Source organism: Gopherus flavomarginatus, chromosome 2, assembly GCF_025201925.1.
Source record: "Gopherus flavomarginatus isolate rGopFla2 chromosome 2, rGopFla2.mat.asm, whole genome shotgun sequence".
In the NCBI taxonomy this organism is placed as follows: Eukaryota; Metazoa; Chordata; order Testudines; family Testudinidae; genus Gopherus; species Gopherus flavomarginatus.
In genome coordinates this window covers 262401954-262472606 of record NC_066618.1, presented here as the reverse complement: position 1 = coordinate 262472606, position 70653 = coordinate 262401954, and the positions used below count along the sequence as shown (strand labels likewise).

The 70653-nt window shown below is 48.1% G+C and overlaps 11 non-coding genes across 11 annotated transcripts; all 11 read right to left on the bottom strand.

Annotated features, from left to right (window-relative positions):
* Nucleotides 1-34563: 34563 nt before the first annotated feature.
* TRNAY-GUA (transfer RNA tyrosine (anticodon GUA)) lies at nucleotides 34564-34657 on the bottom strand. Its single transcript has 2 exons — nucleotides 34621-34657; nucleotides 34564-34599 (listed from the first exon to the last, which is right to left on the bottom strand). It is a non-coding gene; the product is annotated as a tRNA-Tyr (tRNA).
* A 1980-nt stretch (nucleotides 34658-36637) lies between these two features.
* TRNAY-GUA (transfer RNA tyrosine (anticodon GUA)) lies at nucleotides 36638-36731 on the bottom strand. Its single transcript has 2 exons — nucleotides 36695-36731; nucleotides 36638-36673 (listed from the first exon to the last, which is right to left on the bottom strand). It is a non-coding gene; the product is annotated as a tRNA-Tyr (tRNA).
* Nucleotides 36732-38711: 1980 nt separating this feature from the next.
* Nucleotides 38712-38805, bottom strand: TRNAY-GUA (transfer RNA tyrosine (anticodon GUA)). The gene is made up of 2 exons: nucleotides 38769-38805; nucleotides 38712-38747 (listed from the first exon to the last, which is right to left on the bottom strand). It is a non-coding gene; the product is annotated as a tRNA-Tyr (tRNA).
* Nucleotides 38806-40786: 1981 nt separating this feature from the next.
* On the bottom strand, nucleotides 40787-40880 carry TRNAY-GUA (transfer RNA tyrosine (anticodon GUA)). Its single transcript has 2 exons — nucleotides 40844-40880; nucleotides 40787-40822 (listed from the first exon to the last, which is right to left on the bottom strand). It is a non-coding gene; the product is annotated as a tRNA-Tyr (tRNA).
* A 1978-nt stretch (nucleotides 40881-42858) lies between these two features.
* Nucleotides 42859-42952, bottom strand: TRNAY-GUA (transfer RNA tyrosine (anticodon GUA)). The gene is made up of 2 exons: nucleotides 42916-42952; nucleotides 42859-42894 (listed from the first exon to the last, which is right to left on the bottom strand). It is a non-coding gene; the product is annotated as a tRNA-Tyr (tRNA).
* Nucleotides 42953-44933: 1981 nt separating this feature from the next.
* TRNAY-GUA (transfer RNA tyrosine (anticodon GUA)) lies at nucleotides 44934-45027 on the bottom strand. The gene is made up of 2 exons: nucleotides 44991-45027; nucleotides 44934-44969 (listed from the first exon to the last, which is right to left on the bottom strand). It is a non-coding gene; the product is annotated as a tRNA-Tyr (tRNA).
* Nucleotides 45028-49079: 4052 nt separating this feature from the next.
* On the bottom strand, nucleotides 49080-49173 carry TRNAY-GUA (transfer RNA tyrosine (anticodon GUA)). Its single transcript has 2 exons — nucleotides 49137-49173; nucleotides 49080-49115 (listed from the first exon to the last, which is right to left on the bottom strand). It is a non-coding gene; the product is annotated as a tRNA-Tyr (tRNA).
* Nucleotides 49174-51158: 1985 nt separating this feature from the next.
* On the bottom strand, nucleotides 51159-51253 carry TRNAY-GUA (transfer RNA tyrosine (anticodon GUA)). The gene is made up of 2 exons: nucleotides 51217-51253; nucleotides 51159-51195 (listed from the first exon to the last, which is right to left on the bottom strand). It is a non-coding gene; the product is annotated as a tRNA-Tyr (tRNA).
* Nucleotides 51254-53233: 1980 nt separating this feature from the next.
* TRNAY-GUA (transfer RNA tyrosine (anticodon GUA)) lies at nucleotides 53234-53327 on the bottom strand. The gene is made up of 2 exons: nucleotides 53291-53327; nucleotides 53234-53269 (listed from the first exon to the last, which is right to left on the bottom strand). It is a non-coding gene; the product is annotated as a tRNA-Tyr (tRNA).
* A 1981-nt stretch (nucleotides 53328-55308) lies between these two features.
* On the bottom strand, nucleotides 55309-55402 carry TRNAY-GUA (transfer RNA tyrosine (anticodon GUA)). The gene is made up of 2 exons: nucleotides 55366-55402; nucleotides 55309-55344 (listed from the first exon to the last, which is right to left on the bottom strand). It is a non-coding gene; the product is annotated as a tRNA-Tyr (tRNA).
* Nucleotides 55403-57383: 1981 nt separating this feature from the next.
* Nucleotides 57384-57477, bottom strand: TRNAY-GUA (transfer RNA tyrosine (anticodon GUA)). The gene is made up of 2 exons: nucleotides 57441-57477; nucleotides 57384-57419 (listed from the first exon to the last, which is right to left on the bottom strand). It is a non-coding gene; the product is annotated as a tRNA-Tyr (tRNA).
* Nucleotides 57478-70653: the final 13176 nt, after the last annotated feature.

Sequence of the window (70653 nt, the reverse complement as noted above, 5' to 3'; positions counted from 1 at the left end):
ATACGGGGAGCATTTGAAACATTTGCAGCTGTGGCAGGGAAAAAAAGGGAGAGTAGTATTTAAAAAGACACATTTTAGAGAACAATAGGTAGACTCTTTCACGGTGAACCAAGCTGTTAACAGTACATAGCACGTGTGCTTTCTTTACAAGGTCACATTTTGCCTCTTATATTGAGGGCCTGCCAGTTTGGTGTGAGAGATCACACACACAGGGCCAACGGACAACAGAATTTGGCTTGCAGGTAGACATGATAAGCCACAGTCTTTTGGCTTCTTTAACCTTCATAACATGTGGGAATGGGTTCAAACAGAAGCGCCCTCATGTCCCATACCAAGGACCCATTGGGTTGTCCATTTAAAAGGAGGGGCTGCGGTTTTCAGGTTAATGTGCAGCACAAACCCAACTAAACCCCTCCACCCCACCCTATTCTCTGCGATGATCGCTTCACCCCTCCCACCACCATGTGGTGCACAGGATGATTTCTGTTCAGCCACAGTCAAATAGCCCAGCAGGAATGGCCACCTCTGAATGTCCCCTTAATAAAATTCCCCTATTTCAACCAGGTGACCATGAATGATATCACTCTCCTGAGGATAACACAGAGAGATAAAGAACAGATGTTGCTTGAATGCCAGCAAACACTGGGACCATATGCTGCCGTGCTTTATTATGCAATGATTCCAGACTATGTGCTACTGGCCTGGTGTGGTAATGGAGGACAGAATAAGGCTGCCCTCCCCATAAACCTTTTTCAAAGACTTTAGGTGTACATCCAGGAGACCTTCATTGAGATGTCCCTGGAGGATTTACGCTCCATCCCCATACACGTTAACAGACTTTTCCAGTAGCTGTACTGGCTGCAAGTGCATCCCAAGTCTTCAGGGCAAATTAATCATTAAACACACTTGCTTTTAAACCATGTACAATATTTACAAAGGTACATTCACCAGAGGTCCCTTCTCTGCCTTCTAGGTCTGGGAGCCTGCCTTCGGTGGGTTGGGAGGGGACTACATCCAGAGTGAAAAACAATTCCTGGCTGTCGGGGAAAACAGTTTCTCCGCTTGCTTGCTGTGCGCTATCTTCAACCTCCTCCTTATCATCATCTTCCTCATCCCCATGCGGGGGGGAAGGAGAACTAAAACTTGGAAGATGCTTATAGAAACTCTGTTTCAGACCCAAGGGTACTCCTGTAATTGTTGAAATGTGTTAAAATTCACTTGTACAATCTGTGGTTGGCCTACTCTGTTTCTGAATGAAAAGAAAACTAAATCCCTTGGTGGTTGGAGGAAAAATGTCACCAGCACTAAAAAATAATGAGAAGTGCATTTGTACTAATGTGAACACTTCAGCACTAAGGATTCAACTCTTGTTATAGTCTGAGCCTGGAGCGTATGCTTAATTGTTCAGAAACACATACGTGGATGTGTGACTTTAATTAAGAGAGATGCAACTGAGCACATGAAAAAATTCACAGAAAACCATTAGAGCTATATGTCCTCTAGGTTACAGCCACTAGAGGGTGAGAGGATCACACACTTGAGAGAAAGACAGTGGTCCCCATGTTCATTATACGAGAACAAAGGGTGGGAGTATTATCTACAGCAGTTAATACTGGCAATAGGTGATCTAACTGCCTTGTGGCAAGTCTATTTCTAGCATTGCTGGCACTTGAGTCCTGATCTACCCTGGGTGAAAGGTTTTAGTGCACTTATGGCCTCCAATGAACTTCAAGCCAGAAAAATATTCTTTTTGTGTAAAGAATTCTGTGTAAGATCAATTTTTTGCTGTGCTAGCTTGACAGACTTGGAATTGCTTGTTAAAGCCCAGCCAGACAGAATGGAAGATTTAGCAGTGGGTCAAGTGATTACAACATGATTTAAGAGTGTATGAAGTGGAAACAAAGTTTATTTTTAAGGGTTAGAAAATGAGCGTGTAGAACTATGCATGCTGGAAGATGCATTTTTTGACAATAAATATACAAACACATATTCTGTGAAATAGCTGCAGAGGTGAGTAAGGGAAGGGTTACAACCAAGAATATAACAAGCAGGAAATCAGCAAACATGCTGAGAATGATAGGGAAGTTAGGCAGCCAGCATGAAACCTCAAAGCACACAGTAGATTACACCATACTGTTTCTAAGACAACCATTCTGAACACTTTAATTAGGGTAACTGTAATAATATATTTGTCCAAGCCCCTGGCCTAAAAGTACTGCACAAACTATACCAAAGTGGGAATAGGTTCATCCATCCCTGAAATGCATCCACCTCTAAGGTCTAGCAGCTGCTAAAAAGGGCATACGCACCACTGTGTGATGGGAGTTATGAAATGAAATGAAAAAAGAATATATCTATTTGAAACTTCAGGGGGATTTCAATCAGGAAGAATTTAATGAAATGGTGGAAATTGACCAGGAAACATGCAAAGAGTGGTGTGGGATCTTTAAAGATGTCCTGCAGAGAGAACCTGTGTTCTTTTCTTGTCTAATTTTTAAAAATAAAGTCTTATCAGGCCTCCTTTATGGTGCTATAAAATATTATAACAAAACTGTTGATAAGATATTCTTCTTCGAGTGTCCTCTGCATATGCCCATTCTTGGGTTGCTCCAACTGGTGAGGCCTGAATGGTAGAATTTGTGACCCAGGGAGCTATTCACTGCCAACTGGCTGAGGGCACACTATGCCATAACCCACATCAGGCCTGACACACTCATTGTCCCACCTCACTGTTGTCATAATCCGTATCTAAAGATGTCATGTAAGATACCATATGCAAACTGGTAACGCACTGGTCATTAATATTATTGTGTGATGCATGTATGGGTGGAGTATAAACAGTTATAGATGTGTGATGGAAATATCATCTTAAAAGGTATGTGTTTGGCAAGCAGTGTATGAGTCTAGCCTGTCCTAGACAAAGGAATGTTGTTTCACCTGCTTGACTGTCTCCCCAATGGAAGTATATTTACATAGAAGGTAAGGAAAGCCATCAAACTAGCAAGGGTGGGAGATGACCACTAAGGGTATGTCTACACTACGGGATTACTCCGAATTTACAGATTTCTATTTTTGGCAACCGATTGTATAAAGTCGAATGCATGCGGCCACACTAGGCACATTAATTCAGCGGTGTCCATCCATGTACCAAGGCTAGCATCAACTTCCGGAGTGTTGCACTGCGAGTAGCTATCCCATAGTTCCTGCAGTCTTCCCTGCCCATTGGAATTCTGGGTTGAGATCCCAATGCCTGATGGGGCCAAAAATTTGTCCTGGGTGGTTATGGGTAAATGTCATCAGTCAATCCTCCCTCTGTAAAAGCAACGACAGACCATCATTTTGTGCCCTTTTTCCTGGATTGTCTGGGCAGACAGCATAGCATGGCAACCATGGAGCCCATTCAGCCTTTTTTCACTGTCACCGTATGTGTACTAGATGCTGCTGACAGACGCGGTACTGCAGCACTACACAGCAGCATCCCCTTGCCTTTGCAAGTTAGCGAAGACGGTTACCAGTCATACTGTACCATCTGCTGCTTTGCAAGTTGGCAAAGATGGTTACCAGTCATACTGTACCATCTGCTGCTGTCATGGGTTCTTCTGACCGGTTGGTCGGGGGGGCGCCTGGACAAAAATGGGAATGACTCCCCAGGTCATTCTTGTCTTTAAGTTTTGTCTAATGGAGAATCAGTCCTGCCTAGAATATCAGGCAAGCCTACTAAAGAACCAGAGAGGCAAACGGCTGCTCCGGGTCAGCACCCCAGACATCCCACAGAAATGATGAGCTACATGTCATTCTAAAGGGTGCCCCTACAACAACCCCACCCGTTGCTTCCCTCCTCCCCCACCCCTCCTTGGCTACCGTGGCAGTTATCCCCCCATTTGTGTGATGAAGTAATAATGCATGAATTTGAAACAGCACTGACTTTATTGTGTCAGCAAGCAGAGATCAAAGGGGGGAGGTGAGGGCAGTTGGCTTACAGCGAAGTAGAGTGAACCACCATTCTGCACTTGCTCAGCTTATAGCTGAAAATGGGAATCTGTAATAAGCACTAGGATAGAAGCACAGGCAGAACTGAATCTCCATTTGTGTGTGGGCCTTTTGTTGACACTGGTAAAACACAAAATGGCCCAGGATATGTATGTTAGGGGACAGTTCTAAACAGCAGCTTAATTTTTTTATTTGCAGCATAATGTAGAGGTCTAAGAATCTGATTGTGAGCCCTGGTAGCAAGGGGTAGGCTGAGGTAGGTGCGACCGCGCGGTGCCGCCAACTGGGAGAGCAGCCTGAGGCACAAGCCTCCAGATGGCATGATATTCCAGGCAGGATTGAATCTCCATTACGCAAAACTTAAAGAAGAGAATGACCTGGCGTCCTTCCCATTTTTGTCCAGGGGCCCCCAACCGACCTCACCAAGGCCAGCCAGGAGCACCCACGGGATGACGATGATGGTTACCAGTCATACTGCACTGTCTGCCGTCCGCAAGGCAAGGCAAAGCAAAGAGATGCTGCTGTGTAGCACTGCAATACCGTGTCTGCCAGCAACATCCAGTAGTCATACAGTGACAGTGAAAAAAGGCGAGAGAGGATTTTTTTCCCTTTGCTTTCATGGGGGGCTGATGACATATACCCTGAACCACCCGCGACTGTGTTTTTGACCCTTCAGGCATTGGGAGCTCAACCCAGAATTCAAATGGTTTTTGGAGAGTGCGGGAACTGTGAGATAGCTACAGTCGTCAGTCACCCCTCCCTCCATGAGCATCCATTTGATTCTTTGGCTTTCTGGTACGCTTGTCTCAGCTCCTTAAGTGTCACGCAGCACTGTGTTGAGTCCCTGTTGTGGCCTCTGTCCATCATAGCCTTGGAGATTTTTTCAAATGTTTTGGCATTTCGTCTTTTGGAACAGAGTTATGATAGAAGAGATTCATCTCCCCATACAGAGATCAGATTCAGTATCTCCTGTACGGTCCATGCTAGAGTTCTTTTTTGATTCTGGGACTTCATGGTCACCTGTACTGATCAGCGCTCCATGCTGGGCAAACAAGAAATAAAATTCAAAAGTTCGCAGGGCTTTTTCTGTCTACCTGGCCAGTGCATCCAAGTTCAGATTGCTGTCCACAGCAGTCAGAATGGTGCACTGTGGGATAGCTCCCGGAGGCCAATAGCGTCGAATTGCGGCCATACTAACCCTAATTCGAAATGGCAATGTCGATTTCAGCGCTACTCCACTAGTCAGGGAGCAGTACAGAAATCAATTTTAGAAGCCCTTTCTGTCCACAAAAATGCCTTCGTTGTGTGGACGGGTGCAGGGTTAATTTGATTTAACACTGCTAAACTCAACATAAACTCGTAGTGTAGACCAGGTCTTAGTGATCACACTGGGAAATGGAAGCTGCACTTCAAGGAAACCTCCCTGGATCTTGAAACAGAGACAATGGACTTATGCAGAAACAGAAAACCATTTTGGCATCTATCACTTGAGGTACACAAGAGGCCAGAGATCTTGAAATCTGAGAAGGGTGGTATGATGCTGGCAGACCAGGGACCAGTGCATGCCCAATCTCAACTGAACACTGACAAATTCGTAGCTGGAAGCAGTCTGGCTCACCTGTGTGTTAAAATTGTTAAAATAAGTATTAGAATTATATGAATGCTTGTATGTTGTTATATGCATTAATCTCTGTTATAACTTCTGTATCCCATACTGCAAGGTAATATGTGAATGGTTGTATTGTGAGCCTCTGTGACTTTGTAAAACACCAGACAGGAGAAAGACATTAATTACTGTGAAGTGCTGATCTTCAACAAAAGGCAAAAGAGGTCCATCCACACCAGACAGCCTATTGTGGGAGACTCAAGAGGACAAAAGACTTTGCTGTTCTGTCCTCCCCCACATGAATATGAGTCACGCAAGTGGATTCCTCCCATCAGCTGAGTTTGCAGCACAGAGCACAAAGAGAGGAGTGGACTAAAAACCCCTTGTAAGAAGGAACTGGATCTCTGTGCTGCTTGGACTCTGGGGTACAAGGTTTACTGGCATAAACAAGAGATCCCCAGTGCTTAGCTAGGGTTAGCTTTAAAGGACATATAGAGCTTGCTTATTTTAGAAGTTTCTATTACTTTCTGAAATTTAAGATTATATTTCATTTGTGTGTATATATTTACCTGCTTTAGCCTTGTTGTAAGATCTAACATGCAATTGACCTGGCGTAAGTGACTAGTCCTTTGGGACAGAGAGTAACCTAAATATTGCTGTGATTCTTGGTGGAAGTGACTATCAGAAAGGTATTGTCACCTGGATGGCAAGATAGATGGAAGTACACAAGGGGACTGTCTGTGAGTCCACATTCAGTCTGTTATAGTGCCTGATGAGTTTACACTTGGTGAAATCTAAGTATAGAACTCACACTCAATTTGGGATTTGTGCCCTGGTTCTTAACAGTCTACCTTGAGGGTGGTACTCAGGCTTTTGAGTCACTGCAGGCAACTTTATAGATGGATCCTTCAACCAAGGAGTTGAAGTCTCTCAGAACTGACTATAAGTGAGAAACCTGCTTAGACAAAGATTGTAATTTGCTGAAGTTAAGTGTTAGTCACTAGAAAGTGTGTTTGTTTCATATCACTTACGTTAAATCCCTTAATCCTATGTTCTATGTTAAAAAACTTGTTCTTGTTTTATTACAAAACCATCTCAGTGCTGTCATATTGGATTGAAGTGTGGGTCTTCAGCTAACCTAACAGGCTGGTGTGTACTCTATCTCTTTGAAGGCAGGAAACTTGACAACTTCAGTAAGGGCTTACTTTCATGTTCAGCACTATAGTGGTGCAGCAGCACTGCTGCAGTGCTTTAGTGAAGACACTACTACTCCGATGGGAGAGCTTCTTCCATTGGTGTAGTTAATCCACCTCCCTGAGAGACGGTAGCTATGTCAACAGGAGCAGCTCTCCAATTGTCACCATAGTGCTGTCTAAACAAGCAGTGAGGTCGGTATAACTGCGCCACTCAGAGGTCTGGATTTTTCACATCCCTGAGCAACGTAGTTATACCGATGTAGGTCTGTGGTGGAGACCTGGCCTCAGTGTCCAGTGGTATCCAGGAAGACATCTCTGGTGAACTCAGGAACTGGGGTTCACTGATTGTTATGTGCAAGGCAAGGTTTGGAATGGCAGAGTCCTGTAGAGCAGTGGTTCTCAACCAGGTGTCTGGGGCCCCCCTGGAAGGCTGCGAGCAGGATTCATGGGGTCAGCCAAAAAGGGCCAGCATTAGACTTGCTGGGGCCCAGGGCAGAAAGCTGAAGCCCCACCACATGGGGCTGAAGCCCAGGGCCCCGAATCCTGCCATCCAAGCTGAAGCCAAAACCTAAGCAACTTAGCTTTGTGGGTTCCCCTGTGGCATGGGATACTGGGCAATTGGCCCGCTTGCTGCTCGCTAATGTGTGTTCTGGCTTTTATATGTAGAAAAACAGTTGCTGTGGCACAGAGGAGCCATGGAGTTTTTATAGCACGTTGGGGGGCCTCAGAAAGAAAAAGGTTGAGAACCCAGACTGCAGAGTTTGCTGGCAAGGCAGATGAGCTGGTGTATCAGAGTAGTGGCACACAGCTTAGCAGCAGCAAAGCTCACTTTTGCTGAGGCAGAGCAGTACATGGTAACTCAGTTTTCGGTGACCTGAGCAAGGTGTCAAAAAACTCTAGCTAGTAGTAGTTGTTGGAGCACTCGTGCACCTCCCTTGCCCCACCCTTCAGTGAATGTCAGATGTTCCAGGTTGAGGGTATAGCAGGCGTGGTGTGCTAGACACATAGGTTCCTTCCAGCCAATGATGAGCTGAATTGATTAGGAACCACTCTGCGATGTTCCCAGATCCACAGCTAGTTTGATCTTAGTTAATATTTTAGTAGCTCATTAATAGTTTTAGATTTTGATCAAGTTACTTATAAGTTCTTTGGTGCAAAGATGGTGGAACTGAAGACTGAAAAGTGCAGATTTAAAAGGTGCTGTTTTCCCAGCATCTGACACATGTGCCAGGTTCCTGGGATGTTTGGGTGAGGGACACTCACTGTCAAAATGCTCAAGTTGCTCAACCTTTACAATGTGAGCAAAACAAGAGAGGCAGATGGTGCTTCAAACAATTTTACTCTAAATTCTTTCAGCAAAACTATCTGGAACCGAGTGAGAGCAAGGTTCAAACACATCTCAGAGACTGACTTCGGCTCTGAGTGAACCAGCAAGGAAGAAAGCTAAAGCCTCCTCCTCAGTACTCAGCAATAAAGGATCCAGAAGCAGGAAGGATCCAAAGACGAAAGCCTCCCTCACCATGACGTAGCTTTTGTTTCTAGAGCCAATCCATGAGAAAAGGACTCAGATGTTCTGGGGAGTACAAAAGCTCCATCCTTATCAGTAGCAACCTCTTTGAAAAAAGCCAATCCATGTGAGAAGGCACCTGACCAGAGGATCTTCAAGGAATCTACCAAGAGTACAGATTATCATGGTAGAACCAGGAGACTTGCTTCTTTGGGTCCAATCCTGTCGAATCCAGTTGAGCGAGTTCCAAAAATTAAAGCTCAGGAACCGATGGTTTTAGGGAAATATAAGAATCTGATAACCAGTACTGACACAGCACTGCAAACAACAGAGTTATAGTGCAGAATATAAATCAAATGCTTCTCCAATTTCATCGGAGATTAACCTGTGTGTTGCGACTGAGCAGGAATCAGACTTTTTGGCACTGATTCAGCTGGATGCATCCCCTGGGAAGAGAAGTAGTGTTGAGGATGTCAGGATTTCTCCATTACTCCTGTTACCTAAACCTCCTTCTGGATCGCCAGAGAAAGTTTTTTCTCCACTCTCCTTTATTCAACCTAGACAAATGATATCTCCATTTCCATCCAAACCAAGAATGGGCTCAAATGGAAGAATATGGGTACAGATTAGAGGTTGGATCTGGAAAAAAGACCATTACAGTAATTTCATGCATTTGCGCTGGATCCATATGGACAAAGATATTTCCAGCTGTCAAGAGACTGGCTCCTGAGTGGTCTTGCCTAGTGGTCGGAGCAGGAGTCAGATCTAGTCGTTGGAGCAGGAGGCAGGTGTAGTGAGTGGGGGGTGTCATAAACAGATAGCTAAGGGTTAATGTCTCTTTCACTTGAAGCACCTGACCAGAGGACCAATCAGAAAACCGGATTTTTTCAACTCTGGGTGGAGGGAAGTTGGTGTCTGAGTCTTTTGTCTGTCTGCCTGCTTTCTCTGAGCTTTGGAGAAGTAGTTTCTACTTTCTAGTCTTCTGTTTCTAAGTGTAAGGACAAAGAGATCAGATAGTAAGTTCTATGGTTTCTTTTCTTTGGTATTTGCATGAATATAAGTGCTGGAGTGCTTTGATTTGTATTCTTTTTGAATAAGGCTGTTTATTCAATATTCTTTTAAGCAATTGACCCTGTATTGTATCATCTTAATACAGAGAGAACATTTGTATGTATTTTTCTTTCTTTTTATATAAAGCTTTCTTTTAAGACCTGTTGGAGTTTTTCTTTACTTCAGGGAAATTGAGTCTGTACTCACCAGGGAATTGGTGGGAGGAAGAAATCAGGGGGGGAGATCTGTGTGTGTTGGATTTGCTAGCCTGATTTTGCATTCCCTCTGGGGGAATAGGAAAGTACTTTTTGTTTCCAGGATTGAGAACAGAGAGGGGAAGTCACTCTGTGTAGTTTCACAGAGCTTGTGTCTGTGTATCTCTCCAGGAGCACCTGGAGGGGGGAAGGGAAAAAGGATTATTTCCCTTTGTTGTGAGACTCAAGGGATTTGGGTCTTGGGGTCCCCAGGGAAGGTTTTTCAGAGGGACCAGAGTGCCCCAAAACACTCTAATTTTTTGGGTGGTGGCAGCAAGTACCAGGTCCAAGCTGGTAACTAAGCTTGGAGGTTTTCATGCTAACCCCCATATTTTGGACGCTAAGGTCCAAATCTGGGACTAAGGTTATGATAGGGGGCAAAGGTCAGAATAAGAATCAGAGTCAGGAATTGGAACCGAAGGTCAGAACTGGATTACACGGAGTCAGAAAAGGAAGGAGCAGGGGTGGTTTCAAGGCAGGAGCAATGCTGGGACATGACTTGGACAAGTCTGGATGCCAAGAAGGGTCTAGACTGCAGCAGGGCAGAAGCAAGGCAAACACAGGGAGACATAGAATCTGTGGGCATGTGCGTTGAGCATCCAGTGAGCTACTACTGCAGCTGGGTTTAAGAACAGGTCTGCTAGCTCCCTCAGTCAATAAGGAAGGGCAATCCCTCAGGCAGCCTAGCAGATGTGACCCAGCTGTGCTTATTAGGCCACCAGGAGATTGAACAGGAGCAGCTAGCAGAGTATAGGCTTTTGGCCTTAATAGCAAGTCCCTCCTTGGGTACGATCTCATTTTGGTCATCTCCAGCTCCTCATTCAGATGTCCCTATGAATGGGAACAGACATTCACTGATGTGGTACCAAGAGGATATTCAAGCGACTGATCTGAAAGACATAGATCCAATAATGCCCCAAAGTCAGGGTAGATCTCCTCCTGTGATAAGAGATGTACTATCAGAAGAGGAAGAATTAGCAGACGTACAAGAATGGGATCCAGACTCTGGAGGAATGACTGGAGGAGAATGTGGTGATCAGCCTTGTGGCCATCAGAGGATGCGGTATTATTTCATGAGCTCATGGATCTCATGGTAAAAACATTGGTTATTCCCTCTGTTTCTGTTGTAGAATCTTTTCACTCTGGTTTCAATATTTTGGGGGCAGTTCCTAAACAAAGGGTCAGGATCCCTTTAGTGGAAGGATTGTCTTAACTGCCTAAAACAATCTGGAATGCACCTCATCTGTTCAGCCTGTGTCCAAAACGGTGGCAAATTGTACCAATTTCCTCAGGAAGGTCTTCCTGTGTTCCATACTCATCCTCATCTAATCTGTTAATAGTAGAGGTTGCACTGCTTGGGTCAAAGGGTATACAAGTTCACTCCTTTTGATAAAGAAAGAAGAAGACTGGATGTGTTTGGGAGGAAAATATTTTCTTCGGCTTCTTTAGGTAGGCGAATAGCAAATTACAAAGCTGTCATGGCTAGATAGCAATATCATTTAGGGGGGTACATTGTAATGTTCCTGAATCCTCTATTGGAGGAGTATAAAAGTGCTCTCCTAGTGGAAGGGCAAAATGTCACTATATACCAGTTGAGAGCAGCATTTGAGTCTTCAGTTGTATCAACTAGAGCAGTAGCTTCAGCTATTGTATTAAGAAGACATGCTTGGCTGAAATCAGTGGGTCTTCCTCGGGAGATAAGGATGAGAACTGAGGATCTTCCCTTTGAGGGAAATGGTTCATTTAGTATACAGACAGGCAACATGCTAGAGAAAATGAAGAATGTCACTCTACAGCTAGATCTTTAGGGATGTTTAATGCAATAAGATCATCCTCTGTTCTATTTTTCCGATACCAGAGACTATACCCACTTTCTTTGTCATCAGCACCTTACTCCTATTAGAGAAGGAATTATTATTACCAAATAATACCAATAATATTACCAATATCATTATAAAAAAACATAATTCCTCTCAACAACAGCAGTGGCAAAAGAAGAGATCATTTAAACCTCACAATAATTGGAAAATCTTCAATTTCATCTTCTGCTGCGACTCCTCCAAGATCACATATTTGACATAAGGACACAGAGCTTCAACCAGTCTTGTTAGATTCTGTTGTCTCACCTGTCCCATTTTTACCATCAGTGGGAACTAATAACATCAGACAGGTAGATTCTAGAGATAATTGCATTAATTCTAGAGATTATTGTTTGATACAGTTCAAACCCCTTCCTCTCACCAGTCACACCCTCCCTATCCTATCATCAGTCAAGGACCTGGTTCATTTGGGTTTGCTCAGAGAAGAGATTCAATCCCTATTAAAATCAGCGGTGATAGAGGAAGTAGCTCAGAAATATCAAGCAAGACATTTCTATTTATGTTAATTTCTAATTCCAAAAAAAAGATGAGGGCCTTTGCCACATTTTGGATCTCAGGAAATGAAACACCTTTATAAAAAAAGTTTCATTGCCTCATGTTATCTCTAATTTGTATAATCCCGTCTCTTCCTTTTCAGGATTGGTTTGCAGTTCTGGATTTAAAAGATGTGTATTTCCACATTTCAGTACAGCCATATCTTCAGAAACATCTCTGTTTCATGGTAGGAAAGGACCATTTGCAGTACTAAGTCCTTCCGTAACGGGTTGGATCACAGAAACCCCCTTGCGAGCTGCCACCTGATATGCCAAGACTACTTCTATCCCTGCTTTCCCCGACAGCTCAGGACTCCAGCATGCTGTCTTGCTGAGCCAGACACACCCATCTGCTCCAACAAAGACCCAGGGTCTGAATTACTTGCCCCAATCCTGCAGGTTTACCTGAAAGCAGCTAACAGAAGTGTTCCTGTCTTTAACACTCAGATGCCCAACTACCAATGGGGTCTAAACTCAAATAAATCCGTTTTACCCTGTATAAAGCTTACATAGGGTAAACTCATAAATTGTTCGCCCTCTATAACACTGATAGAGAGATATGCATGGCTTTTTGCTCCCCCAGGTATTAATACATCCTCTGAGTTAATTAATAAGTAAAAAGTGGTTTTATTAAATACAGAAAGTAGGATTTAAGTGGTTCCAAGTAGTAACAGACAGAACAAAGTAAGTCACCAAGCAAAATAAAATAAAATGTGCAAATCTATGTCTAATCAAACTGACTACAGATAAGATCCTCACCAATTCCAGATTGCTCCCTTTTACAGACAAATCTCCTTTTAGCCTGGGTCCAGCAGTCACTCACACCCTCTGTAGTTACTGTCCTTTGTTTCAGTTACTTTCAAGTATCCTGGGGGATGGAGAGGCTTCCTCTTTAGCCAACTGAAGACAAAATGGAGGGGTCTCCCAGGGATTTAAATAGACTTTCTCTTGTGGGTGGAGACCCCCTCCTCACTCCTATGCAAAGTCCAGCTCCAAGATGGAGTTCTGGAGTCACCTGGGCAAGTCACATGTCTATGCATGACTCACAGTCTTTACAGGCAGAAGCAATTGGTGAAACCTCCATTTGAAACAATGGGAAGCTGTACATTCCATCTGTCCAGTAAGACCATATTTCTGATAGCTTTTACTTCAGCAAGACGTATAAGTGAATTGCATGCCCTATGGCTGAGCCACCATTTACTGTTTTTCATAAAAATAAAATAGTCTGAGGCCCAGAACAGCTTAGTACCAGATGCCCCTTCAGTATCACAAGGCAGGGAGAAGAAGAAACTGAGGCAAGGGATGCTGATTAAGTGAAAGAAAATTAGAGGGATCAGGGTTTTGGCTCTACGAACATTTGCTAGAGCCAGGGAGTGTGTGTGCAGCCTTAAGGTCATGACCGAAAGAGTTCTGACTTTGATGCCAAGTGTGCATGCTCACCCAAGAGTGCCCATCTATGCTGACAATCTGCTTGAAGATCTACAGTTGCTGCTAAACAATCTCCTTCTCCTCTCAATTATCACTGGCAGCTTGAGACTAAAAAATAGATGCCAAGCCAGTTGCAGGCAAGAAGTTTTGCTTCAAAGTCTATGGCTCCTTTCTTCAAGGTTAAGCGAGGAGACCAAAACCAGAGAATAATGAAGATTTTATCAACTCCACATTTCAATTCACCCCTGCCCCCAATATCTCTTTCTAAGACAGGTGAGATAAGGTAACAAAGAACCATCTCGTCTATTCATTTCCCTCTGACAATGCATTTGATATCTTTGTGCAATAGAGAGATGCACTTCTTTGGTATTCTTCCATGTAATCTATACTGTTCTGTAGAAAGTTCAAAAGCTCTGCATTTCTGGCATGTCCAGTACCTGATTTTCAAGCTATCCCAGTTTTCTGTCAGAGTAAGCATGTTTTTTGATCAGTCTGCACATTGTTTAATGCAGCGACGCTATAAACTCCACACTCCCCTGTCTGAGTTCAGCTGCTTTGACATACTGATCAAACTAATTCACTTTAGGGAACAAAGACATAAATCTCTTGCAGCAAAAATATATGATCCAAATATTTTAAATTCCAACAGTTTGGCCAAAACAACATTTACAGTCATCATGGGTTTGCAGCTTGAAAATCCTGTCCAGCAACTGTAGGAGCCTCTAACTAGCAGATATCAGAGGGGTAGCCATGTTAGTCTGGATCTGGAAAAGCAACAAAGAGTCCTGTGACTCCTTATAGACAAACAGACGTATTGGAGCATGAGCTTTCGTGGGTGAATACCCACTTCGTTGGACACATCATGCTCCAATATGTCTGTTAGTCCATAAGGTGCCACAGGACTCTTTGCTGCTCTAACTAGCAAGTATGGGAGCCTAGGCTAGTCAAACAGAATGCCTGCCACTGAAACCTCCTTAGGATGGGATCTTCATGGCTGTAATCACTACTGCAAATATTTTGCTCCCCAATGTCTCCCAGAAAGTCCAATGAGACTGAACTCAGAAAAAGGATGTGATCTGCTGTGGTAGCATGGTGGTAACAGTGCCCCCTTGTGGTCCTTCCAGCTGCTCCAATACAGCCAGGGGTCTCCAGAAGGGAGGGAAGTCTCCATCCTGGGAAGGTCTCTACCTTTGAGAGGGAGCAAAGCTCCAAAAAGTTCCAAAACAAACGCAAACTCAACGCAATACTGAGCCATCCTCCACTCTTCCAGTGGGGTGCTACATCCTTCCCTTTGGGCTTGTTTCCCAAACAGTATCTTACTCATGTTGCTTACTTCTGGGGTTTAACTGCTCCTCCCAAGTGGCTACTCCAGCTTGCAGGCCAGCTCCTCTGCGACTCTGCAAGCAAAGCAACCTTGAGGCAGAGCTCAGTCCTTCTTTCTGGCCAGCCACCCCTCAACTGAGCCAGGATCTCTCCTTTTATTCTCCCTCCAGGCTTGGCACTGGCTGCAGGTATAGTGAGGCGGGGCTAGCCAGGCCTATAGGCTCTCCTTAATTCCTTCCTTGCTCGTATGGGGCCCCTCTGCTCCATCTCACGCACATGCCTGCATGACCCCATTTGGGGTATGTTCCTCCCCTGCTGATTCTCCCCGGTCCTGATAAAAAAATCAGCATCCAGTTAGCTCTCCTGGCCCTGTGCTGGATGTAGATGGAGAAGGGCTGGAAAGATAGGTACCCTACCTCATAATTTGTGGGGTGGTGTCTTCAAGGTGTGGAGATAACTTAGTGAGGCATGGTTGGTGACTAATGTGAAATGACTGCCAGGAAGGTAGTACCTGAGTGAGTCCATTGCCCACCACATCACCAACACCTCTTTTTCAATTACAGAATAGGCCTTCTCCCTTGGAAATAATTTCTGACTAAAGGAGAGGATGGGATATTCTTTGCCTTCCACCAATTAGGTTAAGATGGCCTCTACTCCAGCATCGGAGGCATTGGTCTGTATCAGGAATTCACTGGTTAAATTGGGGCTATACAAGACAGGTCTCAGCAGAGGTGAGCCTTAAGGGTTTGAAAGGCCTTTTCACAATCAATGGTCCACTGAATTTTCTTTGGGCTATTGTTCTTAAAGAAATCTGTAAGTGGCAGGGAGAGGGGCAGTGGCTAAGAAAAATTGGCAATCGTATACTGCCAGTCCTAAGAAGTGGTGTCCTTCTTGCTTTGAGGTTGGCATGGGGGCATGTTTGTAGGGCCTGGACTTTATCCAGCAAGAATTGTACCTTTCCCATCCCCAGAGTATATTTGAGGTAGGTCATCTCATATTTGGTCAGGTGGCATTTAGTAGGATTCACAGTCAGGCTGGCCACCTTGAGGGACTGGAGTATGGCAGTTACATGTTTTAGCTAGTCTTCCCAGATCTGACTACAGAATACAACATAGTCCAAATATGTGACAGCATGGCTATTATGGGTCTGAGGGACCTGGTACATCAACCTTTGGAATGTGGCTGAGCCCCATGTAATCCAATCAGCGTAGTCTGGAATCGAAAAAGGCTAAAGGGGGTGGAAAAGGCTGTTTTTTCTCAGAATTCAGGTATGAAGGGGATCTGCCAGTATCCTTTGCCCACAAGCACAAAAATGTAGCGGTATCCAACCAAGGGCTTTTGGCAGGGCCGACTGTGACCATCCCAATACATTCAAAGGGGATGCTCATGAGCAGGAGGGGAACCAGGGAGCCTTCTCCATTGGTCAGGGTGCCATAAACTGGCACTCTGGGTATAAGCCACAAAAATTGGGGGCATCTTTATAGACTGCAGGCTAAAAAAACTTGGGTTAGTATTCAGGCTAGTGTTTTGTCCCTCCCCAGGTGCCCTGAACCATAGATGGCATGGGCCATCTGCATGACCTTCCTCCAGTAGGGCCTGGGCACCAAGAAGCTCAGTTCAGATTTCCTTGGTCTTGCAGTCTTTTCCAAGGCAATATAGGCAATGGCCCTCAATCTCAAAATGAAGGAAGACTTTAGTCGAGATTCCACCATTTCCCCATTGACAACCGCTACGTGGGTATAGGCCCAGCTCCACCATGTCATTGTCTTTCCACTCACAGATTCACAGATTCCAGGGTCAGAAGGGACCAATGTGATCATCTAGTCCGACCCCCTGCACAAAGCAGGCCACAGAACCCTACCCATCCACTCTTTAGTGAAGTTGGAGAATTTTGTTAGCATCTCTGATTCAGGCATAGGAAGCCAAGTCAAGCTGGAACTGGGTCTGACCCTGCTCAGCAGTATCCAGTTGCTGAAAGCAAAAATGCATTAAGGGGGATAGGAGGGATTTGGAGGCTTGGTGATAGGTGAGAGCCTTTTTACTCCTAGGTTGCAGGTTCATGTCCAGTCCAGGTTGGTAGTGACTATGAATGTTTACCATTTGGTGGCCTGTATGAAAGGAGCTGGATGGTCCCATAGACTCATAGACTCATAGGTCAGAAGGGACCAATCTGATCATCTAGTCTGACCTCCTGCACAAGGCAGGCCACAGAACCCCACCTATCCAATTTTATAACAACCCCTATCCCAGGACCGAGTTATTGAAGTCCTCAAAAACGGTTTGAAGACCTCAAGCTGCAGAGAAACCACCAGCAAGCGACCCGTGCCCCACGCTGCAGGGGAAGGCGAAAAACCTCCAGGGCACCTGCCAATCCACCCTGGAGGAAAATTCCTTCCTGACCCCAAATATGGCGATCAGCTAAACCCTGAGCATGTGGGCAAGAGTCACCAGCTAGCACCCAAGAAGGAATTCTCTGCAGCAACTCAGTACCCATCGCATCCAACATCTCCCCGCAGACCATTGAGCAGACCTGTCTGGTGGTAATTCAAGATCAATTGCCCAAATTAACGATCCTATCATAACATCCCCTCCATATACTCATCAAGCTTTGTCTTAAAGCCAGGAAAGTCTTTTGCCCCTACTACTTCTCTCGGAAGGCTATTCCAGAACTTCACTCCCCTAATGGTCAGAAACCTTCGTCTAATTTCAAGTCTAAACTTCCTAATATCCAGTTTATACCCATTCGTCCTCGTGCCTACATTAGTACTAAACTTAAATAATTCCTCTCCCTCCCTAGCGTTAACCCCCTTGATATATTTATATAGAGCGAGCATATCCCCCCTCAGCCTTCTTTTGGCCAGACTAAACAAGCCAAGCTCTTTGAGTCTCCTTTCATAAGGCAGTTTTTCCATTCCTCGGATCATCCTTGTAGCCCGTCTCTGAACCTGTTCCAGTCTCAGTTCAGCTCCCACTGGGCTTGTATCCACATCTCCAGTAGCTGGCTTGTGGCAATTTCCTGCAATACTCTGCAAATAAACCTTCTTGAATTAAGTTTAAGTATCTTTGGAGTCCACTGTATTAAGGCTATATTGAACAACATGGCAGGTGAGAATGATCTTTGAACATGTGAGTGGATTTCCTGGGGAATATCTAAGGGGAGGTGAAGGCAAATTCCTTGTCCTCAACTATTCAAAAACCCAGCCTTTTGCAGCTATGCTTTGAGGAGAGAACCATCATCTGCTGATCACCTGTTCCAAGGGTTGGAGATCAAAGGCCTAAGCTATATAAAGAAACAGGCTGACCTGCGCAGTCTGTGTCCATGTTCTGAGCTGAGGCGGTTCTGAACTTGTAGCCACATAAAAAAACCCTAGGTGGAGTTTGAAGGACTGACTCCCGCAAGAGCCCTGCTGGAGTTGGTGGTGATCTCTGACAAGCTTTTCAGCATGTGTATAGGTTCTTTTATTGTTTCTAATATGTTTTCTCTGTAATGCTTTCCCCTTAAGAATAAATGTAGTTTAAAAAAAAATAAAAAAGCTGTGTAGTAACTCATAACCGTGGGCAATTCTGCTGTTTATAGTCTCTGAGGAGAAGAAAAAGTGCAGGCTCTGGCCTGCCTTGACAATCTGGCTGGCTGGGAATATCACAGTGTAGGCAGGGAACTGTGAAGTCTGATCAGAAAAGAGAGAGACACACACACAGCTCTCCAGCCAAGAGAGGTGATGGCTGAGAGCCAGAAGCCTAAACATGGGTGCCCTGGGTGAACTCCAGAGGGGGAATACAGGTGCAGTTGCTCTGAGCTGTGAGATGGCCATATCGAGTTTCTGAGAAGAACAAGAGGGTGAAAACTGAACTCTCGCATCCCTAGAAATGAGGCCTCAAGATCAGGGCTAAGGCAGGTTGGCTGGGGAAGATGAGGTTTGCAGTGCAGCCCTGCCTGTGTTGTTCCTATTCTGTGGTTCAAAGGAGGATGCTGGTTTCCAGCGCTGCCATCCTAGTATCTTTCACTAGCACTAGATGCACACAAGGTTGGTTTTTTTTAAATTGACTATTTGATTAAAACATTTAATATAGAACAGTTTAAGGAATGTCAAGATGCTATTTTAAGCACAAAGAAAAAACATGAATGCATTTGAGGAAATGAAGGAGAGGCACATGCAGAGCAGACTTTATGCCACATGAAATACCCTGATTGAGAACCACCGCACGCTCTCCCGAGCAAGATTCTTGAGACACAATTAAAGAACCAGTTAGAGGGCTTCCAAAAGGAAATGAGATGTCCAAAAGGAATGAGCTCAATGCCGTTTTTTTGATTCCAGCAATGTCTGTTACACAATAATGGTACATTGTTCTTTTAACTGTCATCTCTGCAGCCTGAATCATAATATCACTTTTTATTGCTTCAGATTCTCTTTAATTATGTCTTTTCTTCATGTAGCTTGTTTTAGGATTTCTTATTGTGCCATGGTCTCTTGTATTTCTCTTGCTAACAGAGCAAAAGCAAATGAAGTGTTTTATAAAGATGGATCGCAGCAGGAAAAAAGATGTGTTTGTATTCTATTTAAACTCTACCTACTCTCCCTGAGTGACTGGATCTTTCTGAAAAAACAACATAATGGACAATGCTAGTATTCCAATTTCTGTCATTAGGCTTCAGAGTGAACACCAATTGATGCTTTTTTGTTTTGAAATGAAAGCTTAGATTTTGCAGATATTGATGGAGGACCCCAAAAGACTTCTCGTATGCTGTATTACCACAGACTGGCTTGGTTCTACCCCTGGTTATAACTCATTTATTGTGATGAGAGAGGAGACTGATAACTCAGAAGAGGTTAGTGCTTAGGTAATATAAGGGTCCAAGTAAAGTGTGAGCTTCATGTACCTAACGTGCTGCAATATTTAGGCACTATAAAGTGAGCTGAGGGGAGACTACCTTAACACACACACTTCTATTAGTTAGTGTCATAATCTTAAAGATAAATTGCAATTATTTAATTTATTTTATTTGGGTAAATAGCTAAGATCCCAAATCACTAATATATTGTAGATTTAAAATTTACTAGTAAACATATTTTACACCAAGCTATTTGAAAACAACAGGTTAGATCCTCAGCTAGTATAGATAAGTAAAACCACCAATTTACCCCAGCTGAAGATCTAGCCCCTTGTAGCAGGGTGGACCCCTGCTCCTGCCCAGAAGGGGTTAAAAACAGCCCTGAGAGGGGGCTATGGCTGGGGAAAACAGCCTTTAGGCTGCTTTGATTGGGGAAGTGGCTGCAGCTGGGGCCACGCCCCAAATGGAGCAACAGGGCCTTATAGGAGGGCCAGGGAAGCCAGAAGAACACAGTCTCTCTCTGACTGGAGAGGGAGACAGGCCTGGCTGCTTGGGAACTCACCCAGGGGCCCTAGAGGAATGCAGGGCTGGGGAAAGGCCTTAGGAGCGGGGAAGCCCTAGGCCAGCAACTCCCCAGGCTGTAGGGCCTAGTTCTAGGCCTGCAAGGTACTGGGCTTGCAGAGGGGCAGCCGGAGGGTGGGTAAAGGTAGCCAGTCCAAACCCCGTTGCCTATGATGAGTGGCTGATACTGCAGTCTGCCCCAGTGAACAGGGGCTAGATGGAGACTGAGCAGTAGCCATATACTGAGGCAAAGTGGGGATAGAAGGTGGGTGTCCCCAGGAAGGGGAAACCCTCAGAGAAAGGGGTTATTGCCAGGGGCCAGCCCCCAGGTAAAAGGGCACTGGGTCCAGGGAGGGACACGGGGGCCAGCAGAGGACAGGCGGATCACCCGCCGGCAGAGGGCGCTCTGGGCTGGAAACTGAGCTAATTTCCCGAAGACACCAGCAGGGGGTACCGCAGGGGTGAGTCTGCACCTCTACACCCCTATTCTTTTAAAAATCAGACTGAAAAATTGTATGAAATAATGCAAAGTAATTTCAGGGACATTTTAGAGAGAAGTAAAATCTAGGTTTTAAAAAATTTCAAATATGGATTTTAGAGTGAAGAAACAGAATTTAATTTTGCAGTTTGTTTATTGTGGAAAAGAACTGCTGTGCATGACTAGCTCGATCTTCAACGCATGTCCAGTCATACTGCTCTAGGCAGGAGTCTAAACATGATGGAGAAGTAATGACTATATCTGTACTGCTTCTCAGAGTGGCAAGAAGATACAGGACTCTCTGAGCTCATTAGGGGAATCAGCTTCCCTCCAGGAGCTGAGTGGTGTTATTGGTAGCAGTAAACATGTTGTCACACTGTATGAAGTGGCTCATGACTTTGAGTGCCTATCTCAAGGCAGATGGTCAAAAACAGGGTAGGGACCCCAAACTGCTGGTGTGTTCTACAATTAGATTTCACCAAGCCAGTAACAAATGTAGGGCCGGTGAAAGGAAGTTTCGCACCCTAGGCGAAACTTCCACCTTGAGCTCCCATCCCCAGCTAACCCCGCCCATGCCCCCCCCATGGCAGCTAACCATGCTCGCCCACCCCTTTAGAGAGACAAACCCAAGATAATACTGTCTTGCATTGTATAGAAATATCCGTACAGCACAAGCTTCATAAAAATCTGCCCTCTTCCTCAATGTGAAGAGAGATGTGCACAACTTCTTGCCCCCCTAGTTAGAAATTACATAAACTGGTTTATATTATAAACAAGATATATGTTTATTAACTACAAGAGGTGGATTTTAAGTGGTTTAAAGGATACCAAACAGAACAAAACAGATTATTTTAGTAAATAAATAAAATATAAGACTGAGCTTAACACACTAGATAGGTAGGATACAAATTAGCCAATTCTCACCCTGAGTGATAAACAGGCTGGCAGGTTCTTAAGGCAGAAGTTGCCTTGGCTCTCCCAGGTTTTCTTACACAGACTACAGATCTTAGAGTGGAACCATCACTTCTCCCAGTTCAGTCTTTGTTCCTCAGGTGTTATCAGGCGTGTTGTCGTAGGGAGAGTGAGGACCCCTCATGTTGTCATTGTCCCTCTTCTATATCTTCCCCTCACTTGCTGAAAAGCTTTTTTGCTGTGACCTGGGTCAAACAGTTCCCACTGTATAGAGCTATCTGACCTAGGTCAAACAGTTTCCATTGTGTAGAGCTATATCTGAGAGGTTTCTATTGCATACAATTCCTGGGGTGACCCTTATGCTTGTGTGTATTTCGTCAATAAGCCACTAACATTGTTTGGCCTCATCCAACATAGCATATTTGAAATACAGAGACATGGTCAATATTCCCAGTTTCAGGTACAAAAATAATGCATGCATACAAATTGGATAAACACATTCAGTAAATCATAACCTTTCCAATGATACTTTACATGAACCATCTTGCATAAAGTATATCTCAGTTATGTCATATTCATAACATAAGCATATATTCATAAAGAATATGGAGTGAAACATCACACACTAAGCTGGAGGGAGAGGTAGATAAGCTGGAGGATAGGGATCGGGTCCAGAGTAACCTAGGCAAATTGAAGATTGGGCCAAAAGAACTCTGAGGTTCAACAAGGACAAGTTCAGAGTCCTGCACTTAGGATGAAAGAATCCCATGCACTGTTACAGGCTGGGGACTGACTGGCTAAGGGGCAGTGCTGCAGAAAAGGATGAGAAGCTGGATATGAGTCAATAGTGTGTCCTTGTTGCCAAGAAGGCTAACAGCATATTGGGTTGCATTAGTAGGGGCATTGCCAACAGATCGAGGGAAGTGATTATTCCCCTCTCTTTGGCACTGGTGAGGACACATCTGGAGTATTGCATCCAGTTTTATCTTTTAATTTACATTTAACTAGCTTGTGTAGTTCCCTTTTCTAAAGTTAAATGCTACTGTGGTGAGCTTCTTTGGTGTTCCTCTCATAGGGGTGTTAAATTTAATTATATTATGTTCCCTATTACCAAGTGGTTCAGATATACTCACCTCTTGGATCAGATCCTATGCTCCATTTAGGACTAAATCAAGAATTGTCTCTCCTCTTGTGGGTTCCAGGACAAGCCGCTCCAAGAAGCAGTCATTTATGATGTCAAAACACTTTGTCTCTGCATCCCATCCTGAGGCAACATGTCAATCTGGGGACAGTTGAAATCTTCCATTATTACTGAGTGTTTTATTTTTGCAGCCTATATAATCTCCCTGAGGATTTTTCAGTCACCATCACCATCCTGGTCAGGTGGTTGGTAGTATTTCCCTATTCTTATTGTTCAAGCATGGGATTTCTATCCATAGAGATTCTATGGTACAGTTTGGTTTAGTTAAGATTTTTTACTATATTTGGTTCTATGCTTTCTTTCACATATAGTGCAACTCCCCCACCAGCATGACCTATTCTGTCATTCCTATATATTTTGTACCCTGATATTACCATGTCCCATTGATTATCATCTTTCCACATAGTTTCTGTGATGCTTATTATATCAATATCCTTATTTAATATGAGGCACTCAAGTTCACCCATCTTAGTATTTAGACTTCTATCATTTGTATATAAGCACTTATAACATTTGTCACTTTTTAGCTGGCTGCCATTATGTGATGTAATTTAATGAGACTCCTTTTCATTTGACTATTTCTTGTCAGATCCTACCTGTGCTTTATCATCTTCCATCCTCTCCTCCTTACTAGGATATAAAGAATCCCCATTAATAGATCCTCCCCTAAGAGATGTCTCTGTCCCAACTATATGCTCTTCCACATGTTAACTTTCCCTCAGCCCTTAGTTTTAAAACTCCTGTATGACCTTTTAATTTTATGTGCCAGCAATCTGGTTCCATTTTGATTTAGGTGGATCCTATCCTTCCTGTATAGGATCCTTCTTTCTCAAAAGGTTTCTCAGTTCTTAATAAATCTAACCCCCTCCTCCTTACACCATCATCTCATCCATGCATTGAGACCCCACAATTCTTCCTGTCTAATTGGCCCAGTGTGTGGAACTGGAAGCATTTCAGAGAATGCTACCATGGAGGTCTTGGACTTCAGTCTCTTACCTAGCAGCCTAAATTTGGCCTCTAGGACCTCTCTCCTGTCCTTCCCTATGTCACTGGTACCTACATGTACCATGACCACCTGCTCCTCCCCCGCACTACACAGAAGTCTGTCTAAAAGTCTTGAGATACCTGCAACCAAAGCAAAGTAAGGGCTAGCATAGGCCAGAGGAGATTGTTTGGGTGGCTAGCGGGCTGATGGTGTCAGGGAACTGACACCCAGTTAAGCACAAGCAAGTCTCCCCTTTTCCTTGGAGGGACAGGGCAACCAGGTGACTCACAGTCCTGGGCACCCCGAGACATATCACAGCCATGAAAAGCATAATACATTTTATATTCCCTCTGCTCTATGACAGTGTATGGAAAAATATTTTCACTAGGAATTCTGTCTTATACTCATGTCATATTGTTACTCGACACTAAACTTAACAATAATCTGATGAAATCTCTGACCCTTAAGCAATGAAATTATGGATTTACTCCTCAGAGCTATTCATAACTAATATGTTGTAATAAACAGGAGATGTTCACAAAAAGCATGGCACAACTACTTATTTCACCTGGGAATCCTTCTCTCATAGTATAATATAAAATATTATATAAAGCTTGTGTCATCTCTCTCCATTTTCAAAAGGAAGGGAGGAAAAAATAAATTAATTGGCTGTTCAAAGCCCTACATTAATTCCCAGGATTTTTTTAAAATGTGTTTGCACACAGACACCCAATACTTTAATTAATGACTGTAAGATAAAGAGACTGAAATCTATAATAGGAATCAACACAAGGTTTTCCTAATACACCTCTACCCCAATATAACGCGACCTGATATAACACAAATTTGGATATAATGCAGTAAAGCAGCACTCTGGGGCCGGGGCTGCACGCTCCAGCAGATCAAAGCAAGCTGGATATAATGTGGTTTCACCTATAACGTGGTAAGATTTGTTTGGCTCCTGAGGACAGCGTTATAGCAGGGTAGAGGTGTATCTAACCTAAATCTCCTTTGCTGTAGATAAAGCCCAATACTTCTTGTCCTACTTTAAGTTGACATGGAGAAGAGTTGATCACCAGCCTCACCTTTTACATATTTGAAGACTGTTAACAGATTTCCCCCTTCAGTCTTCCATTGTCTAGACTAAACATGGCAAGTTCTTTCAACCTTTCCTCACAGGTTGTATTTCCTAAACTACTACTTATTTTAGGTTGTATTTCCTAAACTACTTCTCTGCAGGCTCTCCAATTTATCTATATATTTTGTAAAGTGTGGCACCTAGAACTAGACACACTACTCCATCTGAGGCCCAATCACTGTCAAGTAGAATGGGGCCATTACTTCCCGAGTCTTACATATTACACTTCTATTAATACAAACCAGAATTATTTTGCCCTTTTCATAACCGCATCACTGTTGATGCATTTTCAACCACTGATCTACTATAACTCCTAGATCCTCTTCTGCAGTACTACAGCCTAGTCACTTATTCCCCATTTTGTAGTTTGTGCGTTCAATTTTTTTTCTTTCCTAAGTGAAGTACTTTGCACTTGTCTCTACTGAATGGCATCTTGTTGATTTCAGACCAATTCTCCAATTTGTCAAGGTCAATTTGAATTCTAATACTGGGCTCCAAAAGAGCATGTAACCCCTCCAGCTTGATCAACAGCAGGTCACAAAGGCAGCATGGAATTCAAATTATGTCTGTGAACACTCTTAGGGGCATGGGAACTAATACAGTGGCTCAGACCATTGGCTTATGAAATCTGTTGTTTTTTTAAACCTTACTACTGTAACTCTATGTTCTAGTGGTGGATTAATGCACAGGCCCATGAGACCTGTGCCCAGGGACCTCAGCCAAGCTGGGGGCCCCTCAGGAGTGCCAGAACCTGGGTAGAAGTAGGGGGGCCACCAGTGCCAGAACTGTATCCCTGTACCCTACTCCTCCTCTTCCCTCTGAGGCCCTGCCCCTGGCCAGGTGAGAAGCTGGAGCCAGGCCACGGTAAGAGCTGCCCAGGGAGCCTGGGCTTCTGTGGGGATTCTCAGACCCTCTGCCTGCCCTGGGCGGGGGCCGAAGTGCCAGAGAGCAGCCCCAACCTATGTCCCCACCTGGTTCTGATGCTTCTAGTTCCCCAGGCTGTGGGAGGCCCACATGTTCTTTGTGCCCAGGGCCCCAATAAATCTTAATCTGTCTCTGCTATGTTCCCATAACCATATAAATGCAGCATCTGATCAGCCCTCCTCTTGAGTTATTCAAATTGTTACTTCACTCTGTTTTCTTTAAGGGTGGCCTCCCATCGACTTTGCTGGGCTTTGGAACAAACCCTGAATTGCCCACATGATGATATTAGAGTTTGTCTCTGTTAGTACTCCCAGACCATGTGTTCTCTTTCATGACCTCTGTGTACTGTTTAGTGTCAGCTCTACACATGCTTTATGTTGTTGTTCACTATGCAGCGAAAATATCCAGATATTCCTTTCACAGACTAGACTTTTCTCGCCTGGGTTCAGCCCCACGACCTAGCTTAGTTCATTTATTCAGGTGTTTTCAGCAGTCTTCCTTCTTGGGTAAGGAGGCAGTAGAGAAGAAACCAGATTAACTCACTCACTCCCCAGCCTTAAATAGGATTTGCATATGGCAGGAATAATTTGGTTCCCAGTTTGACCCCCACCCTCTCCTAGTTGAAAAATACCTGCAGTCAAAGATGGTGTCCACTACCAGGTGACATGATCACATGACCCTGCAGTGTCTTAGGCCCTGTCTACACTGGCAAGTTTGTGCTCAGTAAAGCAGTTTTGAGTGCTGTAAGTCCCGAGGTGCACTGCCAAGCCACTTAGTGCACAGAAACTGCGCAGTTGCAGCACTCTTAAAAAAACCACCCCGACGAGAGGCGTAGAGCTTTCTGCACTGGGGCTACAGTGCTGCTGTGCCAGTGTAGACACTGTGGTGATTACAACGCTGCAATTGGCCTCCGGGAGGTGTCCCACAATGCCTGTTCTCACCTCTCTGGCCATTGGTTTGACCTCTACTGCCCTGTCCTCAGGTAACCAATTGTCAGCCCCACCCCGTACACTCCTTTGCAAATTTGAAAGTCCCCTTCCCATTTGCTCGGTGATGCATGAAGTGGTCTCAGCGCTTCTTTCCAGATGGCCATGCCTGCTCAATGCCCCAGGTGATCCCCATCTTGGAGCAATGCCAAGTTGCTGGACCTCATCGGCATTTGGGGAGAGGAGGCAGTGCAGACACAGCTGCGCTCCAGCCATCGGAATTATGATACCTATGGACAGATTTCTAGACGCATGATAGAAAGGGGCCATGACTGGGACATACTGCAGTGCATACTCAAAGTGAAGGAGCTGCGGAACACCTACCACAAAGTGCGGGAGGCAAACCGCCACTCTGGTGCTGCACCCACAAGCTGCCAGTTCTACAAAGAGCTGGACATGACACTCGGTGGCAACCCCACCTCCACTTGGAAGGACCCTCTGGATACTTGGTTGGCTTGCGTGCCAGTCGAGAGTGGACCGAGTCAGGAGGAGACAATCTTGGACGAAGAGGGGGAGAGGGACCCAGAGGCCGAGGATGACTCAGAGGCCAGAGATGTATGCAGTCAGGAGTTCTTTTCTACCCTGGAGAAGCCTAGCCAGTCACAGCAATTGGAGCTTGGCAAAGCGCAAACAGGAGAGGAGGCCCCTGATAAGTGGATCTGATTTTGGGAATTGCTGAAGCCAGTTGTTGGGGGCAGGAGGGTTGCAGAAAGCAGGCTTGTGTCCCATCTCATGTGTAGCCTGAGAAGCAGAACAGACTATTGATTGACTCCCTCACTTCATGGGAATCTCCCTCAGAGATCTCCAGGAAACTCTTGTGGACATACTGGGCAATCCGCTGCCACAGGTTCCTTGGCAGAGCTGCTTTGTTTGTTGCCCGATTAATGGTAACTTTCCCACTCCACTTTGCCATGACGGGTGGGGGGACCAATGCTGCACGCAGGCTAGCTGCATAGGCGCCAGGGCAGAAGCCTCATGCTTGGAGAAGACCATCCCTTGATTCCCTGCTCACCCTCAGCAGTGAGATATCTTCCATAATGATCACTTCCTGTGGAAAGTGTTGGGACACGAATGATTACCTGGCCCACCCTACAGTGCTGGCTCTCCCCAAGTGCCCAAGAGCCACATGCCCAGTGTACAGCAGGGTCCAGGAACAGTGATTTACCCTGCCCCTGAGGCTACTCACCATTTTGAGGGTCTTGTGGCTCATGTGTGCTTGCCTGGGGTCAGCCAGTTAGTGACAGGTGTGTGAGTGGCTGTGTTTTAAAGCACTGAATAAGTGTTGTCTTTGTTGCAAACAATACTGCTTCTGTAAACTGTTGCATTTAAACATCACAGAGATGACCTTGGAAGCACAGCCTCTCTCTTTGTTATCGGTGGCAGAATGGCTGAGCAGAATTAGAAAGCGGCCAAGAAGAACTAAGGAGAACTTTATGCGTAAAATTATGATGCACTCTGTGATGAGTTGGATCACAGAAACCCCCTTGGGAGCTGCCACCTGATGTGCCAAGACTTCCTCTACCCCTGCTTTCCCTGCCAGCTCAGGACTCCAGCATGCTGTCTTGCTGAGCCAGACACTCCCTTCTGCTCCAACACAGACCCAGGGTCTGAATTACTTGCCCCAAACCTGCAGGTTTACCTGAAAACAGTCCACAGAAGTGTGCTTGTCTTTAACACTCAGATGCCCAACCCCAATGGGGTCTAAACCTAAATAAATCCGTGTTAACCTGTATAAAGCTTATGCAGTGTAAACTCATAAATTGTTTGCCCTCTATAACACTGATAGAGAGATATGCACAGTTGTTTGCTCTCCCAGGTATTAATACATACTCTGAGTTAATAAGTAAAAAGTGATTTTATTAAATACAGAAAGTAGGATTTAAGTGGTTCCAAGTGTAACACAGAACAAAGTAAGTCACCAAGCAAAATAAAATAAAATGTGCAAATCTATGTCTAATCAAACTGAATACAGAGAATCTCACCCTCAGAGATGCTTCAGTAATTTTTTCTCCTCAGAATGGGCACCTTCCAGGCCTGGGCACAATTCTTTCCCCTGTTCCAGCTCTTGTTCCAGCTCAGGGGGTAGCTAGGGGATTCTTCATGATGGCTCCTTCTTTGTTCTTTTCCACCCCTTTATATATCTTTTGCATAAGGCGGGAATCCTTTGTCTCTCTCTGGGTTTCCACGCCACCCGCCCCCCCGGCCATTGGAAAAGCACCAGGTTAAAGAGGGATTCCGGTTCATGTGACATGATCACATGTCACTGTAAGACCCCAAGCCTTCATTCCGCCCAGCCTGACTCACAGGAAGGCTTACTTGCAAACAGAGCCCCAGTCAATTGTCCTGGTTGATGGGAGCCATCAAGATTCCAAACCACCATCAATGGCCCACACTTTGCATAATTACAATAGGCCCTCAGTTATATTTCATATTTTTAGTCCCAGATACAAGAGTGGTACATTTATACAAATAGGATGATCACACTCAGTAGATTATAAGCTTTGTAATGATACCTTACAAGACACCTTTTGCATGAAACATATTCCAGTTATATTATATTCACTTATTACCATATTTTATAAAACCATATAGACTGCACGTCACACACTCCGCCACCGAGAAAAAAGAATTGAAGGAGTAGTGGGACAGCAAGAAGAGGGACCAAAGGGAGAACACAGCACACCAGAAAGAAGCCATGGAGTGGCTCTTAACAGTTATGGAGCACGAAGCAGACATGCTCCAGGTGATATTAGCTCTTCAAACCAAGCAGGTCCGCACCCGCCCACCCCTGCAGCCGCTGTCGCAAAACACTTTCCCATGTGCCCCTCCCCCACCCAACACACTCTTATCGACCTCCTGGCTCCACTCTCTACCCGCAGCATTCCACTCCTCCCTCCTCACAGTCCAGCAGTGTGGACTCCCACTACCCACTGCACTCAACACCCATCCCTCCACAGTTTGGCCCTGCTGAAGTACAGCACCCGCTGCATTGTACTCCAAGGGAGAAGGCTGGGTATGATCCTGGACATATAAATCTGTAGCCATCCTGGAACCCTTCCTCCTCTTGAGACTCTCTCGTCCCCCGTCTCCCTCCCTGCTGCTGATTTTTTTCGTTTGACTCTCTTCTCTGGTTGTTGTCTTTCAATTAAATAATTGTCTTTGTTCGAAAGCAATCTTTATTTTATTAAGTGAAAGCAAAAAGAGCACTGCAAAGCAACATACAATTATGTTAAGGCCCCTTCTTGCATCATGTGCACCAATCACCCTGTGCTTTGCCTCTCTAAGAGCCCTGGTCTTTGGCTGTTCAAACTCGGCCTCTAGGCACTAAGCCTCTGCGGTCCAGTCCTGAGTGAAGCTTTCACCCTTCCCTTCACAAATATTATGAAGCATATAACACGCGCCTATAAGCACAGGAATATTGTCATTGGCCATTTCCAGAGTCCCGTACAGGCATTGCCAGCGGGCTTTTAAACAGCCAAATGCACAATTCCACAGTCATTCTGCACTTGCTCAGCCTGTTGTTGAACTGCTCCTTGCTGCTGTTAAGGTGCTCCGTGAATGACTTCATGAGCCACAGCATTAAGGGGTAGGCAGGGTCTCCCAGGATCACAATCAGCATTTTGACTACCCTTATGGTGATTTTCTGGTCAGGGAAGAAAGTCCCTGCTTGCAGCTTCTTAAACAGGCCAGTGTTCAGAAAGTTCCATGCGTCAAGCACCTTTCCGGATCAGTCTGCGTTAATGTCTGTGAAAAGCCCACGGTGATCCATAAGCACCTGGATAACCATTCAGAAATACATCTTGCAATTACTGTATTCAGAGGCTAAGTGGTCTGGTGCCAGAATTGGAATACGCATGCCATCTATCGCCCCTCTACTGTTAGGGAAGCTCATTTGTGCATATGTCTATCCACAACGTCATTTACGTTGAAAATGAGACCTGCATGACATGTCTTTCTGCCAAAGGGCTGGAGGAAGCTCATCACACAGTCCCATGAATGTGGCTTTCCTGATATGAAAGTTTTGCAGCCACGACTCGTCATCCCAGATGTACAGCACAATGTGATCCCACTAGTCAGTGATTGTTTCCTGAGCACAAAAGCAGTGTTCCACTGTGGTCAGCACCTCCGTGAATGCCACAAGCAATCTCGTGTCATAGCTAGTATGCATGGTGAGTCAATGTCGCACTCCTCTTGCCTTTGCAGTTTAAGGAGTAACTCCACTGCCACTCGTAACATGTTAGTCAGTGTGAGCAGCATCCTGGTCAACAGCTTGGGATCCATTCCTACAGCTCAAAAGAGGCAAGGAAGAGCACGCAGTACACAAACCATTAAAAGATGGTGCCAAATGCAGATGGAAGCATAGGGATTGCTGGAATGCAAAGCAATGCATCACGGGACATTGGGACAGGATCTAGGATGCCCCGTGACACCTCCCGCCTTCCCACAAGGCTTAACAACAAAAGAAAAAGAGGTGCTCTGTAGGATAGCTGCCAAGACTGCACCACTCCGAATAGTATCGCAAGTCACACACGAGTGAACAGCTCTCAGTGTGAACACACAACAGTGATTTTCCTCTGGCGTTTTCTAAGGGGCACTGTAACTACTGGCTCTGGAGACCTGCTCTTAGAAATAGCCCTAGAAAATTTCTAAGGAAGGAGAGAGATCAGTATCTTCAAAAACCTACTGTTCTCCATAATAGCCCATTCCAGACTGATTGCATCTACATGGTGGGCATTCCACAGGTGAAAGCATAGCAGTAATTGTAAAAAGTCAATATCCTACACTAGAGGTATAGAAATGAAACATCCATATGAAGTGGATGACCACATTCAGTAAATCAAAACCTTTCCAATGACACCTCACACAACAGACCTCGCATAAAGTTTCTCTTAGTAATACCATACTCAGATTAAACACATATCTCTATAAAGATTATGGAGTATAGAGTACAAGAAAGGATGGTATTTTTTAAAAGGGTAGCTCTGGTTAAGACTGAAAGATAAAGGACTTTCAGGGAATAAAGGGCTTTTTCTTATCCCCTACATCCTCCTCCTCACTACCAGCCTGGGACCTCTGACTCATGCGAAAACCTCCAAAGACAGCCTGGGGACATAGCTATGGACAGGCTATTTTATGACAAAGGCACCCTGGGCTAATTCCACACATAGCCACAAGGTGCCTCACCTCTTCCGCCACCCACTCTCAACTATGCGCAAACCCGCCGTCAGCAGCGCACACAATTGGTTGAGCCTGAAGGACAAGGAACTCTCAGCGACTAAAGGGCCTTTTCTTTTCCCGCTACGTTCCCCTCCCCTCTGCCGCCAGAAACGCCGTCCACCCGCCACCTCTGACCCATGCGAAAAACACCGAAGACAGCGTGGGGACATAGCTACGGACAGGTTTTTTTATGGCAAAGGCGCCCCGGGCTACCAGGGTGATCAATGGCACTTCTGAAGCCTGACATCGATAGCTAGATGTCTACGCTGTGAGTGCGGGTGGGCGAAGAAAAAGGAACTCTGCCTATAAAGGCGTCAGCTGTGCCCTAGGTCCTTGGAAGCCGGTGTGGCAGAAGAAATTAGCAGCAAGTGGTGCTTTAAATGCAGCAGATTTCCAACGGCCAGTCTCGCACGAATGGAGTAAAAGACGGCAATGGCCAGAGTGGGAGCTCCAAAGAAGAGCGTGTCACGAAGGAAACAAAAGGCATTTTCTTCAAGCCGGAGTTGAACCAGCGACCTAAGAATTCCCAGGAGAATTAATTAAGCCTACAGTCTTCTGCTCTACCAACTGAGCTATCGAAGGAAGACAGAGATAAAGGGCCCTCAGTGACTCAAGGTGTCAGGCAGAAGTGCCACTGGCACTAACTGCTAATTATAGGCTTGCCCGTGCCCAGCCCTTCAAAGGAATAAGCCACACACACCTGTCCCTTCATCCTCACGGCTGCCCCGGGTGGCCGCCTAGTCTACCCTCAATTCACCCAACGGGAAGCCCGCACGCAGATACCGCTCAAAGCCTCCCTAACAGGCATGACACGAAGACAACGCCGCAAGGGAAGAACGGAACGCGGGGGACGCGACGCTAGCCCTGCCCTCTAGCCGGGACGCCGCATCCCCCCGCTGACCCACAAGGGACCCCGGATTGTCTCAAGCACGCGCAGCACAACCCTGGCACCCCAGCCCTGATTCCCACCCACAATAGGGACGGTGGTGCAACCGAAAACCCGTCCGACGCCGAAGCCTCCTGCCTGGCTCGAAAGGGGCCTTTGCAAACACAACATGGGCTCAGCCCATTTCCCTTCCCCTTCGCCAATAATTGACACATTCCCACTCCCACCCTTTCACACCCGACTCGGCCTCCCACGCCTACCTCAGGAAAAACAAACACAAAGAGACTCGCAAAAGAAAAGAACTCAGACACACAGGCTTCTGAAAGAGTAGCTGCCCCTTTGGCTGCCTGAGGACAAAAGGCTTGCCGCAAAGACAAGAGTGGACCGGAACGCTCCTTTCTGCGCAGACGTCAAGGGTGTATGTGGGTGCAAGCGGGTTGGGGGAAAAAACAGAGAGGGAAAGAGCAGCAGCTTGGAGAATGCGGGCATCGATCCCACTACCTCTCACATGCGAAGCGAGCGCTCTACCACTTGAGCTAATTCCCCACATAGCCACAAGGGGCCTCACCTCCTCCGCCACCCACTCTCAACTCAGCGCAAACCCATTCCAGACATCTCTTCACACCGCAAAACAAACTACCTTTCCAAGGTGCTGGGCAAGCGTAAAGGACCTCCACTCAACAAGGACACGGGACATAGCAAACAACGCTGCTCCCCTTTCTGGCCTTTCAACTAATACACCTTTCCAAAGACCATCAGAGAAGCTCACACACGCCCATGCCTTGCACACTCACACGTACCTAATGCCTCCGTTCACGACAACAAGAAGAGCAAAGACAGCAAAATAAAGGGGTCGAGTTGCCTCCTTGCCTCACGGCGCCTATTCGGTGCACAGGCCAAGGACAGCAAAGCTTCAGATTATCTACGGGATAGCCCGGCAGCTCCTTGACAGAAATTCCGCGAGATCGCGTTTGTAGCAATTCTCCGCCAGAAGCCTCTCACACACTCTGTGCAATCACGGTTGCCCAAGAAGAAATCCCAGCTCTACAAATGTGATGGAAAGGAAAGAAATAGAGCCGCGCCCTCACACTACTCCATAAACTGAGCTCTGTGACGCGGAGGAAAGATGGACAAAGAGAGAGCAAACCGCTGAAAGGCACACATTGCTACAACGAGGAGCATAATAGCCCGCCGTCAGCAGCGCACACAATCGGTTGAGCCTGAAGGACAAGGAACTCTCAGCGACTAAAGGGCCTTTTTTTTTTCCCGCTACATTCCCCTCCCCTCTGCCGCCAGAAAAGCCGTCCCCCCGCCACCTCTGACCCATGCGAAAAACACCGAAGACAGCGTGGGGACATAGCTACGGACAGGTTTTTTTTATGGCAAAGGCGCCCCGGGCTACCAGGGTGATCAATGGCACTTCTGAAGCCTGACATCGATAGCTAGATGTCTACGCTCTGAGTGCGGGTGGGCGAAGAAAAAGGAACTCTGCCTATAAAGGCGTCAGCTGTGCCCTAGGTCCTTGGAAGCAGGTGTGGTAGATGAAAGTAGCGGCAACTGGTGCTTTAAATGCAGCAGATTTCCAACGGCCAGTCTCGCACGAATGGAGTAAAAGACGGTAATAGCCAGAGTGGGAGCTCCAAAGAAGAGCGTGTCACGAAGGAAACAAAAGCCACTTCCTTCGAGCCGCAGTTGAACCAGCGACCTAAGGATTCCCACAAGAATTAATTAAGCCTACAGTCCTCCCCTCTACCAACTGAGCTATCGAAGGAAGACAGAAACAAAGGGCCCACAGTGACTCAAGGTGTCAGGCAGAAGTGCCACTGGCACTAACTGCTAATTATAGGCTTGCCCGTGCCCAGCTCTTCAAAGGAATAAGCGACACACACCTATCCCTTCATCCTCACGGCTGCCCCGGGTGGCCGCCTAGTCTACCCTCAATTCACCCAACGGGAAGCCCGCACGCAGATACCGCTCAAAGCCTCCCTAACAGGCATGACACGAAGACAACGCCGCAAGGGAAGAACGGAACGCGGGGGACGCGACGCTAGCCCTGCCCTCTAGCCGGGACGCCGCATCCCCCCGCTGACCCACAAGGGACCCCGGATTGTCTCAAGCACGCGCAGCACACCCCTGGCACCCCAGCCCTGATTCCCACCCACAATAGGGACGGTGGTGCAACCGAAAACCCGTCCGACGCCGAAGCCTCCTGCCTGGCTCGAAAGGGGCCTTTGCAAACACAACATGGGCTCAGCCCATTTCCCTTCCCCTTCGCCAATAATTGACACATTCCCACTCCCACCCTTTCACACCCGACTCGGCCTCCCACGCCTACCTCAGGAAAAACAAACACAAAGAGACTCGCAAAAGAAAAGAACTCAGACACACAGGCTTCTGAAAGAGTAGCTGCCCCTTTGGCTGCCTGAGGACAAAAGGCTTGCCGCAAAGACAAGAGTGGACCGGAACGCTCCTTTTTGCGCAGACGTCAAGGGTGTATGTGGGTGCAAGCGGGTTGGGGGAAAAAAGAAAGAGGGAAAGAGCAGCAGCTTGGAGAATGCGGGCATCGATCCCACTACCTCTCACATGCTAAGCGAGCGCTCTACCACTTGAGCTAACTCCCCACATAGCCATAAGTGGCCCCACCTCCTCCGCCACCCACTCTCAACTCAGCGCAAACCCATTCCAGACATCTCTTCACACCGCAAAACAAACTACCTTTCCAAGGTGCTGGGCAAGCGTAAAGGACCTCCACTCAACAAGGACACGGGACATAGCAAACAACGCTGCTCCCCTTTCGGGCCTTTCAACTAATACACCTTTCCAAAGACCATCAGAGAAGCTCACACACGCCCATGCCTTGCACACTCACACGTACCTAACGCCTCCGTTCACGACAACAAAAAGAGCAAAGACAGCAAAATAAAGGGGTCGAGTTGCCTCCTTGCCTCACTGCGCCTATTCGGTGCACAGGCCAAGGACAGCAAAGCTTCAGATTATCTACGGGATAGCCCGGCAGCTCCTTGACAGAAATTCCGCGAGATCGCGTTTGTAGCAATTCTCCGCCAGAAGCCTCTTACACACTCTGTGCAATCACGGTTGCCCAAGAAGAAATCCCAGCTCTACAAATGTGATGGAAAGGAAAGAAATAGAGCCGCGCCCCCACACTACTCCATAAACTGAGCTCTGTGACGCGGAGGAAAGATGGACAAAGAGAGAACAAACCGCTGAAAGGCACACATTGCTACAACGAGGAGCATAATAGCCCGCTGTCAGCAGCGCACACAATCGGTTGAGCCTGAAGGACAAGGAACTCTCAGCGACTAAAGGGCCTTTTTTTTTTCCCGCTACGTTCCCCTCCCCTCTGCCGCCAGAAAAGCCGTCCCCCCGCCATCTCTGACCCATGCGAAAAACACCGAAGACAGCGTGGGGACATAGCTACGGACAGGTTTTTTTATGGCAAAGGCGCCCCGGGCTACCAGGGTGATCAATGGCACTTCTGAAGCCTGACATCGATAGCTAGATGTCTATGCTGTGAGTGCGGGTGGGCGAAGAAAAAGGAACTCTGCCTATAAAGGCGTCAGCTGTGCCCTAGGTCCTTGGAAGCAGGTGTGGTAGATGAAAGTAGCGGCAAGTGGTGCTTTAAATGCAGCAGATTTCCAACGGCCAGTCTCGCACGAATGGAGTAAAAGACGGCAATGGCCAGAGTGGGAGCTCCAAAGAAGAGCGTGTCATGAAGGAAACAAAAGTCACTTCCTTCGAGCCGGAGTTGAACCAGCGACCTAAGGATTCCCACAAGAATTAATTAAGCCTACAGTCCTCCGCTCTACCAACTGAGCTATCGAAGGAAGACAGAAACAAATGGCCCACAGTGACTCAAGGTGTCAGGCAGAAGTGCCACTGGCACTAACTGCTAATTATAGGCTTGCCCGTGCCCAGCCCTTCAAAGGAATAAGCCACACACACCTATCCCTTCATCCTCACGGCTGCCCCGGGTGGCCGCCTAGTCTACCCTCAATTCACCCAACGGGAAGCCCGCACGCAGATACCGCTCAAAGCCTCCCTAACAGGCATGACACGAAGACAACGCCGCAAGGGAAGAACGGAACGCGGGGGACGCGACGCTAGCCCTGCCCTCTAGCCGGGATGCCGCATCCCCCCGCTGACCCACAAGGGACCCCGGATTGTCTCAAGCACGCGCAGCACACCCCTGGCACCCCAGACTTGATTCCCACCCACAATAGGGACGGTGGTGCAACCGAAAACCCGTCCGACGCCGAAGCCTCCTGCCTGGCTCGAAAGGGGCCTTTGCAAACACAACATGGGCTCAGCCCATTTCCCTTCCCCTTCGCCAATAATTGACACATTCCCACTCCCACCCTTTCACACCCGACTCGGCCTCCCACGCCTACCTCAGGAAAAACAAACACAAAGAGACTCGCAAAAGAAAAGAACTCAGACACACAGGCTTCTGAAAGAGTAGCTGCCCCTTTGGCTGCCTGAGGACAAAAGGCTTGCCGCAAAGACAAGAGTGGACCGGAACGCTCCTTTCTGTGCAGACGTCAAGGGTGTATGTGGGTGCAAGCGGGTTGGGGGAAAAAAGAGAGAGGGAAAGAGCAGCAGCTTGGAGAATGCGGGCATCGATCCCACTACCTCTCACATGCGAAGCGAGCGCTCTACCACTTGAGCTAATTCCCCACATAGCCACAAGGGGCCCCACCTCCTCCGCCACCCACTCTCAACTCAGCGCAAACCCATTCCAGACATCTCTTCACACCGCAGAACAAACTACCTTTCCAAGGTGCTGGGCAAGCGTAAAGGACCTCCACTCAACAAGGACACGGGACATAGCAAACAACGCTGCTCCCCTTTCTGGCCTTTCAACTAATACACCTTTCCAAAGACCATCAGAGAAGCTCACACACGCCCATGCCTTGCACACTCACACGTACCTAATGCCTCCGTTCACGACAACAAGAAGAGCAAAGACAGCAAAATAAAGGGGTCGAGTTGCCTCCTTGCCTCACGGCGCCTATTCGGTGCACAGGCCAAGGACAGCAAAGCTTCAGATTATCTACGGGATACCCCGGCAGCTCCTTGACAGAAATTCCGCGAGATCGCGTTTGTAGCAATTCTCCGCCAGAAGCCTCTCACACACTCTGTGCAATCACGGTTGCCCAAGAAGAAATCCCAGCTCTACAAATGTGATGGAAAGGAAAGAAATAGAGCCGCGCCCTCACACTACTCCATAAACTGAGCTCTGTGACGCGGAGGAAAGATGGACAAAGAGAGAGCAAACCGCTGAAAGGCACACATTGCTACAACGAGGAGCATAATAGCCCGCCGTCAGCAGCGCACACAATCGGTTGAGCCTGAAGGACAAGGAACTCTCAGCGACTAAAGGGCCTTTTTTTTTTCCCGCTACGTTCCCCTCCCCTCTGCCGCCAGAAAAGCCGTCCCCCCGCCACCTCTGACCCATGCGAAAAACACCGAAGACAGCGTGGGGACATAGCTACGGACAGGTTTTTTTATGGCAAAGGCGCCCCGGGCTACCAGGGTGATCAATGGCACTTCTGAAGCCTGACATCGATAGCTAGATGTCTACGCTGTGAGTGCGGGTGGGCGAAGAAAAAGGAACTCTGCCTATAAAGGCGTCAGCTGTGCCCTAGGTCCTTGGAAGCAGGTGTGGTAGATGAAAGTAGCGGCAAGTGGTGCTTTAAATGCAGCAGATTTCCAACGGCCAGTCTCGCACGAATGGAGTAAAAGACGGTAATAGCCAGAGTGGGAGCTCCAAAGAAGAGCGTGTCACGAAGGAAACAAAAGCCACTTCCTTCGAGCCGGAGTTGAACCAGCGACCTAAGGATTCCCACAAGAATTAATTAAGCCTACAGTCCTCCGCTCTACCAACTGAGCTATCGAAGGAAGACAGAAACAAAGGGCCCACAGTGACTCAAGGTGTCAGGCAGAAGTGCCACTGGCACTAACTGCTAATTATAGGCTTGCCCGTGCCCAGCCCTTCAAAGGAATAAGCCACACACACCTATCCCTTCATCCTCACGGCTGCCCCGGGTGGCCGCCTAGTCTACCCTCAATTCACCCAACGGGAAGCCCGCACGCAGATACCGCTCAAAGCCTCCCTAACAGGCATGACACGAAGACAACGCCGCAAGGGAAGAACGGAACGCGGGGGACGCGACGCTAGCCCTGCCCTCTAGCCGGGACGCCGCATCCCCCCGCTGACCCACAAGGGACCCCGGATTGTCTCAAGCACGCGCAGCACACCCCTGGCACCCCAGCCCTGATTCCCACCCACAATAGGGACGGTGGTGCAACCGAAAAACCCGTCCGACGCCGAAGCCTCCTGCCTGGCTCGAAAGGGGCCTTTGCAAACACAACATGGGCTCAGCCCATTTCCCTTCCCCTTCGCCAATAATTGACACATTCCCACTCCCACCCTTTCACACCCGACTCGGCCTCCCACGCCTACCTCAGGAAAAACAAACACAAAGAGACTCGCAAAGAAAAGAACTCAGACACACAGGCTTCTGAAAGAGTAGCTGCCCCTTTGGCTGCCTGAGGACAAAAGGCTTGCCGCAAAGACAAGAGTGGACCGGAACGCTCCTTTCTGCGCAGACGTCAAGGGTGTATGTGGGTGCAAGCGGGTTGGGGGAAAAAAGAGAGAGGGAAAGAGCAGCAGCTTGGAGAATGCGGGCATCGATCCCACTACCTCTCACATGCGAAGCGAGCGCTCTACCACTTGAGCTAATTCCCCACATAGCCACAAGGGGCCCCACCTCCTCCGCCACCCACTCTCAACTCAGCGCAAACCCATTCCAGACATCTCTTCACACCGCAGAACAAACTACCTTTCCAAGGTGCTGGGCAAGCGTAAAGGACCTCCACTCAACAAGGACACGGGACATAGCAAACAACGCTGCTCCCCTTTCTGGCCTTTCAACTAATACACCTTTCCAAAGACCATCAGAGAAGCTCACACACGCCCATGCCTTGCACACTCACACGTACCTAATGCCTCCGTTCACGACAACAAGAAGAGCAAAGACAGCAAAATAAAGGGGTCGAGTTGCCTCCTTGCCTCACGGCGCCTATTCGGTGCACAGGCCAAGGACAGCAAAGCTTCAGATTATCTACGGGATAGCCCGGCAGCTCCTTGACAGAAATTCCGCGAGATCGCGTTTGTAGCAATTCTCCGCCAGAAGCCTCTCACACACTCTGTGCAATCACGGTTGCCCAAGAAGAATTCCCAGCTCTACAAATGTGATGGAAAGGAAAGAAATAGAGCCGCGCCCTCACACTACTCCATAAACTGAGCTCTGTGACGCGGAGGAAAGATGGACAAAGAGAGAGCAAACCGCTGAAAGGCACACATTGCTACAACGAGGAGCATAATAGCCCGCCGTCAGCAGCGCACACAATCGGTTGAGCCTGAAGGACAAGGAACTCTCAGCGACTAAAGGGCCTTTTTTTTTTCCCGCTACGTTCCCCTCCCCTCTGCCGCCAGAAAAGCCGTCCCCCCCGCCACCTCTGACCCATGCGAAAAACACCGAAGACAGCGTGGGGACATAGCTACGGACAGGTTTTTTTATGGCAAAGGCGCCCCGGGCTACCAGGGTGATCAATGGCACTTCTGAAGCCTGACATCGATAGCTAGATGTCTACGCTCTGAGTGCGGGTGGGCGAAGAAAAAGGAACTCTGCCTATAAAGGCATCAGCTGTGCCCTAGGTCCTTGGAAGCAGGTGTGGTAGATGAAAGTAGCGGCAACTGGTGCTTTAAATGCAGCAGATTTCCAACGGCCAGTCTCGCACGAATGGAGTAAAAGACGGTAATAGCCAGAGTGGGAGCTCCAAAGAAGAGCGTGTCACGAAGGAAACAAAAGCCACTTCCTTCGAGCCGGAGTTGAACCAGCGACCTAAGGATTCCCACAAGAATTAATTAAGCCTACAGTCCTCCGCTCTACCAACTGAGCTATCGAAGGAAGACAGAAACAAAGGGCCCACAGTGACTCAAGGTGTCAGGCAGAAGTGCCACTGGCACTAACTGCTAATTATAGGCTTGCCCGTGCCCAGCCCTTCAAAGGAATAAGCCACACACACCTATCCCTTCATCCTCACGGCTGCCCCGGGTGGCCGCCTAGTCTACCCTCAATTCACCCAACGGGAAGCCCGCACGCAGATACCGCTCAAAGCCTCCCTAACAGGCATGACACGAAGACAACGCCGCAAGGGAAGAACGGAACGCGGGGGACGCGACGCTAGCCCTGCCCTCTAGCCGGGACGCCGCATCCCCCCGCTGACCCACAAGGGACCCCGGATTGTCTCAAGCACGCGCAGCACACCCCTGGCACCCCAGACTTGATTCCCACCCACAATAGGGACGGTGGTGCAACCGAAAACCCGTCCGACGCCGAAGCCTCCTGCCTGGCTCGAAAGGGGCCTTTGCAAACACAACATGGGCTCAGCCATTTCCCTTCCCCTTCGCCAATAATTGACACATTCCCACTCCCACCCTTTCACACCCGACTCGGCCTCCCACGCCTACCTCAGGAAAAACAAACACAAAGAGACTCGCAAAAGAAAAGAACTCAGACACACAGGCTTCTGAAAGAGTAGCTGCCCCTTTGGCTGCCTGAGGACAAAAGGCTTGCCGCAAAGACAAGAGTGGACCGGAACGCTCCTTTCTGCGCAGACGTCAAGGGTGTATGTGGGTGCAAGCGGGTTGGGGGAAAAAAGAGAGAGGGAAAGAGCAGCAGCTTGGAGAATGCGGGCATCGATCCCACTACCTCTCACATGCGAAGCGAGCGCTCTACCACTTGAGCTAATTCCCCACATAGCCACAAGGGGCCCCACCTCCTCCGCCACCCACTCTCAACTCAGCGCAAACCCATTCCAGACATCTCTTCACACCGCAGAACAAACTACCTTTCCAAGGTGCTGGGCAAGCGTAAAGGACCTCCACTCAACAAGGACACGGGACATAGCAAACAACGCTGCTCCCCTTTCTGGCCTTTCAACTAATACACCTTTCCAAAGACCATCAGAGAAGCTCACACACGCCCATGCCTTGCACACTCACACGTACCTAATGCCTCCGTTCACGACAACAAGAAGAGCAAAGACAGCAAAATAAAGGGGTCGAGTTGCCTCCTTGCCTCACGGCGCCTATTCGGTGCACAGGCCAAGGACAGCAAAGCTTCAGATTATCTACGGGATAGCCCGGCAGCTCCTTGACAGAAATTCCGCGAGATCGCGTTTGTAGCAATTCTCCGCCAGAAGCCTCTCACACACTCTGTGCAATCACGGTTGCCCAAGAAGAATTCCCAGCTCTACAAATGTGATGGAAAGGAAAGAAATAGAGCCGCGCCCTCACACTACTCCATAAACTGAGCTCTGTGACGCGGAGGAAAGATGGACAAAGAGAGAGCAAACCGCTGAAAGGCACACATTGCTACAACGAGGAGCATAATAGCCCGCCGTCAGCAGCGCACACAATCAGTTGAGCCTGAAGGACAAGGAACTCTCAGCGACTAAAGGGCCTTTTTTTTTTCCCGCTACGTTCCCCTCCCCTCTGCCGCCAGAAAAGCCGTCCCCCGCCACCTCTGACCCATGCGAAAAACACCGAAGACAGCGTGGGGACATAGCTACGGACAGGTTTTTTTATGGCAAAGGCGCCCCGGGCTACCAGGGTGATCAATGGCACTTCTGAAGCCTGACATCGATAGCTAGATGTCTACGCTGTGAGTGCGGGTGGGCGAAGAAAAAGGAACTCTGCCTATAAAGGCGTCAGCTGTGCCCTAGGTCCTTGGAAGCAGGTGTGGTAGATGAAAGTAGCGGCAAGTGGTGCTTTAAATGCAGCAGATTTCCAACGGCCAGTCTCGCACGAATGGAGTAAAAGACGGTAATAGCCAGAGTGGGAGCTCCAAAGAAGAGCGTGTCACGAAGGAAACAAAAGCCACTTCCTTCGAGCCGGAGTTGAACCAGCGACCTAAGGATTCCCACAAGAATTAATTAAGCCTACAGTCCTCCGCTCTACCAACTGAGCTATCGAAGGAAGACAGAAACAAAGGGCCCACAGTGACTCAAGGTGTCAGGCAGAAGTGCCACTGGCACTAACTGCTAATTATAGGCTTGCCCGTGCCCAGCCCTTCAAAGGAATAAGCCACACACACCTATCCCTTCATCCTCACGGCTGCCCCGGGTGGCCGCCTAGTCTACCCTCAATTCACCCAACGGGAAGCCCGCACGCAGATACCGCTCAAAGCCTCCCTAACAGGCATGACACGAAGACAACGCCGCAAGGGAAGAACGGAACGCGGGGGACGCGACGCTAGCCCTGCCCTCTAGCCGGGACGCCGCATCCCCCCGCTGACCCACAAGGGACCCCGGATTGTCTCAAGCACGCGCAGCACACCCCTGGCACCCCAGCCCTGATTCCCACCCACAATAGGGACGGTGGTGCAACCGAAAACCCGTCCGACGCCGAAGCCTCCTGCCTGGCTCGAAAGGGGCCTTTGCAAACACAACATGGGCTCAGCCCATTTCCCTTCCCCTTCGCCAATAATTGACACATTCCCACTCCCACCCTTTCACACCCGACTCGGCCTCCCACGCCTACCTCAGGAAAAACAAACACAAAGAGACTCGCAAAAGAAAAGAACTCAGACACACAGGCTTCTGAAAGAGTAGCTGCCCCTTTGGCTGCCTGAGGACAAAAGGCTTGCCGCAAAGACAAGAGTGGACCGGAACGCTCCTTTCTGCGCAGACGTCAAGGGTGTATGTGGGTGCAAGCGGGTTGGGGGAAAAAAGAGAGAGAGAAAGAGCAGCAGCTTGGAGAATGCGGGCATCGATCCCACTACCTCTCACATGCGAAGCGAGCGCTCTACCACTTGAGCTAATTCCCCACATAGCCACAAGGGGCCCCACCTCCTCCGCCACCCACTCTCAACTCAGCGCAAACCCATTCCAGACATCTCTTCACACCGCAAAAACAAACTACCTTTCCAAGGTGCTGGGCAAGCGTAAAGGACCTCCACTCAACAAGGACACGGGACATAGCAAACAACGCTGCTCCCCTTTCGGGCCTTTCAACTAATACACCTTTCCAAAGACCATCAGAGAAGCTCACACACGCCCATGCCTTGCACACTCACACGTACCTAATGCCTCCGTTCACGACAACAAGAAGAGCAAAGACAGCAAAATAAAGGGGTCGAGTTGCCTCCTTGCCTCACGGCGCCTATTCGGTGCACAGGCCAAGGACAGCAAAGCTTCAGATTATCTACGGGATAGCCCGGCAGCTCCTTGACAGAAATTCCGCGAGATCGCGTTTGTAGCAATTCTCCGCCAGAAGCCTCTCACACACTCTGTGCAATCACGGTTGCCCAAGAAGAAATCCCAGCTCTACAAATGTGATGGAAAGGAAAGAAATAGAGCCGCGCCCTCACACTACTCCATAAACTGAGCTCTGTGACGCGGAGGAAAGATGGACAAAGAGAGAGCAAACCGCTGAAAGGCACACATTGCTACAACGAGGAGCATAATAGCCCGCCGTCAGCAGCGCACACAATCGGTTGAGCCTGAAGGACAAGGAACTCTCAGCGACTAAAGGGCCTTTTTTTTTTTCCCGCTACGTTCCCCTCCCCTCTGCCGCCAGAAAAGCCGTCCCCCCGCCATCTCTGACCCATGCGAAAAACACCGAAGACAGCGTGGGGACATAGCTACGGACAGGTTTTTTTATGGCAAAGGCGCCCCGGGCTACCAGGGTGATCAATGGCACTTCTGAAGCCTGACATCGATAGCTAGATGTCTATGCTGTGAGTGCGGGTGGGCGAAGAAAAAGGAACTCTGCCTATAAAGGCGTCAGCTGTGCCCTAGGTCCTTGAAGCAGGTGTGGTAGATGAAAGTAGCGGCAAGTGGTGCTTTAAATGCAGCAGATTTCCAACGGCCAGTCTCGCACGAATGGAGTAAAAGACGGCAATGGCCAGAGTGGGAGCTCCAAAGAAGAGCGTGTCATGAAGGAAACAAAAGCCACTTCCTTCGAGCCGGAGTTGAACCAGCGACCTAAAGATTCCCACAAGAATTAATTAAGCCTACAGTCCTCCCCTCTACCAACTGAGCTATCGAAGGAAGACAGAAACAAAGGGCCCACAGTGACTCAAGGTGTCAGGTAGAAGTGCCACTGGCACTAACTGCTAATTATAGGCTTGCCCGTGCCCAGCCCTTCAAAGGAATAAGCCACACACACCTATCCCTTCATCCTCACGGCTGCCCCAGGTGGCCGCCTAGTCTACCCTCAATTCACCCAACGGAAAGCCCGCACGCAGATACCGCTCAAAGCCTCCCTAACAGGCATGACACGAAGACAACGCCGCAAGGGAAGAACGGAACGCGGGGGACGCGACGCTAGCCCTGCCCTCTAGCCGGGACGCCGCATCCCCCCGCTGACCCACAAGGGACCCCGGATTGTCTCAAGCACACGCAGCACACCCCTGGCACCCCAGCCCTGATTCCCACCTACAATAGGGACGGTGGTGCAACCGAAAACCCGTCCGACGCCGAAGCCTCCTGCCTGGCTCGAAAGGGGCCTTTGCAAACACAACATGGGCTCAGCCCATTTCCCTTCCCCTTCGCCAATAATTGACACATTCCACTCCCACCCTTTCACACCCGACTCGGCCTCCCACGCCTACCTCAGGAAAAACAAACACAAAGAGACTCGCAAAAGAAAAGAACTCAGACACACAGGCTTCTGAAAGAGTAGCTGCCCCTTTGGCTGCCTGAGGACAAAAGGCTTGCCGCAAAGACAAGAGTGGACCGGAACGCTCCTTTCTGCGCAGACGTCAAGGGTGTATGTGGGTGCAAGCGGGTTGGGGGAAAAAAAGAGAGAGGGAAAGAGCAGCAGCTTGGAGAATGCGGGCATCGATCCCACTACCTCTCACATGTGAAGCGAGCGCTCTACCACTTGAGCTAATTCCCCACATAGCCACAAGGGGCCCCACCTCCTCCGCCACCCACTCTCAACTCAGCGCAAACCCATTCCAGACATCTCTTCACACCGCAGAACAAACTACCTTTCCAAGGTGCTGGGCAAGCGTAAAGGACCTCCACTCAACAAGGACACGGGACATAGCAAACAACGCTGCTCCCCTTTCTGGCCTTTCAACTAATACACCTTTCCAAAGACCATCAGAGAAGCTCACACACGCCCATGCCTTGCACACTCACACGTACCTAACGCCTCCGTTCACCACAACAAGAAGAGCAAAGACAGCAAAATAAAGGGGTCGAGTTGCCTCCTTGCCTCACGGCGCCTATTCGGTGCACAGGCCAAGGACAGCAAAGCTTCAGATTATCTACGGGATACCCCGGCAGCTCCTTGACAGAAATTCCGCGAGATCGCGTTTGTAGCAATTCTCCGCCAGAAGCCTCTCACACACTCTGTGCAATCACGGTTGCCCAAGAAGAAATCCCAGCTCTACAAATGTGATGGAAAGGAAAGAAATAGAGCCGCGCCCTCACACTACTCCATAAACTGAGCTCTGTGACACGGAGGAAAGATGGACAAAGAGAGAGCAAACCGCTGAAAGGCACACATTGCTACAACGAGGAGCATAATAGCCCGCCGTCAGCAGCGCACACAATCGGTTGAGCCTGAAGGACAAGGAACTCTCAGCGACTAAAGGGCCTTTTTTTTTCCCGCTACGTTCCCCTCCCCTCTGCCGCCAGAAAAGCCGTCCCCCCGCCATCTCTGACCCATGCGAAAAACACCGAAGACAGCATGGGGACATAGCTACGGACAGGTTTTTTTATGGCAAAGGCGCCCCGGGCTACCAGGGTGATCAATGGCACTTCTGAAGCCTGACATCGATAGCTAGATGTCTATGCTGTGAGTGCGGGTGGGCGAAGAAAAAGGAACTCTGCCTATAAAGGCGTCAGCTGTGCCCTAGGTCCTTGGAAGCAGGTGTGGTAGATGAAAGTAGCGGCAAGGTGGTGCTTTAAATGCAGCAGATTTCCAACGGCCAGTCTCGCACAAATGGAGTAAAAGACGGCAATGGCCAGAGTGGGAGCTCCAAAGAAGAGCGTGTCATGAAGGAAACAAAAGTCACTTCCTTCGAGCCGGAGTTGAACCAGCGAACCTAAGGATTCCCACAAGAATTAATTAAGCCTACAGTCCTCCGCTCTACAACTGAGGCTATCAAAGGAAGACAGAAACAAAGGGCCCACAGTGACTCAAGGTGTCAGGCAGAAGTGCCACTGGCACTAACTGCTAATTATAGGCTTGCCCGTGCCCAGCCCTTCAAAGGAATAAGCCACACACACCTATCCCTTCATCCTCACGGCTGCCCCGGGTGGCCGCCTAGTCTACCCTCAATTCACCCAACGGGAAGCCCGCACGCAGATACCGCTCAAAGCCTCCTAACAGGCATGACACGAAGAAAACGCCGCAAGGGAAGAACGGAACGCGGGGGACGCGACGCTAGCCCTGCCCTCTAGCCGGGACGCCGCATCCCCCCGCTGACCCACAAGGGACCCCGGATTGTCTCAAGCACGCGCAGGCACACCCTGGCACCCCAGCCCTGATTCCCACCCACAATAGGGACGGTGGTGCAACCGAAAACCCGTCCGACGCCGAAGCCTCCTGCCTGGCTCGAAAGGGGCCTTTGCAAACACAAACATGGGCTCAGCCCATTTCCCTTCCCCTTCGCCAATAATTGACACATTCCCACTCCCACCCTTTCACACCCGACTCGGCCTCCCACGCCTACCTCAGGAAAAACAAACACAAAGAGACTCGCAAAAGAAAAGAACTCAGACACACAGGCTTCTGAAAGAGTAGCTGCCCCTTTGGCTGCCTGAGGACAAAAGGCTTGCCGCAAAGACAAGAGTGGACCGGAACGCTCCTTTCTGCGCAGACGTCAGGGTGTATGTGGGTGCAAGCGGGTTGGGGGAAAAAACAGAGAGAGAAAGAGCAGCAGCTTGGAGAATGCGGGCATCGATCCCACTACCTCTCACATGCGAAGCGAGCGCTCTACCACTTGAGCTAATTCCCCACATAGTCACAAGGGGCCCCACCTCCTCCGCCACCCACTCTCAACTCAGCGCAAACCCATTCCAGACATCTCTTCACACCGCAAAACAAACTACCTTTCCAAGGTGCTGGGCAAGCGTAAAGGACCTCCACTCAACAAGGACACGGGACATAGCAAACAACGCTGCTCCCCTTTCTGGCCTTTCAACTAATACACCTTTCCAAAGACCATCAGAGAAGCTCACACACGCCCATGCCTTGCACACTCACACGTACCTAACGCCTCCGTTCACGACAACAAGAAGAGCAAAGACAGCAAAATAAAGGGGTCGAGTTGCCTCCTTGCCTCACGGCGCCTATTCGGTGCACAGGCCAAGGACAGCAAAGCTTCAGATTATCTACGGGATAGCCCGGCAGCTCCTTGACAGAAATTCCGCGAGATCGCGTTTGTAGCAATTCTCCGCCAGAAGCCTCTCACACACTCTGTGCAATCATGGTTGCCCAAGAAGAAATCCCAGCTCTACAAACGTGATGGAAAGGAAAGAAATAGAGCCGCGCCCTCACAATACTCCATAAACTGAGCTCTGTGACGCGGAGGAAAGATGGACAAAGAGAGAGCAAACCGCTGAAAGGCACACATTGCTACAACGAGGAGCATAATAGCCCGCCGTCAGCAGCGCACACAATCGGTTGAGCCTGAAGGACAAGGAACTCTCAGCGACTAAAGGGCCTTTTTTTTTCCCGCTACGTTCCCCTCCCCTCTGCCGCCAGAAAAGCCGTCCCCCCGCCACCTCTGACCCATGCGAAAAACACCGAAGACAGCGTGGGGACATAGCTACGGACAGGTTTTTTATGGCAAAGGCGCCCCGGGCTACCAGGGTGATCAATGGCACTTCTGAAGCCTGACATCGATAGCTAGATGTCTACGCTGTGAGTGCGGGTGGGCGAAGAAAAAGGAACTCTGCCTATAAAGGCGTCAGCTGTGCCCTAGGTCCTTGGAAGCAGGTGTGGTAGATGAAAGTAGCGGCAACTGGTGCTTTAAATGCAGCAGATTTCCAACGGCCAGTCTCGCACGAATGGAGTAAAAGACGGTAATAGCCAGAGTGGGAGCTCCAAAGAAGAGCGTGTCACGAAGGAAACAAAAGCCACTTCCTTCGAGCCGCAGTTGAACCAGCGACCTAAGGATTCCCACAAGAATTAATTAAGCCTACAGTCCTCCGCTCTACCAACTGAGCTATCGAAGGAAGACAGAAACAAAGGGCCCACAGTGACTCAAGGTGTCAGGCAGAAGTGCCACTGGCACTAACTGCTAATTATAGGCTTGCCCGTGCCCAGCCCTTCAAAGGAATAAGCCACACACACCTATCCCTTCATCCTCACGGCTGCCCCGGGTGGCCGCCTAGTCTACCCTCAATTCACCCAACGGGAAGCCCGCACGCAGATACCGCTCAAAGCCTCCCTAACAGGCATGACACGAAGACAACGCCGCAAGGGAAGAACGGAACGCGGGGGACGCGACGCTAGCCCTGCCCTCTAGCCGGGACGCCGCATCCCCCCGCTGACCCACAAGGGACCCCGGATTGTCTCAAGCACGCGCAGCACACCCCTGGCACCCCAGCCCTGATTCCCACCCACAATAGGGACGGAGGTGCAAACCGAAAACCCGTCCGACGCCGAAGCCTCCTGCCTGGCTCGAAAGGGGCCTTTGCAAACACAACATGGGCTCAGCCATTTCCCTTCCCCTTCGCCAATAATTGACACATTCCCACTCCCACCCTTTCACACCCGACTCGGCCTCCCACGCCTACCTCAGGAAAAACAAACACAAAGAGACTCGCAAAAGAAAAGAACTCAGACACACAGGCTTCTGAAAGAGTAGCTGCCCCTTTGGCTGCCTGAGGACAAAAGGCTTGCCGCAAAGACAAGAGTGGACCGGAACGCTCCTTTCTGCGCAGACGTCAAGGCTGTATGTGGGTGCAAGCGGGTTGGGGGAAAAAAGAGAGAGAGAAAGAGCAGCAGCTTGGAGAATGCGGGCATCGATCCCACTACCTCTCACATGCGAAGCGAGCGCTCTAACCACTTGAGCTAATTCCCCACATAGCCACAAGGGGCCCCACCTCCTCCGCCACCCACTCTCAACTCAGCGCAAACCCATTCCAGACATCTCTTCACACCGCAGAACAAACTACCTTTCCAAGGTGCTGGGCAAGCGTAAAGGACCTCCACTCAACAAGGACACGGGACATAGCAAACAACGCTGCTCCCCTTTCTGGCCTTTCAACTAATACACCTTTCCAAAGACCATCAGAGAAGCTCACACACGCCCATGCCTTGCACACTCACACGTACCTAATGCCTCCGTTCACGACAACAAGAAGAGCAAAGACAGCAAAAATAAAGGGGTCGAGTTGCCTCCTTGCCTCACGGCGCCTATTCGGTGCACAGGCCAAGGACAGCAAAGCTTCAGATTATCTACGGGATACCCCGGCAGCTCCTTGACAGAAATTCCGCGAGATCGCGTTTGTAGCAATTCTCCGCCAGAAGCCTCTCACACACTCTGTGCAATCACGGTTGCCCAAGAAGAATTCCCAGCTCTACAAATGTGATGGAAAAGGAAAGAAATAGAGCCGCGCCCTCACACTACTCCATAAACTGAGCTCTGTGACGCGGAGGAAAGATGGACAAAGAGAGAGCAAAACCGCTGAAAGGCACACATTGCTACAACGAGGAGCATAATAGCCCGCCGTCAGCAGCGCACAACAATCGGTTGAGCCTGAAGGACAAGGAACTCTCAGCGACTAAAGGGCCTTTTTTTTTCCCGCTACGTTCCCCTCCCCTCTGCCGCCAGAAAAGCCGTCCCCCCGCCATCTCTGACCCATGCGAAAAACACCGAAGACAGCGTGGGGACATAGCTACGGACAGGTTTTTTTATGGCAAAGGCGCCCCGGGCTACCAGGGTGATCAATGGCACTTCTGAAGCCTGACATCGATAGCTAGATGTCTACGCTGTGAGTGCGGGTGGGCGAAGAAAAAGGAACTCTGCCTATAAAGGCGTCAGCTGTGCCCTAGGTCCTTGGAAGCAGGTGTGGTAGATGAAAGTAGCGGCAAACTGGTGCTTTAAATGCAGCAGATTTCCAACGGCCAGTCTCGCACGAATGGAGTAAAAGACGGTAATAGCCAGAGTGGGAGCTCCAAAGAAGAGCGTGTCACGAAGGAAACAAAAGCCACTTCCTTCGAGCCGCAGTTGAACCAGGCGACCTAAGGATTCCCACAAGAATTAATTAAGCCTACAGTCCTCCGCTCTACCAACTGAGCTATCGAAGGAAGACAGAAACAAAGGGCCCACAGTGACTCAAGGTGTCAGGCAGAAGTGCCACTGGCACTAACTGCTAATTATAGGCTTGCCCGTGCCCAGCCCTTCAAAGGAATAAGCCACACACACCTATCCCTTCATCCTCACGGCTGCCCCGGGTGGCCGCCTAGTCTACCCTCAATTCACCCAACGGGAAGCCCGCACGCAGATACCGCTCAAAGCCTCCCTAACAGGCATGACACGAAGACAACGCCGCAAGAGAAGAACGGAACGCGGGGACGCGACGCTAGCCCTGCCCTCTAGCCGGGACGCCGCATCCCCCCGCTGACCCACAAGGGACCCGGATTGTCTCAAGCACGCGCAGCACACCCCTGGCACCCCAGCCCTGATTCCCACCCACAATAGGGACGGTGGTGCAACCGAAAAACCCGTCCGACGCCGAAGCCTCCTGCCTGGCTCGAAAGGGGCCTTTGCAAACACAACATGGGCTCAGCCCATTTCCCTTCCCCTTCGCCAATAACTGACACATTCCCACTCCCACCCTTTCACACCCGACTCGGCCTCCCACGCCTACCTCAGGAAAAACAAACACAAAGAGACTCGCAAAAGAAAAGAACTCAGACACACAGGCTTCTGAAAGAGTAGCTGCCCCTTTGGCTGCCTGAGGAAAAAAGGCTTGCCGCAAAGACAAGAGTGGACCGGAACGCTCCTTTCTGCGCAGACGTCAAGGGTGTATGTGGGTGCAAGCGGGTTGGGGGAAAAAAGAGAGAGGGAAAGAGCAGCAGCTTGGAGAATGCGGGCATCGATCCCACTACCTCTCACATGCGAAGCGAGCGCTCTACCACTTGAGCTAATTCCCCACATAGCCACAAGGGGCCCCACCTCCTCCGCCACCCACTCTCAACTCAGCGCAAACCCATTCCAGACATCTCTTCACACCGCAAAACAAACTACCTTTCCAAGGTGCTGGGCAAGCGTAAAGGACCTCCACTCAACAAGGACACGGGACATAGCAAACAACGCTGCTCCCCTTTCTGGCCTTTCAACTAATACACCTTTCCAAAGACCATCAGAGAAGCTCACACACGCCCATGCCTTGCACACTCACACGTACCTAACGCCTCCGTTCACGACAACAAGAAGAGCAAAGACAGCAAAATAAAGGGGTCGAGTTGCCTCCTTGCCTCACGGCGCCTATTTGGTGCACAGGCCAAGGACAGCAAAGCTTCAGATTATCTACGGGATAGCCCGGCAGCTCCTTGACAGAAATTCCGCGAGATCGCATTTGTAGCAATTCTCCGCCAGAAGCCTCTCACACACTCTGTGCAATCACGGTTGCCCAAGAAGAAATCCCAGCTCTACAAATGTGATGGAAAGGAAAGAAATAGAGCCGCGCCCTCACAATACTCCATAAACTGAGCTCTGTGACGTGGAGGAAAGATGGACAAAGAGAGAGCAAACCGCTGAAAGGCACACATTGCTACAACGAGGAGCATAATAGCCCGCCGTCAGCAGCGCACACAATCGGTTGAGCCTGAAGGACAAGGAACTCTCAGCGACTAAAGGGCCTTTTTTTTTTTCCCGCTACGTTCCCCTCCCCTCTGCCGCCAGAAAAGCCGTCCCCCCGCCATCTCTGACCCATGCGAAAAACACCGAAGACAGCGTGGGGACATAGCTACGGACAGGTTTTTTTATGGCAAAGGCGCCCCGGGCTACCAGGGTGATCAATGGCACTTCTGAAGCCTGACATCGATAGCTAGATGTCTACGCTGTGAGTGCGGGTGGGCGAAGAAAAAGGAACTCTGCCTATAAAGGCGTCAGCTGTGCCCTAGGTCCTTGGAAGCAGGTGTGGTAGATGAAAGTAGCGGCAACTGGTGCTTTAAATGCAGCAGATTTCCAACGGCCAGTCTCGCACGAATGGAGTAAAAGACGGTAATAGCCAGAGTGGGAGCTCCAAAGAAGAGCGTGTCACGAAGGAAACAAAAGCCACTTCCTTCGAGCCGCAGTTGAACCAGCGACCTAAGGATTCCCACAAGAATTAATTAAGCCTACAGTCCTCCGCTCTACCAACTGAGCTATCGAAGGAAGACAGAAACAAAGGGCCCACAGTGACTCAAGGTGTCAGGCAGAAGTGCCACTGGCACTAACTGCTAATTATAGGCTTGCCCGTGCCCAGCCCTTCAAAGGAATAAGCCACACACACCTATCCCTTCATCCTCACGGCTGCCCCGGGTGGCCGCCTAGTCTACCCTCAATTCACCCAACGGGAAGCCCGCACGCAGATACCGCTCAAAGCCTCCCTAACAGGCATGACACGAAGACAACGCCGCAAGGGAAGAACGGAACGCGGGGGACGCGACGCTAGCCCTGCCCTCTAGCCGGGACGCCGCATCCCCCCGCTGACCCACAAGGGACCCCGGATTGTCTCAAGCACGCGCAGCACACCCCTGGCACCCCAGCCCTGATTCCCACCCACAATAGGGACGGTGGTGCAACCGAAAACCCGTCCGACGCCGAAGCCTCCTGCCTGGCTCGAAAGGGGCCTTTGCAAACACAACATGGGCTCAGCCCATTTCCCTTCCCCTTCGCCAATAACTGACACATTCCCACTCCCACCCTTTCACACCCGACTCGGCCTCCCACGCCTACCTCAGGAAAAACAAACACAAAGAGACTCGCAAAAGAAAAGAACTCAGACACACAGGCTTCTGAAAGAGTAGCTGCCCCTTTGGCTGCCTGAGGAAAAAAAGGCTTGCCGCAAAGACAAGAGTGGACCGGAACGCTCCTTTCTGCGCAGACGTCAAGGGTGTATGTGGGTGCAAGCGGGTTGGGGGAAAAAAGAGAGAGGGAAAGAGCAGCAGCTTGGAGAATGCGGGCATCGATCCCACTACCTCTCACATGCGAAGCGAGCGCTCTACCACTTGAGCTAATTCCCCACATAGCCACAAGGGGCCCCACCTCCTCCGCCACCCACTCTCAACTCAGCGCAAACCCATTCCAGACATCTCTTCACACCGCAAAACAAACTACCTTTCCAAGGTGCTGGGCAAGCGTAAAGGACCTCCACTCAACAAGGACACGGGACATAGCAAACAACGCTGCTCCCCTTTCTGGCCTTTCAACTAATACACCTTTCCAAAGACCATCAGAGAAGCTCACACACGCCCATGCCTTGCACACTCACACGTACCTAACGCCTCCGTTCACGACAACAAGAAGAGCAAAGACAGCAAAATAAAGGGGTCGAGTTGCCTCCTTGCCTCACGGCGCCTATTTGGTGCACAGGCCAAGGACAGCAAAGCTTCAGATTATCTACGGGATAGCCCGGCAGCTCCTTGACAGAAATTCCGCGAGATCGCATTTGTAGCAATTCTCCGCCAGAAGCCTCTCACACACTCTGTGCAATCACGGTTGCCCAAGAAGAAATCCCAGCTCTACAAATGTGATGGAAAGGAAAGAAATAGAGCCGCGCCCTCACAATACTCCATAAACTGAGCTCTGTGACGTGGAGGAAAGATGGACAAAGAGAGAGCAAAACCGCTGAAAGGCACACATTGCTACAACGAGGAGCATAATAGCCCGCCGTCAGCAGCGCACACAATCGGTTGAGCCTGAAGGACAAGGAACTCTCAGCGACTAAAGGGCCTTTTTTTTTTCCCGCTACGTTCCCCTCCCCTCTGCCGCCAGAAAAGCCGTCCCCCCGCCATCTCTGACCCATGCGAAAAACACGAAGACAGCGTGGGGACATAGCTACGGACAGGTTTTTTTATGGCAAAGGCGCCCCGGGCTACCAGGGTGATCAATGGCACTTCTGAAGCCTGACATCGATAGCTAGATGTCTACGCTGTGAGTGCGGGTGGGCGAAGAAAAAGGAACTCTGCCTATAAAGGCGTCAGCTGTGCCCTAGGTCCTTGGAAGCAGGTGTGGTAGATGAAAGTAGCGGCAACTGGTGCTTTAAATGCAGCAGATTTCCAACGGCCAGTCTCGCACGAATGGAGTAAAAGACGGTAATAGCCAGAGTGGGAGCTCCAAAGAAGAGCGTGTCACGAAGGAAACAAAAGCCACTTCCTTCGAGCCGCAGTTGAACCAGCGACCTAAGGATTCCCACAAGAATTAATTAAGCCTACAGTCCTCCGCTCTACCAACTGAGCTATCGAAGGAAGACAGAAACAAAGGGCCCACAGTGACTCAAGGTGTCAGGCAGAAGTGCCACTGGCACTAACTGCTAATTATAGGCTTGCCCGTGCCCAGCCCTTCAAAGGAATAAGCCACACACACCTATCCCTTCATCCTCACGGCTGCCCCGGGTGGCCGCCTAGTCTACCCTCAATTCACCCAACGGGAAGCCCGCACGCAGATACCGCTCAAAGCCTCCCTAACAGGCATGACACGAAGACAACGCCGCAAGGGAAGAACGGAACGCGGGGGACGCGACGCTAGCCCTGCCCTCTAGCCGGGACGCCGCATCCCCCCGCTGACCCACAAGGGACCCCGGATTGTCTCAAGCACGCGCAGCACACCCCTGGCACCCCAGCCCTGATTCCCACCCACAATAGGGACGGTGGTGCAAACCGAAAACCCGTCCGACGCCGAAGCCTCCTGCCTGGCTCGAAAGGGGCCTTTGCAAACACAACATGGGCTCAGCCCATTTCCCTTCCCCTTCGCCAATAACTGACACATTCCCACTCCCACCCTTTCACACCCGACTCGGCCTCCCACACCTACCTCAGGAAAAACAAACACAAAGAGACTCGCAAAAGAAAAGAACTCAGACACACAGGCTTCTGAAAGAGTAGCTGCCCCTTTGGCTGCCTGAGGAAAAAAGGCTTGCCGCAAAGACAAGAGTGGACCGGAACGCTCCTTTCTGCGCAGACGTCAAGGCTGTATGTGGGTGCAAGCGGGTTGGGGGAAAAAAGAGAGAGGGAAAGAGCAGCAGCTTGGAGAATGCGGGCATCGATCCCACTACCTCTCACATGCGAAGCGAGCGCTCTACCACTTGAGCTAATTCCCCACATAGCCACAAGGGGCCCCACCTCCTCCGCCACCCACTCTCAACTCAGCGCAAACCCATTCCAGACATCTCTTCACACCGCAAAACAAACTACCTTTCCAAGGTGCTGGGCAAGCGTAAAGGACCTCCACTCAACAAGGACACGGGACATAGCAAACAACGCTGCTCCCCTTTCTGGCCTTTCAACTAATACACCTTTCCAAAGACCATCAGAGAAGCTCACACACGCCCATGCCTTGCACACTCACACGTACCTAACGCCTCCGTTCACGACAACAAGAAGAGCAAAGACAGCAAAATAAAGGGGTCGAGTTGCCTCCTTGCCTCACGGCGCCTATTTGGTGCACAGGCCAAGGACAGCAAAGCTTCAGATTATCTACGGGATAGCCCGGCAGCTCCTTGACAGAAATTCCGCGAGATCGCATTTGTAGCAATTCTCCGCCAGAAGCCTCTCACACACTCTGTGCAATCACGGTTGCCCAAGAAGAAATCCCAGCTCTACAAATGTGATGGAAAGGAAAGAAATAGAGCCGCGCCCTCACACTACTCCATAAACTGAGCTCTGTGACGCGGAGGAAAGATGGACAAAGAGAGAGCAAACCGCTGAAAGGCACACATTGCTACAACGAGGAGCATAATAGCCCGCCGTCAGCAGCGCACACAATCGGTTGAGCCTGAAGGACAAGGAACTCTCAGCGACTAAAGGGCCTTTTTTTTTTCCCGCTACGTTCCCCTCCCCTCTGCCGCCAGAAAAGCCGTCCCCCCGCCACCTCTGACCCATGCGAAAAACACCGAAGACAGCGTGGGGACATAGCTACGGACAGGTTTTTTTATGGCAAAGGCGCCCCGGGCTACCAGGGTGATCAATGGCACTTCTGAAGCCTGACATCGATAGCTAGATGTCTACGCTCTGAGTGCGGGTGGGCGAAGAAAAAGGAACTCTGCCTATAAAGGCGTCAGCTGTGCCCTAGGTCCTTGGAAGCAGGTGTGGTAGATGAAAGTAGCGGCAACTGGTGCTTTAAATGCAGCAGATTTCCAACGGCCAGTCTCGCACGAATGGAGTAAAAGACGGTAATAGCCAGAGTGGGAGCTCCAAAGAAGAGCGTGTCACGAAGGAAACAAAAGCCACTTCCTTCGAGCCGCAGTTGAACCAGCGACCTAAGGATTCCCACAAGAATTAATTAAGCCTACAGTCCTCCGCTCTACCAACTGAGCTATCGAAGGAAGACAGAAACAAAGGGCCCACAGTGACTCAAGGTGTCAGGCAGAAGTGCCACTGGCACTAACTGCTAATTATAGGCTTGCCCGTGCCCAGCCCTTCAAAGGAATAAGCCACACACACCTATCCCTTCATCCTCACGGCTGCCCCGGGTGGCCGCCTAGTCTACCCTCAATTCACCCAACGGGAAGCCCGCACGCAGATACCGCTCAAAGCCTCCCTAACAGGCATGACACGAAGACAACGCCGCAAGGGAAGAACGGAACGCGGGGGACGCGACGCTAGCCCTGCCCTCTAGCCGGGACGCCGCATCCCCCCGCTGACCCACAAGGGACCCCGGATTGTCTCAAGCACGCGCAGCACACCCCTGGCACCCCAGCCCTGATTCCCACCCACAATAGGGACGGTGGTGCAACCGAAAACCCGTCCGACGCCGAAGCCTCCTGCCTGGCTCGAAAGGGGCCTTTGCAAACACAACATGGGCTCAGCCCATTTCCCTTCCCCTTCGCCAATAATTGACACATTCCCACTCCCACCCTTTCACACCCGACTCGGCCTCCCACGCCTACCTCAGGAAAAACAAACACAAAGAGACTCGCAAAAGAAAAGAACTCAGACACACAGGCTTCTGAAAGAGTAGCTGCCCCTTTGGCTGCCTGAGGACAAAAGGCTTGCCGCAAAGACAAGAGTGGACCGGAACGCTCCTTTCTGCGCAGACGTCAAGGCTGTATGTGGGTGCAAGCTGGTGGGAAGGTGGAGGGAGGAAAGAGAGAGATGGGAGGGAAAGAGTAGCAGTTTGGAGAATGCAGGCAACAAGAAGACCAAAACAACAAAGTAACCCTATTTGTATCCAGGAGGTGGGTGGGCGAAGCCCATCCATTTCTAACAGCAGAGTAATAGAAGGCAGATATACCCGCCACTGGAGATGTAGTTTTCTGTTCCCTTGCTGAGCAGAGCAGGTGCTGTTCCGGGCTAATTAGAATACCTGACTTCAATTTACCTTCAAGGAGTCATGTGAGGCTAAGCACCTGACTCTGATTAAGGCCCCTCTGATGGTATAAAAGGGCTCACTCCAGGCAAGCTAAAAAGAGCCAGAGAAGAGGAAGTGTAGGTGAAGAGTTGTGTGGAAGGATAGCTTAGTGGTTTGAGCATTGGCCTACTAAAGTCAGGTTTGTGAGTTTAATCCTTGAGGGGACCTGGGGTAAAAATCTGCAGATTGGTCCTGCTTTGAGCAGTGGGTTGGACTAGATGATCTCCTGAGGTCCCTTCCAACCCTAATATTTTGTGGTAATGAAGAAACCATTGGAAATGGAGCCCTAAGGTAAGGGTGAAGAAGCCCTTGAGAGAGAAGTTGGGGCAGTGCAGTAACTCTGCTAGTGAAAGTTTGGTTGCCAACAGCTCCTTCCATTAGCATCTCTGGGCTGGAACCTGGAGTAGAGAGCAGGCCTGGGTTCCCCACAACCCACCACTACGGGAACAGCTCCTGGGTAGGGAAGATGAGTATCCTGTCCTGACAGGAGCCTAACTGTTCTTGAATAAGCCTCTAGGCACAACAAAGACTGTGTAGGAGTTCTCTCACTAACTTCCTTGATGGCTTATGATGAAAAGGGCCCAGTAGACTGCACCCTGGCCCTAGAGAGAAGGGCTATGTGGAGGGTTACATTGAGCTTCTGAGGCTAGCATAAAGTGTGAGGACCCACAGGGAAAGGTCAGAGCTCTGCCACAAAATATAAAAAAGTGCCTTTAATTTATAAGGGGGCGGGTTGCACTCAGAGGTTTGCTATGTGAAAAGTATCACCAGTATAAAATTTTGAGTACTGTCTTACAGGGTCCTGCCCCCATGCCTTAGCTTTTGGAGGACCTTTCCCTATGCTCCTGGCTCTTTGCCTGGTCCACACAGGACATAGGGCTGGTCCAGCTCTTGGCTTGACTGCCTACCTCATTAACTCAAGCTGTAGCAATTCATGCTTTTATTTCAGAAGGTCCTGGTTCAGTTTCTAGTACTGGCCATCATAGCGGCCAATGCAGACTTACAGACTCTCACCAGAGTCTCTGCAGAGCTACAAGGGACACACAAGAAGACATTAAGTGATGTATGCTTGTGATTACTAGTATCAGAGGGGTAGCTGTGTTAGTCTGGATATGTAAAAGCAGCAAAGAATCCTGTGACACCTTATAGACTAACAAACAGACATTTTGGAGCATGAGCTTTCGTGGGTGAATACCCACTTCATCAGATGCATGACATGCATCTGACGAAGTGGATATTCACCCACGAAAGCTCATGCTCCAAAACGTCTGTTAGTCTATTAGGTGCCACAGGGTTCTTTGCTGCTTGTGATTACTGTTACTGGTTAGAACTCCTGCCTGACTCTTTTTGTTAAGTCTATTTGATCCATTATACGGTTGGGTGTGTGTTTTTTCACATATACAAACCCACTAATGTACTCTGACACTTATCTGGCCTGGTACCTTTATTTGAATAAAATACACTTTTTTTTTTTTTTACAAGCCAAAAACTAAACAGCCCCACCCTCTCACAACATAATATCACTTCATCTCCAACCAACATTAACATACACAAATAAGTCATGCTGTATATTGGTATGAAGTGCCTACTACCCTAGGGTAACATTTTCAAAAGCAGATTGTAATTCTGGGCGCTCAGTTGGTAACAGCATGGGCCAGATTTTCAGAAGTGCTGAGCACTCACAGCTTCCCTTGACCTAAACTAGAGTGGTAGGTTCTCAGCAATTCAGACATGCAAGCCCAATATGTCTCCGGCTGCACACCCAACCAGTAGCCACTTCTAAAAATCTTGGCCCCGCCCACACGCTACACACCATATCTCTGTGTCTCCTTCTCCCACTCAACCATTTTTCCCTCATGGGCATGATTTGTCATAGATCCCATAAACTAACTGTATATGAAGAATTGAAATACTTTTCTTTTGATAAGACTAGGCAAAAGAAGTATGCCATGTATTTGACATCATTATTAACCATAAACCAATTACCTACTTGTAATTTTTACAAACCTGGATGCATTCCAACCTAATGAGTGTTTCATATTTAAAACTAAATTGAACATGGCAACAATATGCTGGTGATAACTTTCATCTCTTAGAAAATAAAAAGAATATTTGACCCCTATTTAGTCTTATGGAGGTTTTTAAAGTTGTGGATAATTTAGTACATTGTTCACACCTTTCACAAAGATTCTGGCTGCAAGCCAGTAGTTGATATGATTAAGATCATTTAGCCTTTCTATAATACCAAGAAAGCTTTCATATTTGTCAAGTGAACTGCTTGTTTCTTTTATTCTGCAATTTTTATGCCTATTACAGCTTACTGCATGTAATTTTGACAGAGTTTTCTAAGCCTCATCTAGATAACAATCCTTCTAAATTATTATAAACATTTTCATTCTCAACAAAAACTTTTCAGTTTTGCAAGTACTTTTTGTTATCGCCTGCTCAGAAATCACTGCTAAATTGCGGTTGGAAAGGAATCTTACACTGTGATTCAAGTTTGCCTCCTACTGATGCTAAACTATTAGTATTTCCACTTCTGTACATTGACATGTGACTCTGCAATCTGTAATATCTCCCCCAACCCTGAATTTCCCAAGCTGCACACAGAATTTGAGCCACATGACTCTCCATTAAAAGAAGTCACTGGGAGTCATGGAACTAAAATTCCAAGCACTGCTCTAAAATGCTCATCCTCACATGCCATAGAGTGGGACTCCCCTGCCACATCTTAAATGTTAAAGGTTTAATATAAAAAAACCACAAATGCTTTTCTCTAGGATTCAAGAAGGGATCTCTGGGTGTTAGGCACCCCTCTCTCATTAAAAGTCAATGGGAGTCAGGCACTTAGCTCTCTTAGGCTTCTTTGGAAATCCCAGCAATAAGAAATAAATGTAATGTTGATACAAGCAGCTGGATTGACAGCCCCAGAAAATGAAGTCCTCTGTTTAGCTACAGTACATGCAGAGGTAATGTGTTCACCTCTGCCCTGCCAATATACCTAAATTCTGATTTGAAAGTACTAGCCACATATGTGGATGAGATGGCAGTTCAGTCTTCATGCCCATTCACTTCTTGGCCTTTCTGACAGCGCTGCCAATTATTGGTGATTGTGAAGGTGTGGACAGAAGAAATGAAAGATAATGCTACACAACACCACCAAAGGGCTTCGGGTATGGTTACTTCCTAGCTTTTCAGCTGCCTCCGAAATTAGAACCTTTCTATTTCTAAAGGAAAATACACAGGGCCCAATGCAGACCCAGTATTGAAGTGGCACCTGCTGCCAACAGATCTGAGTTTGGCCCAATTTATTAAAAGCAGTTTTTTTTTCTTGGCACACAGTATATAAGCAGCCACTCCCCCAGCAGTGTATTGGGTCACTCCCCGCACTCACATGGGGCAATGAGACTGGCATCAAAGGCAAAGTGGAGGCATTGAGGGGGGATTCACAACAGGAGATCAGATCTGAGATGACGGTTAGGGCAGAGCTGGAAAGGGCTTTGAAAGCAAGAACATGGAAGCCTCAGGGAGGGTTTTCAATTTCCCCACAATCCATTGGCTCTGAAGGGCAGTGTGAGTAGATGCCTGTGTGATAGTGAACAGTTTGGTGTTCTTTCGCTTTGCTATTTTCATACAACATTTCCTCAAAGGTGAAAGGCATAGAAATGCTTTTCCCCTACTAGCATTTTTTCTCTAAAAGACATACACCTCCCTTCAATGTCTAATACACGTTTCAAGAAATCTCTTTGCTTACCTTACCAGTGCGCAATCAAAATCCTGCCAGGTCTGTGCATAAGCATCCTAAGAGCTGGAGAGGGAGACCATTCACTAGAACTGGGGAGAGGGGAGGGAAGAGGAGGAGGGAGGAAACTGGGGCAGTTTAGTTCACTTTATACACAGTGAGCCAAATTCAGCTCTGGATCACACCAACATAAATCTGGAGTGATTCTGTAGAAATCACTGGAGTAAATCCAGATTTACAATGATGTAACCCAGAGCAGAATTTGACCCAACAATTTGATTTCCACAGTTTACAATGTGATGATTTGATAATGGCCAGGTTTCTGTCACTTACCCAGTCACAGCACAAGTGAGTTGGGCAGAGCAAGTTTGCAGCCACGTCAGTGGAAAAAAACTGCAATCACTTAAACTGTTCCATAAATCATTCACTAATTTCTTCAGTGGCTCGGAGCACTGCATAATAAATGAACATAACAAATGATATACTGCAGGAAAGCCCCGTGGCTATGTAGTGAATGACTCGTAAGTGAAGATCAAATGACTATTTTTTATTAACAATTAATGACCATATTTAAAAGCCACTAACTTGGTAAATGGCTTAATTTAAAAAACAAATGTGGTGGGGCATAAAAAAGTAACTGGAATTGTGGAGCTGGTGACTTTCATAGCCTGGCAGAGGCTCTGCAGAGGGTACAGTTTGTCTCAGGTCCTTGCTGGTGCACAGCAAATATCAGGAGTTTCACCTCAGGTACCTGCCTTCAGGAGACTGGAAGGAGAATTTATGAGCTGAGAGCCTGGGGCCCAAAAGACACTCCAGGTGCTGGTGCTATTCTCACTGGTCAGCCTGAGCACCCAGGAATCAGAGGAGATCTTGACCAGGTCCCAACAAAATTCATCTTACTGGGAGAAGCTTGGTTGGTGACCAAGGCCCTGTCCCAACTGCAGCTCCAGATGATTTAAAGAACAGAATTTATACCAATAAGGGACCTGTTGTTGTAAGACAAAAAATCACATTTAATCCCTGTGCTGGATAATTTAAATATGTCTCTGGCTCAATGGAGCTATGACAAGATTTGACCAGACAGTATGGAGAGGCCAAACAATGGTTTGTAGTTGACTTTGCCTCAGATTTCTTCCTGGGCTACAGCATGATTTCTTTCTCCTTTAACCTGATGTAATTACTGGGCTGCTTCCTGCTGGAGTACCTGAAATGCACGGAGTGCCAGAAGTATGCCTCGTGTTCCATGATTCAGAGGCAAGCATTGTTGGTGTTTCGGTAGCAAGGCCTTGTAGACATTAGCCCTGGTGGGTCTCAATAGCCACTCACCCTTTCCCTTAAGCCATATGTCTATTTTACTAGGGCTGGCAGGAAAGGAAAAGGTTGCAAAGACCTGAGGTACAGAGGCTTAATCAGTTACAATTCAAAGTGGGCAATAGTTGCTCTTGTTTGGGCCCCTAGGGAACTCTAATCCAGAGTCATGGCTCTTCAGGCCTAGTGCTTAGGGTGTCACTCCAGTCCAGTCTCTCTATTCAAGCAAATAGGAGCTATGGGTTTCCAGGCCAGACTCAGTTAGGGTCTCTCACTGGGGTCCCTCTGCACTGGTTCTGTCTGGCACTCTCAGACAGTTCTACAAGCAGCTCTACATAAAGTTCCAGGAGTTCCTCTCTGCATCTGGCTTCTCTGCAGCTCCTAGCTCACCATGCAGATGCTACTTCCCAAAAGGGCCTGTGAAGGAGCAGGGAAACTAGGCATAAATATTGCAGAGCCAATCAATGTCTCCCATCTTTAGGGGAAGGAGGCGTGTGGTGAGAGTGGATCTTTGAAGGAGGATGGCATAGCTTTCGGTTGGTTATTTCCAGTAATATGAGTGAGGCTAGATGTTCTATGCCTTGTGCAAAGTGGGCATCAAATGCTACTAAATCAGATGGGTGGAGTTTTACACCTAAAGTGCAACTCGCTTGCACTGGTGTAAATGACTCACAAGGGGCTCTAATCTCCATCACATTCAAGTTCTGCAGGAAAGTTAAAGTGGTACAGCAGGTGTGACAGGTTGGATCAAAGAACCCCCCCGGGAGCTGCAAACTGATGTGCCAAGACTACTTCTGCCCCACTTTCCCTGCCAGCTCAGGACCCCAGCAGCCTGTCTTGCTGAGCCAGACATGCCCGTCTGCTTCAACACAGACCCAAGGTCTGAATTACTTGCCCCAAACAGCTGCAGGCTTAACTGAAAGCAACTTACAGAAGTGTTCTTATCTTTAACACTCAGCTGCCCAACTCTCAGTGGGGTCTAAACCCAACTAAATCCATATTACCCTGTATAAAGCTTATACAAAGTAAACTCATAAATTATTCACCCTCTATAACATTGATAGAGAGATGCACAGCTGTTTCCCCACCCCCTCCCCAGTTACTAATACATACTCTGGGTTAATTAATAAGTAAAAGTGATTTTATTAAATACAGAAAGTAGGATTTAAGTGGTTCCAAGTAGTAACAGACAGAACAAAGTGGACTACCAAGTAAAATAAAATAGAACATGCAAATCTATGTCTAATATACAGTAAGAAACTGAATACAGATAAGATCCCCACCAGTTCCAGGATGCTTCCTTTTACAGACTAATCTCCTTTTGGTCTGGCTCCTGCAATCACTTACCCCCGTTGCAGTCACTGTCCTTTGTTCTAGTTTCTTTCAAGAATCTTTGGGGGTGGAGAGGCCCTCTCTTTAACCAGCTGAAGACCCTTGGAGAGGTCTCCCACAAGTTTAAATAGATTTTCTTTTAGGGGTGGAGACCCCCTCTTCTCTCCTATGCAAAGTCCAGGTCCAAGATGGAGTTTTGGAGTCACCTGGGTAAGCCATATGTCCATGCACAACTCACAGTCTTTACAGGCAGAAGCCAATGTCCACATAGTATCTTGTATGTCTCCAGGAAGACTTCTTATGTGGATTGGAGACTTAACCTTGTAAATTCCTTTCTAAAGAAACTGACCAAATGCCTCACAAAGCTTACTTAGAAATCAAGCAAGTGTACAGCCAATATTCTTAACCTCAAGTACAAAAATGATATATGTGTACAAATAGGATGAATAGATATAGTAGACCACAACCTTTACAGAGATATGTTACATGGCACAGGCAGCAAAAAAATATTCTAGTTATGTCATATTCCCATAAAGCACTATGGGGTACAGCAGAGGTCAGCAACCTTTCAGAAGTGGCGTGCCAAGTCTTCATTTGTTCATTCTAATTTAAGGTTTAATGTGCCAGTAATACATTTTAACGTTTTTAGAAGGTCTCTTTCTATAAGTCTATAATATATAACTAAACTATTTTATGTAAAGTAAACAAGGTTTTTTAAAATGCTTAAGAAGCTTCATTTAAAATTAAATTAAAATGCAGAGCCCCCCCCCCCCGACCGGTGGCCAGGACCCAGGCAATGTGAGTGCCACTGAAAATCCGCTCACGTGCTGTCTTTGGCACACGTGCCACAGGTGGCCTACCCCTGGGGTACAGAATCACAGCAGGGACCTGTGTTGCACAGTCATAGAGCATGTTAGAGTAGGTCACCAGCTAACTTAACTTAACTTAACCAGCGAAGGTTTGGTACAGCAGAACTCCATTCCTTCACACACACAAAACAGTCCTGCTATATCTGATCCCTCCCTGCACATCAGAGGGGTGACTGCACAGGAGCTGGTTCTGCTGCCTCTGCTGGCCCTTTATCAACAGAGAACTGCCTTTCATCAGGGTACATTTCCCCTGGCCAGCTACAGTCAGAACCCATCTATTTTATGCTACCCAAGGGACACAGAATGGACACATTCTCTGGGCAGTGAAAAGCCAGGGTCACTGTTTATAAGAACTTGATTTCAAATACCTGGCAAAGGTGCTGAGCACTTAGGAGAGGTGGAAATGAATGTTGATCTGGAGCCCAAATTGTGCTGTAGGATATAGGTCTCCTGAGATGGAGGGGTGGCATGTCAGGGGCAGCAAAGTTTCAGTGCACTCCTCCATCACAAGACCAGAGGCTGAATGGGTCTAACCGCCAAACAATGGAACTACCATCTTAGGTGACCTGGCTGACCAACGGGGAAAAATCCAGCTGAGGCAAAAGTAAGACTTCAGAGAGAGCCCCTCAAACAAAAATAATTGGTCAATAGGGTAAATGGGCTCCGGCACAACCCGGGAGGATGGGATTTTGAGAGCAGGGTGTTTCCCTGAAAAGAGAGAGCAGTCTGGGAACATATCCCTAAAGAAGATAAATAGAGACCAGACTGGGTCCCAAGAGCTCCTTTGCTTCCAAAAAGAACATAAGTTGAGTCTGTTCCATTCCTGTAACTCGAGGGAAGCCCACCTAACATATCTTGTAATGAGGCATCCAATTAGATGAGTCTAAACATGCACATAGGCTGGCTGTTTTAAAAAAAAAAAAACTTCCACTTTGTTCTATTTGCTAATAAACATATTTGTTTTAGGTGGGCTGCTTTTCACTACAGCATTAATCACAGGCTCCCAAAGGGAAGTATTCAGTTGGACTGGTGTGATAATAAGCTATTGACATAGGTGGGGTGATGTACTTACATCCCAGTCTAAGAGTGAGAGAACTGCAAAATGTTACCAAACAGGTAAAGACACAAGGCCTGATACTGGGGGCAGGAAGTGGCACTCAGACACCAGGAAGGGAACTGAGGTGCAAGCAGCCCCATAACTGTGACAGATACATTTTTACTTTATTTTATAAATCAATAAATAAACACCACAGTTTGACTTGTGTAACCAATGGTGGCCAAGTATGAAGGGACATATGAATGTTTAGTATATCTGGCATGTAAATACTTTGCAATGCCAGCTACAAAAGTGCCATGCAACTGTCTGGTCTATTTCAGGTGACACTGTAAATACGAAGGGACAACATTGTCTCATGTAAATGTAAACAAACTTGTTTCTCTTAGCAATTGGCTGCACAAGAAATAGGACTGAGTGGACTTGTAGGCTCTAAAGTTTTACATTGTTTTGGTTTTGAGTGCAGTTATGTAACAAAAAAAATCAATGTTTGTAAGTTGCACTTTCATGATAAAGAGATTGTATTATGGTACTTGTATGAACTGAATTGAAAAATACTATTTTTATCACTTTTACAGTGCAGATATTTGTAATAAAAATAATATAAAGTGAGCACTGCACACTTTGTATTCTGTGTTGTAATTGAAATCAATATATTTGAAAATGTAGAAAAACAACCAAAATATTTAATACATTTCAATTGGTATTCTATTGTTTAACAGTCTGATTAAAATTGCGATTAATCACAATTAATTTTTTGAGTTAATCATGTGAGTTTGACAGCCCTATAAAACACCAGAGACTAATCTCTTATACCCTTAAAATTACTCTGCCCAGCTCAACTATTCTAAAAACGTTTACTTTTTGGCTGAACTTTTTAGCCAATTTTTGTATTTTGCTATCCTGTTTATAAAAGTTTATGATGGAAGTAATACTGCTGTAATGGGGGTGCATTTTACAACACTACCTCAGATATGAAACCACCGAGTCTTGATTCCTAATCAGGTAGGCTGCAATATGGATTAAGGGATTTAAAAGAGCTCTAACATGGTTCAGTCCCCCCATGCATACTTGCTGGCCAAACCACATTAGAAACTGGTTCATAATGAAGAGTGTTTATAGCCTGTTCCCAAACTGGTTTAAAGATCTGTACACAGGTGGCTTGTAGGCGAGGCAGCATCTGCAATAGCTGTCTGGAGAGAGGATTTTGAGGGGCCAAATAGCATCTGAGTTTAAATTTACCCTTCCAAGAAGAGTGAACTTACTGAGGCCCTAAGGAGCCTCTGCAGGAGACTGAGAAGTGAAGCTAAAGGGAAGGCCCCTACACACTCTCTTACCATAGAGGAATCTCAATTTCTAGGACACAGCAGGATGGGTGCTTGAGAACTCTTTGGCAGCCTCCCCTAAGTCTTCACCAACAAGATTCAGTTCTTTACTTTGGACCCAGTGCAGCTGCAGAGCCACAGATACCTAAGCCCCATTGGGTAAGTAGCCATATAGTTGCTAATCTGATACAGGAAGGAACTTGACTGTAGTGTATAATCAGAGTAGCTTTCCAAGTGTTCCATGGTGAGAGCTGGAATCTATGGAGATCAGTATGCCAAGTAACTTTACACTGAAAGACTATATAGATCCTCAGTTCTAAGGTTGCTACGTATAACACACCTGGCTTATCAGATTCTGAATCTGCCTTCATTTGAAAATCATGCCTATTTTTTTCATTTAATAAGGCAATACATTTTCCTAATGCTTTCCTGCAGCTCGTAAAATCAAAGATGTGAAAATTCATCTGCAGATTTACACTACACTGTCTTATGGCATTGTCACGGTACTTGCAAGTGATAAAGGTGAGGAATAGCCTGCTTCTTCCTGAGTGTTCCACACTGCCTCTTGCATACCCTTCTGACAAGCCAGAGAGTCAGTTCTCAAAGGCTCTAGCCAGATTTTCAGATGCATCTGCAGCATCAATATGTAATAACCAAGTTATTTTAAAAGGTAATTCCAGGGTTACTTCTGCCCTCAGAAATAAAGTGTTATCTGATAATTAAAGAATAAAGAGAATAACATTTCTTATCACCAGGCTTTAATTAGACTGACAATTATGTATACAGTGTTGCAAGAACTGTATTCTCCATATTTGTTGTCATTCCCCCATAGAAATTTTAACCCGTTCCTTGCTACAAAGCAGTATAGTGGCATTCCTTTGAAACACAGATGTTCCATTATAATGTACCTACTAACATACCTTATATATGGACTAGAAGCTAATGTGTGTTTTCCCCGTGTGTCTCAGGAGCAGTGGAATGGGAATCAGAGGGCCTGGAGGGACTGTTGTTGAGGGGACACCAAGAGAACACATGGAATTACGCTGGAAGCAACTTGGCCACATGGACAGAGTAGAGCAAAGGGTTTAATAAAATTCCATTTGTTCATCTTAATGTGTGTTCAGCTTCACTATTTGCTAATGAAACACTTAAGTAGAATGGTTGCCATACCTCCCTGCTGTATCTTCATACGAAGTGTCATAGCTTTCTGCTTTTATGTGATTATCCTGTAGACTATTCTATCCTGGTTCTTATAACACCCTAATCACCAAAGTACCTGAGAGCCTTCCAGTAGTGTATTAAACACTATGGCTAACATCTGTCACGTGTGATTCTCTCCTCCCTTTTTCTCACCAAGGAGAAAATTGAGAAGTTGTTTGATTTTTATGTTGGTCGCGCCGTGTGTGTCTGTTATTGAAGGCCACATCAAAGTACTTCTTACCCTAGTCTACACTGGGGGGGAAGGAATCGAGCTAAGATACGCAACTTCAGCTACGAGAATAGCATAGCTGAACTCGACGTATCTTAGATCAACTTAAATTGACTTACTGCGCATCCTCGCAGCATGGGATCAACAGCCACTGCTCCCCTGTTGACTCCGCTTCCGCCTCTCACCCTGGTGAAGTTCCGCAATCGACGGGGAGTGCATTCGGGGATCAATTTATCATATCTAGACTAGATGCAATACATCGATCCCCATAGATGGATCACTACCCACCGATCCAGAATGGAAAGTGTTGGTGTTTGATACAGGGTTTCTATCCTGTGGGAGTACGTTCCACAGCCTGGAACAGACCCAAAGAAAGCTCTGTCTCCTATTCAGAGAGATTTACGCTGGTCGTGGACAGCTTCACTGTACCTAAGGAACAGAGTTGTTGACATGGTCCTCATCCTGGACCTTCAGACGATCTTTTAAGTATCCCGAACCATTGAGCCCCTTGAAGATAAAAGGGCGTTACCTATCAGCTCTGTGTTCTTGGGCAACCAGGGCACAGTATCCAGCCAGTCTGACTCACAAAGTGACCCCCACCCCCGGCCCAGCCTCTGCTTGAACTAAAACCGATCAGAAGAAAGACTTACAAAAATCAATGAAAAGGCAGTGGGAAACACACCTAAACCCCTCTGAACAAGGGTGACAGGATTAAGGCAACTCTCCTACCCTCATTTGCACTGAAGATAGGACAGGAAGGCATCTCCCTTGGCATACAGAATGGAGAACAGGGATTCCAAGGCAAGAACCGCACGGAACTCTGGGACCAGAAGAGCAGGGAAGCACTGCATGATGGGGGATCTCTGCTCCAGATGTTAATGAACCCGCCTGCACACACTCAGCTCAGTAGTTACCAGACCAATTCTAGTGATAAATCCTTGATTGGTTGCCAAAATATTGAAGCTGCCTAATTGCATTTTGAGCTCCCTCCAAGGAACACTGCCTATAGCCAGGAATGATCAGTTCCTATTGTCTAGCCTGAACAAAAGAACTTTGGTATACTCCCTGGCGCCATCGGTTTACCCATAAACA